At 39.8% G+C, this 60,948-nt stretch overlaps 7 protein-coding genes across 7 annotated transcripts in view; 2 read left to right on the forward strand and 5 right to left on the reverse strand.

Annotated features, from left to right (window-relative positions):
* The window catches only part of LOC116247849 (glycine-rich RNA-binding protein 3, mitochondrial-like), a 10,261-nt gene extending 6,647 nt beyond the window's left edge, over window positions 1-3,614 (reverse strand). The window contains exons 1-2 of the mRNA XM_031620214.2: window positions 3,025-3,614; window positions 2,787-2,827 (exon numbers count right to left, since the gene is read on the reverse strand). Coding sequence (XP_031476074.1) covers window positions 2,787-2,827; window positions 3,025-3,203 — 220 coding nt within the window. The 5' untranslated portion in view covers window positions 3,204-3,614. The remainder of the gene's footprint in view (window positions 1-2,786; window positions 2,828-3,024) is intronic.
* A 14,977-nt stretch (window positions 3,615-18,591) lies between these two features.
* Window positions 18,592-22,821, forward strand: LOC116247178 (probable protein phosphatase 2C 46). The gene is made up of 5 exons (XM_031619189.2): window positions 18,592-18,881; window positions 19,352-19,792; window positions 20,581-20,948; window positions 21,895-22,131; window positions 22,372-22,821. Exons 2-5 carry the CDS (start codon window positions 19,459-19,461, stop codon window positions 22,609-22,611), a joined length of 1,179 nt encoding a protein of 392 aa, XP_031475049.1. The 5' UTR covers window positions 18,592-18,881; window positions 19,352-19,458; the 3' UTR covers window positions 22,612-22,821.
* An 803-nt stretch (window positions 22,822-23,624) lies between these two features.
* On the forward strand, window positions 23,625-30,607 carry LOC116247179 (deaminated glutathione amidase, chloroplastic/cytosolic). The gene is made up of 9 exons (XM_031619190.2): window positions 23,625-23,984; window positions 25,054-25,190; window positions 25,968-26,096; window positions 26,295-26,353; window positions 27,434-27,546; window positions 27,688-27,780; window positions 29,237-29,339; window positions 29,847-29,929; window positions 30,272-30,607. Exons 1-9 carry the CDS (start codon window positions 23,790-23,792, stop codon window positions 30,311-30,313), a joined length of 954 nt encoding a protein of 317 aa, XP_031475050.1. The 5' UTR covers window positions 23,625-23,789; the 3' UTR covers window positions 30,314-30,607.
* Window positions 30,608-30,739: 132 nt separating this feature from the next.
* Window positions 30,740-33,638, reverse strand: LOC116247180 (uncharacterized). The gene is made up of 3 exons (XM_031619191.2): window positions 33,347-33,638; window positions 33,080-33,216; window positions 30,740-31,207 (listed from the first exon to the last, which is right to left on the reverse strand). The coding sequence occupies exons 1-3, from the start codon at window positions 33,515-33,517 to the stop codon at window positions 31,021-31,023; spliced, it is 495 nt and encodes a 164-aa protein (XP_031475051.1). The 5' UTR covers window positions 33,518-33,638; the 3' UTR covers window positions 30,740-31,020.
* A 3,986-nt stretch (window positions 33,639-37,624) lies between these two features.
* Window positions 37,625-40,211, reverse strand: LOC116248580 (WRKY transcription factor 44-like). The gene is made up of 3 exons (XM_031621455.2): window positions 39,603-40,211; window positions 39,304-39,444; window positions 37,625-38,347 (listed from the first exon to the last, which is right to left on the reverse strand). Exons 1-3 carry the CDS (start codon window positions 39,807-39,809, stop codon window positions 37,742-37,744), a joined length of 954 nt encoding a protein of 317 aa, XP_031477315.1. The 5' UTR covers window positions 39,810-40,211; the 3' UTR covers window positions 37,625-37,741.
* Window positions 40,212-44,019: 3,808 nt separating this feature from the next.
* On the reverse strand, window positions 44,020-49,541 carry LOC116248755 (CDP-diacylglycerol--glycerol-3-phosphate 3-phosphatidyltransferase 2-like). The gene is made up of 7 exons (XM_031621719.2): window positions 49,047-49,541; window positions 47,944-48,041; window positions 47,765-47,815; window positions 47,463-47,576; window positions 45,105-45,161; window positions 44,941-45,026; window positions 44,020-44,558 (listed from the first exon to the last, which is right to left on the reverse strand). The coding sequence occupies exons 1-7, from the start codon at window positions 49,471-49,473 to the stop codon at window positions 44,438-44,440; spliced, it is 954 nt and encodes a 317-aa protein (XP_031477579.1). The 5' UTR covers window positions 49,474-49,541; the 3' UTR covers window positions 44,020-44,437.
* Window positions 49,542-52,734: 3,193 nt separating this feature from the next.
* Window positions 52,735-56,478, reverse strand: LOC116249018 (leucine aminopeptidase). The gene is made up of 4 exons (XM_031622112.2): window positions 55,395-56,478; window positions 54,191-54,424; window positions 53,717-54,043; window positions 52,735-53,235 (listed from the first exon to the last, which is right to left on the reverse strand). The coding sequence occupies exons 1-4, from the start codon at window positions 56,367-56,369 to the stop codon at window positions 52,939-52,941; spliced, it is 1,833 nt and encodes a 610-aa protein (XP_031477972.1). The 5' UTR covers window positions 56,370-56,478; the 3' UTR covers window positions 52,735-52,938.
* Between the last annotated feature and the right edge of the window lie 4,470 nt (window positions 56,479-60,948).

Consider the following 60,948-nt stretch of genomic DNA (forward strand, 5'->3'; position numbering starts at 1 on the left):
TTGAAGGACAAGAGAAAGAGGTTACTTAGGGCCAAGGTATTTATGGCAGCGACTCCTAGTGTATAGAAGTTGGACAACAAAAAGGGGAATAACAAAATGAAAATAAAATAGGAGAGGGGACCATTAGCTCACATGAGAACGCTGCCTTTTCCGGTGAACCCTTCGCTTTTCCAGCTGAAAACCCATTCGACTTTGTCAATCCCCTTATCTCATTGTTTTCTTCCTTTGTTGGCTTTATGTTTCCTCTTTGGGGCTTCTAGACTATGTCACCGGGGGGTGGAGTGATGCTGGTGCAAGTGCAGGTGCAGCAATTTTCAAATAAAATTAGGTCCGCATGTGGGGGGTATATATATATATGTTACACTTCATTAATAGTTTAATAGCCTTATCTATATTTAGTCATTATAAATATTTGTACTACGACTAGTTTAGTAAGATGTGCATCTAAAATGCTCAGTTTGGCCTTCTTCAGATGAATGCAGCGGACATGTTGTGTTGAGGCCGCACCAGCACCAGCACCCGACTTGGGTCGACACAGGTCTGGCAGCTCTTTAGGAGAACCAATGTGGCATTGCTTCTAGAGATGGGTGTCTAAGATAGAAAGAGACGGGAAAGGGTGGAACCGAGAAGTACAAGGAAGAGGTGAGAGAGAGAGAGACAGAGATGTACGAACAGAGGACAATGAAAGAAGCAAGAAGATACATAGCAAAGACGAGAAACCTAATGGAGTTTTGCCGCAGCAAATTTTTCCCACATGGTTTTCTACCCCCCATCCCAAAATGTCTTTTGGGGGTGAAAAAAGGAGGGCCAGATTTTTCCAAAGTCGTTTCAATGTTGTTTTGCGTGAAACTGGGTTTCCCTGAAACCCAGTTCGCAATCATCCAAACACACCCAAAATGGATTTGGATGGAAAAACAAGGCTTTGCCTCTCCAAACCCGGTTTGAGGGTGGCATCCAAAGGTGGCAAATAACGTTACTAGTGCTATGCTTTTGGTGTTTTGGCACATTGGTTACTGGTAACAAGGATCCTAATTTCTAAGTCATTCAAAGTTGAAGCTTGCAACTTGAAACCTTCTACAACAAGCATTTCATAACAAAAAAATAAGATGAATTTTTATGTTAAAGATTCATGATTTTTACATGTGCAGGATGCAAATTTATGGTTAATAACACTTCAAACGAGTAGAATAAGATGAATTTCCGTCTTAAGATTCTACTTATTTACATGGACAACTATATAAAAAATTATGAGTAATATCTTGGAGTAAACCATCAGAACTGGTGCTATATAAAAGTCAATATTAGCTTTTTCACAGTAGAAATTTATTTCAAAATGAGCATAAAACAACAACCCATCACATAAATTTGAGTACAGCAAGTTATTTGTTTTTTATTTTTCTGAAAAATAGATATGAAAATGTCCTCAAGTTATCATGCTTCATGCATTGAACTAGATATCATGCTTCATGCATTGAACTAGATATCATGCTTCATGCATTGAACTGATACACACTTGAATACATGCCGCTGACCAAATTTAGATCCGGGGAGAAATCGCTGAGAGCATAATTATATTGTCATACAAAAGAGAAAAAATTATACTAGGAATGATAAGGCCTGTTTGGGTATTCCCAAACTGCAAGGTGCAGAGGTAGGACATGAAACAAAAATTTGGATGTATGTTTACTAGAAATATGATCAATCACAGCCATGACATCATTTGTTCAACTGATATGGAGACCTCGCTAGTCATGTACGGACGCCACCAAGATATCATATGGTCCACAAAGTCACAGCAGTTACAAAACACTCAAGTTCTATCCCCTTTGTAAAAATGGTAGATTACATGAATCCCCCCATTTACGTGAGGACCTCATAAAATATAAATGAACAAACAAAAAACTAGTAAATAGACATAATGCTGTTCATTTAAAAAAGTTTAATTTATTAGTTTATTTATATAGGCCAAAACAAAAAAAATATTAGGCATTTTCGTTCACAGGTGATTCATATGTGCATCCTGACCATAATTATCACATCACAGCCAAGTACAGCAAAATAGATACTGTTACTGCTAATTTTCTTACTTCCGAGATGGTGTGACGCCACTACACTACACACTGTGATCGCATTCAACCAGGAAACCATAACCAGGCACATGGACTATGAAAGAGAAGTACGAAAATGAAAACCAAATAGCCCGATAAAAAAACACTCAAATAAGTAAACACAGCATAACCACAAAAAGAAGATTCCACACGAAAAGGTATGTTCATGTCTTCATGATCAGAATCCAACATCAAGAGACACAGACAAACGCTATTCAAAAACCAGATTATGACTAAACTTCACGAACTCCATTTGTGAAGTCAGCCTCTTGAAGGCAAACCATGCGTAATTGATATTGCTGATTCTAAATGAAACCCAACAAAAGGTTGACATTAAAAAAGGACAGGAGTCCACTTGATAATTTTATTTTCTGTAATTTTCCTTCTCATGGACAACTAACCAACATACTGCACGTCATCTCTCTCCGACTTTAAGAAAATACTAACTGCTAACAAACTGATTACGATTAAGAAAAAAAACACAAACAACAATTCCAAAACAAGAAGAAAATGAAAAGTGAAATCAAGCAAAAAATATGATCCGAGGGACATGTACAAAATTCATCGCATAGCAAAGTTCCAGACGAAGGCAGAACACATTCAATTATGCCGACAGTTACACGCAGCAAGCACAATTCTTCGGAGGAATAAAAGAAAACATTAGGAATTCCCTCGTACCTTTAGTGGTCCTCCACGCAATGCCACCAACAAATAATTTCCTAACAAACAAACAACAACCAGATGCAAAATGAGCGCCCGGAAGATCCCGAGTATATTTTCAGCAATTTACACAATAAAAGGCCAACCCAGTTACACAGACAAAGACGCATGCCCCACCCAAAAACTACTCCTCCAGAAATCAACGTTCCACATCTACAGGCACAGATTCAAAGGGCAATAAGAAAAATGAACTAACCCCGAAGACGCTTCAGATGGAGATCCCATCCGCTTCTCCCCCGCACTGTCCATACCATCCACTCCTTCATCGCACCCGTCCCCCTCGTTCTCCACCTGGCGCTCCCCCTCGCCGTCCAAGGCAGGAACTCCCTCGTCCTCGACGCCGTCCCGCGGGTACTCCTCCACCGAGATGTCCATCGACGACGGCTCCACTCAGTGTCTTCCAAACCCTCAAACAAAGACCACTCGTTCGAATCCTTCTTCCCCTTCTTCTTCTCTCAGAACCCCAAGACTATAAAACCCATGAAGAATATGAAGCTCGCGGAGATCAGCGCCCTAAAGGAAATCAATCCCTCTGTAAAACCCCTAAACCCCGACTCTGAGGAACTTCTAGGGTTTCGGCGAGGCCGTAAGCGGAAACCCTAAACTCGAGGGTAGCTCCTTACTATTTTGCACGAAGCCGGAGGGATTTCCGAACTTGCGCGGGTCTTAGCTTCGCCCAAGTATAAAGCAGAGGGCGAGCCCAACCCGGGGAGGAGACCCACACGCCTACCTCTCTCTGGGCTCCTTCTCCTTCCGTGGAACCACCGGTCCTCTCCTCACGCTGCTGGGATTCAATTCATGCACCCGGAAAGCTCTATCTTTACAATCTTTAGTGGGACTTGGGATTCTTCGTTGCTGAAAAACTCAAAAAGGGTAATTGCCTGATGTGGTCGTTGAAGTGTTTTTGAAATGTGAAAGTATCAGATCCATTATAAATCGAGTCACAATTTTGTCATTTTGTATTTTGCTTTCATATATATATATATATATATATATATGAAACATTATATATATATTTGAAACATGTTGGTAGTTATCCAAGAGACATGTGGGTTGGTGTGAGCAATTTGTATAAGCTATTAATTTTACTTATTTACATATAATTTAAGGTATTAAGGGGTTTGATGATCATCAAAACCCATTTTTGGAAGTGAAAAATGATGTTACTTTCAAAAAGACATTTTAGGTACATTTGGATTATATCCCAAATGAGTTAAACACTCATGAGTCATTTCGGCAAAACTTGTTTTTTAAAAAGAAGTAAATAAAACATATAAATAATTTTTCTCAAAACTGAATAAAAAATTAATTTTTTACAAAACCAGCTTTCACAAAACCTTTTTTTTTTAATGTGTCCTCTAAACAAGATCTTTCTGTCTTTCATTTTCATAGAACGGACAGATGACCGATGGAAAATATAGAGAAGTGTAAAGGGTGAGCCTTCCTATGAGAAGGAAGAACTATAAGTCGTGAGATAAGATCTTTAAAAAAAATAATTACAAAGGTAACACCTCAAATCAACTTTTAAAAGTTAATAAATTGATGCTCAATTTTTAGATAAAGTTTCAAATAAAACTTTATTTTTTTAATATGAAATGATAAAAGCACCTCCCGTGAAGAATCCTTCATCCTTTGGCCCATAAAAAGATAATTTGACCTTAAAGAGGACTATCTTTATTGTTTTCTCATCAAAAATTAATGTTAGATCTTTTATAAATGGACAGTGATCTCCTCCTTTCGCAGAAGATACTGTGGTGTTTCCCGTGTTATGGGCATTACACAGAGATCAACCTCCCCATTTGCTGTGCCTACTTGTAAACTTTTAAAAAATTGAATGGCGATTTGTTATTTGTTAAACTTTAATCGTCTTTTTAAATTTTTAGTTTTCAAGAAAAAAAAAACATCATTAGTGGCTTCTCTGAACAAGATTGAGTTCATAAACCTGAGTTGTTTTCATTGACCTCTTGTTATTTTCCAACCCGAGCATGGAGCTCAAGACCTCAATCTTGAGAGCTTCCTCTTAATAAATGACCATCGGGTTGATCACCATGGCCATCAGCTCATGTGGCCTCTAATACAAATCTAGTGATGCAGCAGAAGGATGAATTTATCTAAAAATTAAGTGTTAAACTATTCATCGATCACCGATTGACAGGGATGAACTTATCAATCACCTACATGGAGCAAGCACGAATTCTGAAGAAAACCACATTTGTATAGGTTGGCAATCTAAGGAAGCCATTCATTTATGATAATAACTCTGTTATAAGACTCAAATTGAGTTAAAAAAAAAAAAAGATGATATTGATGATCTTAAGATTGAGAACGTAATTAGCTATTGGATTCTAGATTGTTGTCACACGATCTGTTAATTGGAGTTTCATCTGCTTTGTACAGCTGAATTTTAAAAAGAGACTCAAAACAATTACAGGATTTTATTCTCAGGACGTTTGATCCACAGCAACACAATTACTTCACATAAGATGACGAAACCTAATCCAGACTAATGGAAGATAACTCCTGCCATGCTAAACGAAGCTACAAATAACAAGCAAGCGAGACACTACTCAACATGACAAAGCAGCAAGCCAAACTCCAACAGATCGAACCCTATTGCCGACCAGGTTCTACAACGACCAACAGTGATCAACAATGAACAACAAAACTAATCGACAAGAAGAAGACTGTGCTACACCTGAGCTGAAGCGTGACAATGATCTGAAGAAACCACTTCTCCTGCAACCGGCCTTTTCTCCTTCCTGGTTCACGTATCTTTGTGTTCAGCTCCATAAGCAGATTCTTTGAGCTTTTAGAGTTGGGCAATGTGGGTCAAATTCTGCTGTATCATAAGAAGCAGAGCCGGTGGATGATGCTTTGCTCTTCTCAATCTGTTCTCTATCCTCACCACCTATGACAAGTGCACCTAGATGTGAAATATTGAACGGATACACTTCTTCTGCGAGCTTGGAGAAGAATGCCTTCCTCGCAAGATACTCGTATAGAGCCGATAAGTAATGCACCCCGTTGTAGAACATGTATGTGCTTCTATTCTCACATGGGAGGGTTTCTGATGTGCATTCAATTCCACGATAGTAAGCGGAGTCAGCACTTCGAATCCTGATAGAACACATGAATTATGCAGAATTAGACGGCTCCCCACTTGTATTTATGCTTTTCTTTAAAGCACTTTCAATGTCGTTTAGCTTTGCTTGTAAGTTTCTATGATCATTACAATCAATATGTTCAATGCTAGCTCTTGTACCGTTTGTTTCATGCAAAAGGAAAAAAGATGAAAGAAAGAAGAACAGAAGTCCAAGTGCTTTCCTAGAGTTTTTTTCTCTTACCCCACAATGAAGGATTCCAAAAGATGTCACTCGTAATGATATAGCTATTCACGCAGACAAAAATGGCGTCAGGCATTTCAAGCGTCAGCCCATCTATAGAAGATCTCAAGATATAGCTAAATTCTTCCGCTGCTTCGCTCATGGATTCTGCACGCGTTGTCATTGTCATGCATGTAGTGAAGTCGGCAATCGAGTAGTTGTGGCTCTGGATAACTAAAGTCCTCTCTCTCTCTCTCTCTCTCGTTCAAATTTTCTTTTTATGTTGAAATTGCAGTTGTTAGCTTGATAGCTGATCTTTCTAAGAGTTGTAAAGGTTGCTATAGGTTGGAGCCTAGGTCTGGTGCTCTGGGAAGACATATATGCTTAGAATAAGTTCTCGCTTTGTCAGGTGATCATTCCTTTAAAGATGTTCTAAATGAAAGATCCGGCATATATATGGACAACTTGTAGAACAATCTGGACAGTGAACTTTCAGTCGAAGTTCAACATGCATGCAACTACTTGATGAAGATCAACATGCCTGTGAACAAAAAATAGGCTATATGTTGTATAAAAGGATCACACTTGCTATATTGTTAATAAATACTGATGAGTGAAATGCTTCTAGTGGAACTCAACATGTGGGTTTCTTACACCTCAATGCAGATTTTTTAACTTTACATTATAACAGGTAAGCATCCAACGCAAAGCGAAGCACAACTGTGTACAACTGTTTGAAGGAGAAAGTCCAGGTAACGAGGCAATGATACCTTTGTAGTTACAAACTCATCTTTCTTAGATCTCGATTTCCATTTAGCAGCTGGAAGCTTGATACTAGGAAGAAAGTAGTGCAACTCAAAGATGGCAATTTCTCAAAATTAGGAATCTTCATTTACACTCATTTTCGCTTTTCAGAGTAGACGTGCTTGAGGGTTTGATATTTACGGAATTCAAGCTAGGTCTTGGATCATAGAAAAGAAGCTTATGTTTACATACGATTTCAGTAAGCCCCAAAACTGCGTCATACTGTGTACATGGAATTTTTTCTCAATTTCTTTTCTGATTTTGCTGGTTCTACATTTATTTATTTTTCTTAGTGCAGTGATTATAGTTGTTGAAAACTGAAGAACATAGCATGTGTGAGCAGTATTGTTTAGTGAGCATAAAAAGTATTTCATTATACCACTCAATGAGAGGTCTGCCACCCCTTTTCCAGGCCTGCTGTTGATGTATGACACTATCTTTTCTTTGACCAGTGTTTTCTTGCCTTGATAATAATTTTTCCATAGTGTCCTTCTTGTGTAGGTTTACGAATACATTTATTATATTCTACTTGCGGGTTGAACGATGTCATTGATTTTCTTTATGCATGGGGAGGCCAGCATACAGCTATCTACTTTAGAGCTGGGTGTTCTCTTAATGGCTATCCTTATGAATCAGTAAGTGACCGTATGTTTTATCGATTTATGATGCCCATGAGTCAGCGTTAATGTCTTGTTGGAGGAAGAATATTACTCTTATCAAATTTCATTGTTACTACAACATCAGTATGTTTGGCAAAAGGCCTTTCCGAGGCACATTACTTGCTAAATATGTTCACATCCTCAACTAGCAGATATCACCGAGAATAAGAAACCATTTGCAGCAATATCAAACGGACCTGGCAGCAGTGCAAGATCTCATAAGCCTCTAAAGGAAGATGCTGGTGATGTGGGATCAAAAAGAAGGAAAGAAATAACGATCAAAAGGAAACCACAAAGAATTAACAAGGCAAATGTTGACAAGGAATTGACATGATAAAGAAAAAAACGATCTCACACCAACGAGCAAGATTGCAAGAGTCAAAAAATTCACCAACAGTTTTCTAGGCATATCAACTTTATATCTTAATTAAATGTTAGAAGCTTGTGTAGCTTGTTGTGAATAGTATTACTTCTGTTTCTCACCCTCCCCGAATATATGCGTTTGTTCCTCCTATTCACAAGAAACAGAAGGCAGGGTTGAGAACGCTTTCAAGTCGTCGGATGTAGCTTAGGCTCTTCACTGAAGCGAACCATGTTGTTTCCCGTGTTCTTGCTATCCTGCTTTTAATTAGCTAGAACAGCCGTAACATAGCCCCAACAGTCAGATATTGTCTGTTATTTATAAAAACTTGACGAAAAGTTGTCGATGCACTGCCTAGATGGGTTTGCTCAAGAACTTTGAAAGTCCAACGTTCAAATTACCTCGAGCCATTCACTTGTTAGATAGTGCATAAAAAGAGTGACAAGAGGGTATCATATAGAGAAACAGTCATGGTTTGACATGACAAAAGTGCAGTTCATAGCCAGAAAGATGCCATGGTTGAAGAAACATTTTGGCTGGTAAAAGAAAAGAAGAAAAAAAGGCATGAAAAGTTTCATGCCAACAGCAGCAGTAAAGCTTCCCTTACATTAGAATAATCAAGAATGCCTGCACCCCCAACCGCATAGCCAACTCCAAACAAAATGACTTCCCCATTGGCCGTAGGGTCCATAAGAGCACCAGGTAAATAGGAAATAAGCGGTTGGCCGGCTAGGTTCACTGACTGGAGAACCTTTCAGCACACCGCCCACTGGAATTACCCTTAACGAAGAAGGCTGACACATTTCTGTGCTACCAGAACGATTTCCACACCTTCAAGTGCGTGAGAAGTGAACTTACAAAAAGCTACTACCTGATAGACCAGGGGCATAAAATTCATGTCACAAGTTTTTCAGACACACCTACCCCTTAATATGAACCGGTCCCTTGACCCTAGCATACAATGAGGCCTGAACTCATACTCATGAGGGCCACTTCCAGTAGTGTTAGCGCCATTTTGTGTCTAAGCTTCCTCGCTTTCCACAGAATCTGTCAAGTATCTCATTCAAATGCAAACTGGTACCCCTGGAGCACCTCTTGTCATAAGATCAAACCAGACTTTCCTAGCAGGTGAAGGGAGGGTAATCCAGAAGTTGTATGCCGAAGAACAACACCTGGATTGGTCCAACATGTCCGTATGCTTCCATGGTTTTCTTAGCTATTGAAAGAAATCCTCATCGGCCAAAAGTAATGATATGAAGGCAATATATAACTGCCTAACTTGTTTGATACTCATTGAGCTTGTTTCATTTCTCCGTTGCGCAAGACCTAGATGCCACAGTACAAATATAACCGTTCCCATTTACAACGAGTGGAAATATTTGAGTCAGCACCTTGGAATACTCCTGCAAAAAGCACCGCAACTCCGTGATTGATAAGTTGGAGAAAAGGCAGGCTGATAAGAAATTACTACGGGATAAATATCAGGAACCACAGTGGGCCGAAAGTATAATACAAATTAGTACTTTGCACTCTGGTCATGTTTGTAATTCCCCAGCTTGTGTTGTAGGTCATAGAATCGTCCAATGGACCAACTTTCACATATTTAGACGGTCTTACATTTTACAGTTGACTTCAGCTTAACACATGCAATTCTACTGTCAGTGCAGCTTGATTGTGAAAGAAACAGAGACGACTAAGTTCAAGGATGAAACAAGGCAAAGCAAAGCAAGCACCCCACTAGTGTCAGCGGTTGTGATTATCTTGCCAATCTCTGTTCTTCGACTGAGTTCAAGAATGAAACACAAGGCAAAGCAAAGCAAGCATCCCACTAGCGTCAATGGTTGTGATTATCTAGCCAACCTCTGTTCTAAATGTTCCCCGTCCATTCATCACTGTTGCTACAACCATCCAAATCACAAAAACTTTCCACGTCAAGCACTTGAAGATATTGTTGTAGCATGCAAGCACACATATATATCTGAAAGGAAACATTCCCCACGAATGGATGTGTATGGACAAATAAACAACCAATGCCCGTGCTCGTATATGCAGACCAAATTAGCAGGCTCATCCATAATTTGACAGAAACAGTTGCCCATCCCAGGGAAACACGCACAAGAGTAGTCTCAAGATGGGGGATTCAGAATGAAATAGAACAAGGGGCGAATCAGTTGACATCTGCATTTTCTAAGAGTGGTGTTTTTATTCAATTACGTTAAAGAGTTGGTCCCATCTAGAATTGAACCTATGAATTTCATCATAAGGAATGCATCTCATGTTGCTGCAACAAGGTAACGAATGTGCACGAACCTGCAGCAGTTGTAAGATCAAGCGGAGTCACAGAGCAAAATGATCTGGAGCCTTATGGCAGAAAATAAACATTCCATCCAACAACGTAAACAACAGAAAACTTCCTCTCAACTGCAATTGCAAATGATATAACACAGTTACCCAGAGAGAAAATGAAGAGCAATATCATAAGCTGAAGCAAGGGAATACTAGAGGGTAATATGAAAGAAAAAGTGAGAACGGCTTCTTAAGCAAAAAGAAGCACGTTTCAGTCATAAGAAACCAATAGCAAAGTGAACGTGAAGTTACAGAATCTCAACATGGAATTGCTCTTGCCACCGGCACCAACTGAGAACCAAGCGACATTAAATCAGCTAGAAGTCGATACTTCCTTCTAGTACAGTATAATATATAGCAAACTCACCAGAGTTAGGAGAAAAGGTTAGTCAACAAAACAACTATACAAGGCGTGAGAAATTCGATTAAGAACCAAGAAAGAATCGCCACAAAAGGGAGTTCCCTTTACCTAGAAACAAGATTATCGATGAGAAACGAATTTCCCCATGCTTCTTTGTCTTTGGGAGAAGCACGATCATCCCTTTCCAAAGAACTGATTTTCCCATTCAAGGATGGAAATTCTCGTAAATATGAACTGGACAACCAACCTATTGATCATACGTCTGTATCCTGGCATACAAAATGAACGTAAATCTTCGAATGTCGAACAACCAAAAAACAAAGGAAGCCCATCACCTGAGGTCCTGAAAATCAATTCCGAACCAAAAGAAATTGAACCATGGCGCTTTTCCGGACCCAGTCACGCACCCGATTGCGTTCAACAATCCAATGGGACAATCATCGAAAAAATAAACTATCGCACAACCGCATATAATCAAATATCACCCACGTTGTATTGTCTCGAAATTTTCCGTCGCAGTGTCACAGAAGAAAGAAAAGGGGAAACCGAGAACGATAATTGGAAAAGAGAAGAGCGAAATGGGAAGAATTCATGTTAAGAACATAATGACTAATAAAAAGTAGAAACGAAATACAGATGAAGATCTACATGGATTCCTTATTTTACCAAATCAGCAGAGAGAAAAAGAGGGAAGGAACAGAGAGTCGGGAAGAGAACCCGTCCAGGACCAAATATCAACAATCATCGCCACCCAAGTGGCGAATCTCACACCGTGGTAACCCCGAAAATCACCAGCGAAATGAGCTCACGGATGCTGCAGTCGGTTGAGATTGCGCAGCTGGTCGGTGACCTGAACGACCTCCTCCCGCATGCTGCGGATGATATCGAGCGGGAGGGATCCGATCTTCTCGAGGAGGGAGGCCATGCGGCACTGGAGGCGGGCGAGCTCCTGCAGGAGGGCGCCGAGCTCGCCGTGGATCTGCATCCGCTGGTCGAGGTCGTCCTCCTCGACCCCATCTTGCTCCTCGCCGGCTTCCTCCGGCCGCTGGAACGCCAAGAAGAGACCCTGCTCCAGCAGCCTCTGCCGCTCCCTTGCTGCCCCCTCTCTTCCGCCGACCGCCATCTCGACGAAACCCAACACAAGGTAAAAAGGAAAAAAAAAAAAAAAAAGGTAGAGAGGAGGCGATGGGGTTAGAACTCAGCAACCTCTTCTTCTGGTTTCGATCAGAACAACCAAGGGGGGGCTTGATTGTTCCTTCTTCCTCGTCGTCTTCGTTTCTTCCCTTTGGGGTTAGGGTTCACGGGAAGGGAAGGGGCCGTCGGCTTTCCTCCTCCAAGACCCGGATCCCGCTGCCCTCTCTTTTATAATATGTGCCAAATGGTGTGTAGGGTAGAGCGTGCGGCTCGTGAGCAACGCATCTCAGGTTCGATTTCCATGAGCGTTGCCTTCGACGGCGTTTGAGGTTAATGCTGAAGGGTTGCTTTAGGTGGCCGGAATTGTGGCTGCTTATGTATTCATATATTGTTTTAATGTGTAATCCAGACACACAATAATGGCTTCAAAAACTAGATAAACCTTGATTTTCATATATTAAACATTTTTTAAGAGTGCCATCCAAACACAACCACCCACCAATCCATGTTATAAAGTATTAAAATATAATTTTCGTGAAAATCTGTTTTTTTAATAAGTTTTTGAAATATGTTTTGTATGTTGAAGTGATAGGACCAAAATGATGTTTTTTGTATGAAAATCTTTCAATAGCTTTTAGAAAATGTTTTGTCAAAGCTCGGTTCTTCGCAGGTCCCACTTCGACAGGGACGTGGGCACTAAGCTGCTTATGTTTGACGGCATCACCAAATACGCGTTGTTTTGGTTTCCAGTTTTCAAGAAAATAATACCTGCCAAAAAAAAAAATATCATGAAAGTTACTTCTAGAAAAACATACAAAAATAACTGAAGAATGTTTATAATATCTCCAAAAGTAATTACAAATTAAGAGAGACATAAGAATCAAATCAGTTTAGTTGCCATCGATTTCATTCAAATCGCCAAATTATGATACCACTTACTCAAAATATCTAGTTTCAGGATTTATTCAAATATAGCGGCACAGAACGTGATTACTGCTCATGGTTTAGGCCAAGAATCGGACCCAGTACTCGGACCAAGTCTTGTTGGCTGGTCCTCTCGGAAGAATAGGTCCATGTGGGGGCGGCCTTCCTTCTGTGGGCCGGCAGCCACCGTCGATTAGTGGTGTAGTAATCACTTAACAGGCAGCGGCCGGTCAAGATTCCGATGGGCTGAGCTGAAGAAAAATTTAATTAATACTAAGTTCCCTAGTTGTGGTCTTATGTCAACTGACATGCATTCATGCGATTCGAACCGCTAAGATATTATTTTTTTTTTTAAAAATATTCATTAATCAGTTTAAATTAAAAAAATAAGGAAAAAAATTTACCTCAAAATTGAAGCACACATGTAGTCTTTACAATGAGTTGTTTCCTTTTTCTAACTTTCAACGTGGAAAAACTTCAGGTCCTTATCATGTCTTCAACCATCGTGGAAGAACAATGCACTTCATTTTGATGGAACATTCTTGCTAATCGAAAGCCCCTACAAGAACTCCTTTGTCGAAGAGCAGGCGGATCCGTCTATAGATCTGCCAAATACCTCTGATCGGTGCCAAAAAAGAATGAGAAGAAGCCGGAAAAAGAGCAAAAATGAACATAGCCTCCAATAAGACGAACATAATAGAACCATATCTATGTCCTAAGGAGCTGGAGTAGAATGGCTGGCATGAATTGCTTTCCTTAATCCTTTTCTGGTCCTAAGAAAGAAAAAGTGAGGGGTACAGATGGCAGTATGAATAGATCCGAGCATCAATGCCCTTCAAATAATTGCTGTGATTTTATTAGGGAGCAGAGGAAGTTGCATTCGGGCTGAGAGACTTGGTCGCTAACTAGAAGGCTAGTATCTTTGCACAAGCAAAACATGTATGCATATTTGTCTTGCTGATTTCATAGACAGAAGGAACGAGTCTACATATCATACAGATCAATGTGATCGATGCAGATTACAGTAATGGAATCAGAGAGACTTCTGTTCTGAGTTCTTCGTGCATTTACCCCAAGATTGCTGCACAACCAATTGGAGAAGATCGAAGCTTTGCTCGTTGTATTGGCCCTGACCTTGCACAATTCGGTTTCAATATGAAACCTACATTCAGGGGAAGAATTTACTTTTTCATTAAGTTTGCAAGGTGTCAACTGGTTGGACACCTGGAATGGCACTGTTACATGCATTTGTAGATTGTTTGCAGCTCAGAAAATTGTGCAGTCTTCATACCGTTTACTCTAACATGGTGTACATTTCCCAAGAGGTAGTTGTTAGTTTTGTTAATACTCATACGATGGCTGCTGATTCTGCTAGAGAGATGATTTCTTTCTTCTTTAGCTTTATCTTTTACTTCCTTTGCCTCATGCTGACTATGAACGATCAACTTATTCATAAAATCGACAAGATGGGCAGTGCCTTTATTCTGTTCGGTGCCATCATGATGAAGGATTTCCATATTCTTGCAATTTTTTGTTGGGGTCGACTATGCCATTTGATGGAGTTGGATCAACAGAAGATAGCTGTCAAATACCAATGAATGGCATGAATAATTCGAAGATATTGCGCATAAAGATATGACATTTATCACCAAATTAATGCAAAAGTCTACCAAGCGAACCAGTTAACCCATGATTCAACCATTCATGAGCTAAAACAGATGAATCAAAGTACCCCAGACCTGTTTCTATGTGCAAAGAGAGCTTTCCTTTTTCTTGTCAAAGTCTACTCATGCATGTATTCTACTGCATCAACTGTATATTTTAGCGATACCAATGTGAACTGCTGCAGCAGAATGGCTGAAACGAAAGCATGCTTTTATCCCGCGCGTATCCAACTGAACTGTTGCAGAAAAGCCTCGAGGCAAATTCAGATCAAATGACATGACAAAACACGAACATCTCCTGTTGAGATCGACATCATCCATGCTGCCATCTGTTGTCCGGCCGTTTTTGGCGCGTGGCCGGCGACGACTTCCTGGCGAATCGATCGGTGAGGTCAGGTCACTGTAATTAGTCGGCATCATGTCTCACCATTGAGACCCACCTCTGTTAGGGCGCAGGCATGGCCCATGAAAGGGACACAGTTTGAAAGATGCCGAGACATGTTCAACTGATGATGTCGCAGAACTCCAACACCTTTCCACGAATGGTAAGGCTCAAATGCCACGTGGTTGTGATAAACTCCACAAGAGATGAGAATGATGAATTGACAATGTTGTCAACTAGAGTTGTCTGATTAACTCAATTAATATAATCTTATAGCTCATACGCGGTTTTGTATTAGTTTTAACATTTACTCAATTCACATATTTCATGAATATATATACATGTATAGCTATTGCTACGTTAATCATGATTTAGTTGCTTTTACTCATCAAATTCATGAATTCAATATAAACTACCAGCCACCGAACAAAAGTAACATATTATTCGAAGATAAGATGGTACTTGGTATTAGTTTATGCTACTGATGAGATAAATTAATGAATAAGCACCAAGATGCCTTGTTTGGTTTGTTGGTAGCCCTAGTATTCTGCAGGCTCTCCATGTCTGCTCCATCTCCCAACCAATCTCATATTTGGGTCCTCAACATGTAGAACTTTTCTGAAGCCCAAGCAGAATATTGATCTTTGATGATTCCATTGAATGGCATCCGCTCAAGTTTGACAATAGAAATCAAATAGAAAACACAAACTTCTCACTGGAGATGGACTCATTGTCGGCCAATAATGCAGATTAGGTCATAAAATTCATGGTTGAAATTAAAACTCCCATGCTCAGACTGAAAATCTGACAGTACCCATCTCTTTCACAGATCTCCTCCTGCTAGAGAGTTGAATCGGAAGGTGCAAGAGAACCAAGCTCAAGGACGTTTGCTTTGTTGGTATCTCGCCCAGTCGCTGTTACTCCACCGGGACAAAGAGCCCGTGCCCTTGTCATGCCCAGGACACAACACAGGCCCCAGCATCTGGGACATCGATTTTACATGTATGAATCCTAAGTAGCATCCTGGTCCCGAGTCCCTGTGCACCCGTCCCACCAACACTTGGTTGGAAAATATTTTCCTCTGCATGACACAGGCATCCGAAAGTCTCGGGAAAGGAATTCCATGTCGCGTTACATTTCTCTATAATTTCTCAAGGATTTGCTGTAAGGGGGTATAGTATAACTGGTCGAATCGGTTAGCATACCTACATATACTTTAAAAAAAACAACATATCATAACAAACCATGAACAAAAAGTTTATTCTTCTTCTTTAGTCATTTAATAATGAGAACAACATCACCCACTTCATATATATATATGTATATATATATATTGATTACTGAAGAAAAGTTAAATAACTAAAATAATTCTAGTTGTCATGGTTGTGGCTCGGATATGTAGTTTTAGAACACGGTTTTTGGTTAGGAAAGGTCGGACTGTTCCTCCTCCAACTGGCACAAGAGCAGACAGCAGCATTATTCTCTTCTGATTCCAGCTTCTAAGAAATGGTGAGAGGGAGAAAGGGCGGGAGGGCCAGTTGGTGTATGTCTTCACAGACGAAGAAAAGAGGGAGCATGTTTGGTTCTGTGATCAATGTTTGTCCCCAGAATCAGCTCTTTGGATCCGGCAACCACCTCATGTGGCTCACAGGTTTTGCCTCTTCTTCCTCCAGCAGACCTTTTAATTAACACCCCCTCCCTTGTATGACCACAAATATTTTTTTTATCACACTCCAATTATATATATATATATATTACTGATCCAGCGTGATGAAAATTAAGAAAAAAACAAGGGAGAAAAAAGTGATAAACTTTTTCATCATATAGTTTATATTTTTTTCCTTGTTTTTCTCTATACCATTTATCTGCTTCAGATGAACGACCATAGTTAGATGGTTGGGTGACTCTGGATAACCAAAGTCCTACTCGTTCACTCACTCTATATATAAAACCTAGTGAAATAGGTTCATCTTTTTATCTATAGGTAGTCTTATTGATATCAGTGTGTATCAATCTGTCATCCTTTATAATAAGGATGTCAATAAATTTGATTTGGATATAATATTTTACCGAATAGTTTAAAAACATTGGATACATAAAAACTTTATATTTGATTGAAAAACCAAATTAGATTCGGATTTAAGAAATGGCACTCGATTGGGTTCAAATTGAATTTGGATTTAAGCAAATATCTGACTGGATTCAGATTCAAATTGGATTTAGTTTTAATTATATATCCTATATCTGATGTCCATACATTTCGAAAGTTGATTCTTAACACATTGCAATACAGTTAGGATCCAATTTAAAAGTCAGGATTTGGACGTAATTTAAAAATTAGATTCTGATTGTGAATTCAGGATCAGATTTAAATATGGTAAAGACTTTTCATCATTCATATTCGAATCTAAATTCAATTTCAAATACTTTAACATCTAAACAAGCAGAAATGCTTGTACATTCGATCTGAACCTGATCTATATATTGACATTTCTAGTTTATATATATCATGAACTACCCATCAAATCAGACTTCCCATCAAGTTGAAGGAATTGGATTCAAATAAGCCTGCAATTTTTAAAAGCATTGTTTGGAGTTGGATGACTTCTCTTTTAATTACATGTTTCCAAATTGCATGAATTGCATGCGTTCAGATGAGTGCTTTGCAAGGCTACCAACACAGCATGTGACACCTGTCTTATTTCCCACTCAAAGTAGTTCCGACTCTCCGGCTCGGCGACATGTGTCCCTTGCACATTAGTCCACTCATAAATGACAGTTTACTTGATTCATTAACTAATTTGGGCAACGAAGCTTTGTGGCTGTGGACTATGGAAGCCATGGCTAAATTCAACCTGGTTCGGTTCAATCTCCACAGAAAGTCCTCACATTTGCCCCGTGATTCTATTTGTCGTGTGGAATTTAGGAAGCGAAGAAAACTTAACATGGTCTACCATGGATGCATCTTCCCCATAAAATATTTTGTTCTCTTATTTTTAATTATATTCATTGGGCATATTCTCATCACTAAAGTATGTTTAAAATTATATGCACTTGTCTTTTCTCTCAGAATGCTGCTTTTCAAGGAGTAAATAAGTATAACTGAAAAGAACCTGCCCCGAACAAACCTACACTCACCTAAATGCAAAATTTCATTTGCTTTTCATACTTCAATTCAAGTCCACAAAGCTCTGCGGACTCAGCGGACGTCAACAAAACCATGTGAACTCAATGGATGATAAAACGGCTCTTGGGTATCCCTCAATTCCTTTACACACAGTGAATTCATTGCGGTACAGACTAACTCTTTGCTTTTCTTTTTCTGTTTGTATCAAAGAACTGTTTAAGGGCTGTCTGGTATTAGGAACAATCTATAAATGTTCTAAGAATCTGCTCCAAAGTAAGAGGAGATATCATGAAACAATTGAATATGTATTGCATGAATCTATCATAATTTTGAAGTAGATTTATAGAACACTCTTATGTTGTTCTTAATACTAAACAATCTCTTATGTGTTCTTCCAGTGTAAACGCAGACCCTGCCATCTTTAATCAAGGGGGTAAATGGAATACTCGTGATAAATATGAACATGGTGGAAAGAAATGAAATGCAGATGGCCCATTGAAGGGGGACCCATTAAAGCAACAATGCCAGGACGGGCAGTTGGTCAGAAGGTGACAAAAGGGCCCAAAAGGTTCAAGAGTGGTAGGGAAGGGGTCGTTGCCGCGTCGTCCTGACCAGTCCGCGTCGTTCTGACCCCTCCCCAAACTGAGCCTGCTATTTAAATGGCAGATCGGCTCCTCCAAAGGAGAGAATCTTCCAAGAAAGGGTTGGGAGGCAGAGAACAAACCCCCATTTAAGGTACGCTAAAAAAGTGGGCTTCTCTTCTTGTTCATCAACCCCCAACTCTCCGCCACAAAACAAGGGAACCCAACACCTCCCCACAATCAATCGTCAAGCCCTCCTGCCTTCTTCCTCATAGATCTTTCTGACAGGAACCTGCAGATTTTGCCACCGCCAAGATCCAGTTTTTGATGTTCATCAGAGGCACATAAAGTGGAGTTGTATATCATTGAATCACATGGGTTGTCAAGGTATGTGATGAATTTGGCTGGAAAGTTTTTCATAATTTTTTCTTTTTTGTTTTATTGTCAAGGGGGACTTCTGCCATTTTGGCCCATACGCATTTGCTCTAGCTTTGGGATTTCGCCAGGATGGGTTTGAGATTCACCGTGTTGCTGCGCCTGTTATAAGGCTTTCTGTAACTCGGATTGTGGTTGGGTTTCAATTAGATGCAATTCCCGATTCTTCTATCGAATGGCCATTTTTTTCTCCGAGGTTCTGGATCAAATTTGTGGGTGTTGTTCACCTTGTTCTTGTATAACACTTTCCAGAAATTGAATTCTATTGACCACATGCTGGTTGCTATCTCTGAGATTTTCTGGATCATAAGGATTCCTCTGAGTTGGGTCCTTTTTTTAATTTCACTTTGTTCAAAGTTCTGCGTGCCAAGTACCCATTTTTTTTTCTAGTTGCTGATATTTGTTGGGGTTGAGCTTTGCAGATTTGTGATCTCCTGCGCTTCTCGCCGATTGAGTTGTTCTTTGGTTTGAAACCAGATTGATGGTGGTACTGTTTGCCGTTTCCTTTCGTGGTTGAGGCATAAGTAGGATGGTAACTGCAGTAATGAAGATCGTAACACCATGTTGGCGGCCTTGCCCTGCCGAGCGAGAAGCACTTAGAAATGGAAATTCAGCAAGCGCAAACAGCGGCAAGGTTGATGGTCTTCTGTGGTACAAGGACTTTGCACAGCATATAAATGGTGATTGCTCAATGGCAGTTGTTCAAGCTAATAACTTGTTGGAGGATCAAAGCCAAATCGAGTCAGGTCCTCTGAGTTCGGTCGAATCCGGTCCCCACGGGACATTTGTTGGAGTATATGATGGGCATGGAGGTCCTGAAACGTCTCGCTTCGTAAAGAATAATCTCTTTCACAATTTAAAGAGTATGCTTCATCTTAAACTCGTTTTTTTATTGTCTTGCTCTGGTATCGGCATGTTTTGTATAACCTGTGAACATGATCGGAATATAATGGGTTCTCGGTATGCTCTTATTGATCCATAAAATTGCTTTTCAATTGCAATGGACCCTCCTGATATAGGTCTGTTTCTTTTGTGTATTTCAGCCTTGCTTTCTGCAAGACTTCATATAGCAAACGTATGCAGTCTGGCTGTTTTGATGAATGTTTTCGATTAGCAAATCCTTTTCCTGTAGGTTCAAGTGAAATATTGTACTTGTGGTGATTATTAAGTATCAGAAGGATAGGGTAGGCTTCAACTATTGTGAAGTCTCAATGATCCATATGCTAGATCTGCAGCTTTACATTGATATAGAGAATTGAATTACCTGTGAGCAGTAATTTAACTTGTGTTGGCAGCTTGATCTTTATGAAAGCCAGGGACCGATTGCTTTTTTCTGTGGAAAGTATGTTTCACTCTACGGCCTATAGAGCTGCTGCTTAGGTTTGCAAACAATGAGAATGTTAGTCTTATGGTTCACTGTTAGAGTTGGTATCTGATTGGCTTATTTTGTGCTTTAATTAATTGACCTCTAGTGGGTAACTTTATCATGGAGCACTTTCTCAGCTGAAAATTCAGCATCTTGACTGTTAGTCTGAGTGCGAATATTTGAATAACAATTCTGAATCAAGAAACCCTTTGACAGACCATGATTTAAGCTTTAGAGCATCATGTCTCTTGCAGTATGTATGTTTTAACAAGCTCGCTTGTGCAGGGTTTGCAGCTGAGCAGCAAACAATGTCAGCAGAAGTTATACGCAAAGCATTTGCAGCGACTGAAGAGGGATTCACATCTGTTGTGGCAAAAAATTGGGATTCTAAACCCCAGATAGCTGCAGTTGGTTCCTGCTGTTTGGTTGGGGTCATTTGCGATGGCATGCTGTATGTGGCTAATGCTGGAGATTCTCGAGTTGTCCTAGCAAAATCAGTTAAAGCTACAAAGGAGGTTGCTGCAGTCCAGTTATCCGAAGAGCATAATGCCTGCATTGAGTCTGTGAGACAGGAATTGCGTTTATTGCATCCTGAAGACTCACAGATTGTAGTACTAAAACATAATGTTTGGAGAGTTAAGGGAATCATACAGGTGACTATCTTTTCCTTATTTTGCTACTATTACTATGACAATGTTTGCTTAAAAATAAACTTGTTGGAGAAAAAAGGGAAACCTCATGCTTCTTGTTGCCCTCTTCAGTTTTTTGCTGATGTTTGGTTTGGGATCCTTAATCTGAAATTCGATAATATCCATGGTTTGCACTTTGCACCTTCCCTTTTGACATCAGTATTTCATTCTTCCATAGTGGTATTACTCGCACAGGTTCAATTAATTATACAAGACTCTGTTCCTGTGAGTATTATTTGTCCTTAGGAGGGGAACTGCTTTATTGGTCAAGATTTACTGAAGTACTTCATTAACTCCTCAGCTTGATATTTTTTGTTAGAGGGCTACTAAAATTGTAATTGAAGGAATTCCTATAACTGCTTATATATCCATCCACATTCAACTGTATTTTACAGTCGTACAACTTCTATGAAATTTGGTAGCTCATCAGAAAACTCACTGAAATGTGCTTCATGAAAATCTTATTTGGTGCTATTGAGGCATTGAGCGTTAATGGTGCTTGACAGAGAGCTCTTTTATTGTCTATCACCATCTCTTGAGGCCAACTCTTGAAGGTGAATAAGAGTGAAACCAAAAGAACTGAAACTTTATTTTTTCTAATGACCTCTGCTCACTTTCCAATTTTAGCATGCTATTGGTGCTCCTCTGCTTGAAAATGAAAGGGTCGAAAGAAATTCTCCAGAGATGGGCCGGTATTTAACACTGTTGCTTGTATTCACAATTTATATTCTCAACATGATCTTCCTCATTCAGCTTTGTGTTATATTTTTAAGGCAATCTAGGATGAAAATAATAAATCCATAATTACTTGTGTGTGCATGTCTATAGTACCTGGATATGTTTATTGCTTGCTAAACAGTTAAATGTTATTTTTGGTCCAATTTGTATGTTAATTATTTCTATTTTCCAGGTTTCAAGGTCCATTGGGGATGTGTACTTGAAGAAGGCAGAATTCAACCGCGAGCCATTGCATCCAAGGTTCAGGCTGTCAAAGCCCTTTAAACAGCCAATTCTTAGTGCTGACCCATCAATACTAGTTCATAAGCTAGAACCAAGTGACAAGTTTCTTATATTTGCTTCTGATGGTCTCTGGGAGCACCTTAGCAATCAGGAGGCAGTTGATATTGTTCAAAATTATCCACGTAATGTAAGAACTCTTCTTTTGGCTTGACCATTTTGACTTAATCTGTAAGATGTTGCTTTCATCCTGATATGGTCACCATGAAGTGTGAATGGATTTATGTCGTTGTATAGGTTATCTACTCAGGTAGAAGTCTTTTGCATAAAACTTTATACAGCTACTACTGCCGTAACCAGTGTTGATTCTTTCTCCTCTCGGTGCCAGCTTTCAAACCTAAAACTTTCTGTATGATCTTATATTTTGCAGGGAATTGCACGGAGACTTGTTAAAGCTGCAATGCAAGAAGCAGCAAAAAAAAGAGAAATGAGGTACTCAGATCTCAAGAAGATTGATCGTGGCGTAAGGAGACATTTCCACGATGATATCACAGTGGTGGTCGTGTTCCTCGATCACCAGTTGATCAAGAGCTCGAATCGTGGACCTGCAATCTCCATTAAAGGAGGTGCGGTCCCTGTACATGCCAATTCCTTGGCCGAGGATTTCTAAGGCGATCGGTTTTTGTCTTTCTAAAGAAAGTATATTCCATTGTGTAACCGATAATTCTTTTGATGTACACTAACCCAGTTTTTAGGTGGCGGTCTCTCACGGGAATAGTGAATGGAGTATGTCTGGTGTTAGCTTTTGGAGAAAAAATGTTCTCTGTAAATTGTCTTAAAATGGAAATGAGTGGATTCACTAGTATGAGTTGCTTTGTTAGTCTGCTTGCTTCTGTTCGATTCCAGACGCTATGCTGTTCCAAGTTTTGGGCATTTGTAACTGTTATGCTTTGACAGCCCTTGAATGCTTCTTTTTTTTTTTTTTTTGCTTTCACCCAACCCACCCATTTCCAGAGAAGATTTAGATCTAAACCTTCTTCTAACAGTACTAAGACCTACTGCAAATTACCTGTCTAATCCTAAAATGGGTTCTGTTATGCTTGGCTTGCACAAGAAATGGTACCTATGCAAGTTGATTCCGGAAAATATGAATCGGCAGATTAGAAGCTGAAGGTGCCCATAAGTATGATCAGTTGGTGAGAAATATAATGGAAGGACATGCTTATAATGGAGAAGAGCATGTACAACTTTATAATGTAATTTTTATGCCTTATAACCAATGAAATAATTAAACCAAAAGAAGAGAATGCTCAACCTTTGGCAGCATAACATGAATCTGTTTTAGTTTGAATTTCTTTCGCTTAACTGCCTTAAATTGCCTACAAAATAAGCAGTTAAATATCAAGCCATTTGGACTGGGGCCATTGTTCTAGTAAATGATGACATTGGTTTCCTAGTCCCATTCAGTTATACTGTTATTCGCATAAATGATTGAGAGGGAAAAAAAAATTATGAACTAATCTCAATAATGAAAATGCACGCTACTTTTTTCTTCTTCTTTTTTCCTTTGTATATATATATATATATATATATATATAAACGATACAATTGTCATTCGTGATTTGTTTCCCGTCATCGGCTTAAATGGAGTAACTGGATGTTACTGCTTATCAACTCCGATGAATCGAGGAAAGAACGGGAAAGATAAAAGGAGGAGAAATGAGAGGGATAAAAAGGGAAATGAAAGAGGATACGATAGACTGTGAAAGAGAATTGAGAGAGAAACAGGTATTTCCCCATCCTCCAGCAATGGCGGCTGGCTATCCCCCGTCCGTTATCTAGGGGTTTATGGCTCTCTGTTTGCCTCAGCGGGTGCTGCCATCTCGCGTTCTCCGTCCAATCGCTTGCCGTTTCGTCTCCGGTGCGGCACCCCCGGCTCCAACCCCCGTCATCATGGCTGCTCCTCTCAAGGTCGCCGCGGTCCAGATGACGTCTGTGAACGACCTCTCTGCCAACTTCTCTATCTGCAGTCAGCTTGTAAAGGTACCGCTCTCTTCCTCCCCTGTCTTTTAGTTCCTCGGAGGCCATTTTCCTGATAAACGAGTTCTTCAGCAACCAAGAGGCCTACTGAACTATTGAAAATGTGGTTTGTCTTCAATCTCCTTCTATTTGGACGAATGGTCTTTGATCGAAGCTGCAAAGGAACTTGAAGCTGAGATTTTGCAAGCGGAGGGACCCGTTGTTTTCTTCGTTTGATGAAGAACTCCTTCTGCCGTTTTGAGTCTAATTCTTCCCATTGTAATTATGGGGATTTGGTGAAATGTCGCGAACGGATTTGCAGGTTTATTTTAATTTTTTCCACATCATCCTAGTTGCTTTCTCACTTGATCCGCTTGAGGCGTGCGAACTTGATATTGGTTCGTGGCCGGTGGCGGAGCCACAAAATTTGTGTAGAGGAGAACAAGCTTCTAATAAAACTGGAATAATAATGGATAAAGTTAACATTTTTGGACATCTATTGTAACATAGAAAAGTATTGCAAATATTATTCTTTTATAAAGTCTAACATAGTTTGAAAACTTATTATTATTTATGTTTCGTAGCTTTAATATGGGGTTATGTTTTCTGCATTTTTATATTGAAATTTCATGGATTTATTCATGTAAACATTTTTATCACAAAACTTTTTTTAAAACTTTTTAATTTTTTTAACCTGAAATCAATAACCTTGTAATGTTAATAACAGTAAAATGAAAAATGCTGTTTTTCTCTATCTTTTTTTCTTTTTTTTTTTGGTTTCTTGCTATTATATCTTATTACTTGTGTTTTAATTTTCTATGTTTAGAGTTTCAGAGACACTCTTAGTGTCCCGGTATCAATTCCTACCGCTTTGAGTATTCCTAGATTTCAGACTACATGTGTATGGTGCTTAAGTTGGAGAATGGTGTTTGTGGTTGTCCTCTTGGCATTTTTTAGCGAGAGAAGCAGCTTGAGATTGAGCTGTTGAAGTTTGTTCTGTAATGTGACTTCCCTGTTTTTGGCCTTTTTTGAAAGGCTTTCGGGTTTTATCTTTCTTTGGCAGTGCTTGGAGACTAAATTACTGATTGTGCAGGAGGCGGCCACTGCTGGAGTGAAGATGCTGTGTTTCCCCGAAAACTTCTCCTTTGTAGGTGCAAGAGATGGAGAGAGCCTGGAGGTAGCTCAGTCTCTTGACGGGCCCGTCATGCAAGGTTACCAGTCACTTGCTCGGTAATGTGGACGCATCTTTACTTAATCTAACTTCTTGTCATTATGAGTCTCAAAACTAACTTTATCCCAACATGTGATTGCTTTTTGAATTCTAATTTGTAGTAAAAAAATGGATGTCCTCGTTTCCTTTTTTTCTTTAATAAATGGAGAAGATTGAGCCAAAATCACATTAAATAATTATATTTTTTGAATAAACCCTTTAGGTTCCTGTATCCCCTATAAGGCTATAAATCTTTCGCCTTGGTTGTTTTCCCATTCTCGCTGTGCTTATCTGAGTGCAATAATGCTGATTTCTTTATATGCTTTTAAACGGTTCTTCCAACCCACAAACTGTTTCCTGTTCTACTTTTACTTCCTAGGGGAAATATTTTCCGGCTTTGAATACTTATAAGTTATATGTTGCCCCTCCTTTTTCCCGATTTGGTCTTTCAGTCCTTCTGCCTGCTTTTTCATCCTAGTTTATTGTCTGTACTCTGTTCGTTGTTGGAATAGTTATGCACATTAGTTTTTTCCTACAGACATGCACATGCACCCAAATGCAGTTGCAATGTTCACATGCATACGTTTAAAACATTGCATGAATTTGTCCAGTGCGATGTATGTTGCTTTGGGTACATCATACTCATTTCATTTATTTTCTGATTTTTTGTCCCCTTGAACTGCACTTTCTATGATGATCTTTCACATTAATATAGTTTTTCTGATGTCGTGGCCTTCAGAATTGTTTTAGTTCATCTCTTCTAAACCCTCACTGATCTAACAGTTGTCGATGATCAGGGAGTTCAATATTTGGTTATCTCTCGGAGGCTTTCAGGAGAAAGGAGCAGATGATAAACATTTGTATAACACACATGTGTTGATTGATGAATCTGGACACATCAGAAATACTTACAGGAAGATACATTTGTAAGGAAAATTTGGATGTCCTTTTGAGTTCTCTTATTCACATTTGAAAGTGTTGCTTTTCTTAGCATTTCATTGGCATCTAAACCTGTGATTAGCCGCCCATACATGGGCTTAGTCTTGTAGCACCGCCCTTTCATAGACATCTCATGCACAATTTCTGCAAAACGGTAACAATTTGCTAATGTTAATCATTTGAAGGTTTGATGTTGATGTTCCTGGTGGCATGGTATACAAAGAGAGCAATTTCACAGTTGCAGGTACTTAATTATTTTGTAAACAGTTCATCGGGAACTAACTTTAGATTATAACTGACAACGTCTAAGATGCACTCATGAAAGTTTCTTTTATTGTGTGTGCTTAGGGCTTTGATTTTTGGATCTGGTGCATGCAGCATCACAAAGTAACTTTAGTCTAATTGATAGAACTTTTTGAAATGTATTCGTGGAAGTTCTTTTAGGTTGTGCGGTTATAAACTTATACCTTGGTAGATGCTATGTACATTATGTAGGAAACAATGCTGAAAATATAGGTGTTGGGTGCAACATTGGTTTACTCACCGACAGACAACATGGGATCATACACATCATTACAGATCAGCCCGTCTCCCTCATTTCTGAATTGATTAGAAATATGAATAAAAAATAAGAAACTGGCGCTGTATCTCTGAAATGCTTGGATAAGATTAGGTGCGATATTGGCAAAATTGGTCAAAAACATTTTACATACTTTCGTATTAAAACATTAATAAAGTTTAAAATAGTTATTAAATTGCACAAAGAAACAAAAAAACTGGATTAAAATTTATTCTTAAAATTGACTTTTTAAGTCTCTTCCTGTGGAAAATGTAATGGAAGTATCAAAAATATTTGCGTGATATTTTCATGACATTGAAATTGGCAATATTCACAAAAAATATTGCAAGAAATTCCTGTTTTTCATTTTTGCCTTTATTGGAGGATATTATCGTGATATTTCAAAAATATTGCTGATATTTGTGATTATGCATGAAACTTCCTTTTATCTCTAACAGACATTGCTTTTTGTATATCTAATTGATTTTGCCAAAAAATGTCTTTTGTCTATGCATTCCTGTCCTTGCCTTTCGTTTTTAGGTTCTTTGTACCTTGCATATCCACCTTTAACTGTTAGGACCCTTCAAATCATCAACCACAGTTTGGACCTGGAAATCGTGTTGAGGTTCCATATTTGAGTTAGTTGTTGTGACTTTTGAAAATTAGCATGTTGGAAATTTGACTAATTTATGTCTAATACTGAGTGGCTTTATGCATCCAGTTCTTGTTTCTGGTTGCATTGAGTATGTTCTCCATCACTTTCAGGGAATGATCTTGTTGTAGCTGACAGTCCTGTTGGGCGCTTGGGTCTAACTGTATGCTATGATTTAAGGTTTCCTGATCTTTACCAGCAACTGCGGTTTCAACATAATGCACAAGTATATTGGCTTTAAGTTTCTGTTTCTATTTTATTTTTTATTCCTTGTATATTTCTAGCTGGTCCTTCACACTTGTGTTGTTCATTCTTCATTTGCGTACTCAGAATTAGCTTTGCTTGCTACTAAGTTGTTTTGATGCAGGTGTTATTGGTGCCTTCAGCCTTTACAAAGGTAACTGGAGAAGCACATTGGGAGATTCTTCTTCGTGCTCGTGCAATTGAGACTCAGTGTTATGTAAGTTTATGTCAAGCCAAAGATATCTATTGAAGCATCTTTGCACAAAGAGGACCATTTCAATGCACGACTAAATGCTACAAATTTATCATACTCAGGTCCTATATGATTAGGTGCCTTCTTAGGAAGAATGCATAGGATTCAGTTTACTTTGATAAACTTCGGGTATGAATATTGAACTAGCATTTTGCTACAACCGTGAAATCAAAACAGAGGTTGAATGAGTAGGCCCTAGGCAGACTATATCCCCATCAGTCCATTCAACGCTTTGAGTGCTTTCAGTATCTTCTACCTCAGTTCGTAGGATTACAAATGTCCTCTAATTGCTATAAAAAAGTCTTTAAGTTAATTAGATCTTAAAATGTTTTGTTTGTCAAATTCATTTACATGCTCTTAAATTAATGATTAGCTACCAATTAAACATTCAACTCTTGTAAATTGTTGCTTTATTCATATGGTTGATGCAAGTGATATAAACTATAAAGTTGCTGTATATTGGTACAAGATTCTTTGTCATTCTTTTATTTTTGGAATTTACACTATACAATTTTTCCAGAAATTCTCTCAAAAGTTGGCACAGCTAGTTTTACTGGAATATTAATAGAGACTTGACAAAATGTTCACCAGATAAATGAACCCTTGCTCATCAAACATCTGTTGGATTTTTTTTATCATAGTCATAATTGTTTTTTGTCTAACGTGCAAAGAGGTAGATCTACTTCCTTTATTGGATGGTAGACTAGGAGTCTTTATTGGATGGTGGACTAGGAGTCTAGGAACTGGTATCTGCTTATGGCAGAAGAGCGTAGTATGTCACGTATGATACGTGGGGTGATGGCTTTTGAAGTCGAAATCACCCGCAATGGTTCCACCCAGTGAGATGCACCACTCATCTGAATAGGTCTCGGTCTGGCTAGTTCCTGCCTTTGTTCTAAGTTAGTAGTATCACATATTTTGACTTGAATGCAAAAGATGAATTGCTTGTGTGAAAAGCTGAAACAGTAATTTGCATGTGTTGTAGATTTCTACTGTATGAAAGCCGACTGAAACCATACATTCCATATATTCCAATTGGTGGATTTTATCTAGTTACATCTGTTGAAACTGAACACCGCATTTTAGGAACACAAGGGAAACAGCTGTAGTTGCTTCATCCTTCATATAATTTATTTGTGGCCTGTAAGTTTGAAGTTTCTTTATAATGTTTCTGGTCGAGGAAGCCGTGACCATCTTGCAAAAGCCTTCTTTATTATGCATTAGAGAATCATAAATCTTTTCCCACATTCCAATCTTGATGCCTAAAATGTGCTTTTCTTAACCTTATTCCCTTACTGTGGTATTTGATGGTCTCCTGTGAAGATATGAAGAATCCATGAAGGAATTAGTTTGCAATATACACATTCTAGAATCCTGTGCAGATATTATGAAGGTTACTGTTCACTTCTTTGCTTATTAGGTAATTGCTCCCACGCAAACTGGAAAACACACTGAAAAAAGGGAAAGCTATGGTGATGCCTTAATTATTGACCCATGGGGTACCATTGTTGGTCGCCTGCCAGGTAAAAATTTTCTTGGGTCTCTCACGCATAAAATCATTATTAGAGGTGTTAAATTGTTTTCTCACTGTGTCATATACCTGGAATTGGATTACCTGTCCATGTCAAGCATCCTTAGTGTTCAATGTGTATTGATAATCTCTGTGAGTTTGCTATACATTGGGAGGTCGAAAGTAAAGTTCCTATCTTGAAGAATGAACTAAACATGACTATAAAATATGGACCGACACCAAATTCAAGTCTATGGCTATGAAGGACAATGGATGCAGCAAAAACTGTGCCCAAAGCCAGATACATGGATCTAATGATACCATCTTGTGAGACTGAAACCTTGCAAATGTAATCTAGGATTCCCATGTCTGCGATGTCAGCAGTTTGCATCTTCTCTTCTGGTGTATGATTAGTTGAGATGAGAGTATGTGTTACCGAACATAATGTGGTTATTGATTGCTAAGTTGATCAACTAGATAGAAGTTATAACTTGTGATGTTTTTTTTTGTGATGTTGTAGACCGATTAATGACTGGGTTGGCTATAGCGGAGATTGATTTGTCACTTGTGGATTCAGTGCGAATGAGAATGCCACTGTCTGAGGTAAATCCTTGCAAAAGAACAAGATCATTCCTTCCTTTGTTGGGAAAGCATACAATGAATTGGCCCAATAACATCATGGACAATTTACTCAGCCTCTGGAAGGCATACTGTTACTGCTTTTTGCCAATTTGCGTCCATTCATCTTGAGTTCCTTACTTCCCTGCTGAGGGATTTCAAACCCTGATGCTGATAAGAGATGTGGTTATCTTAAAACAATTAAGCACTGTCAAGGATAACTTTGTATGGTTTATCCTCAAACTTTGCAGGGTGCCTTTAAGGCGGAAGACACTCTGAATAGAGCGTTCATATACTAACAATGTTTTGCTATTTTCCCTTTTTCAGCATCGCAGACCACAAATCTACCGGAACGCATCCTGCATATGAAGGGCTTGAACAGTTATTAGTTGGATACCAATGCTGTGGCTGCGGCACTAGTGGTTCCCATTCCTGTAAATCAATCTGCTTGTAAGTTGTAACACCCAACATGTAGGATGAACACGAAAGGGTGGAAATTTCTGTGATGGGAATCAGCTGCTGAAGCAATATCTGGAGGAAGCAACGGCAATTTAATTTACATTTATAATAAACATGAAGATTGTAAGACTACCGGTTCATCTTTTCTGAGTGACGGAATTGAAAATAAATTAAAAAAATTAATAATTGAAGATTTCCTTTTCATATTCTCTCCCTCTCGTCTCTTTCTTCAAAAGGAAAACAAGATACTGGAAATTAACGTCTTTTTTCCCAGTAAAAGATCAATATCCTGCCTTGTTTAACAAGTCAACAGCCATCTATTCACGTTTGGCCAAATTAAGTGTCCTTCACTAAGAGGAAGCATCCATTCTGCTAATTTAGTTGAGTGCAGGAGCTACTTACATTATAAATCGAACAAACAGTTCAAGTTTCAAAAGAGAATTCTCCTGGACGATATTTTAAAACCGACTGGCAGTTATCTATCATCATTCGGAAACATCATAAATAATGAAAAAAGCATTACCATAGAGAAAATGGGAGGTTTTAGCATACAAGCCAAACCACTACAGAGAAGTGAAGATTGCTTTTGTTTTGGTTGCTTCCCAACAAGATATTTTTCAAGTGACGCAAATATCATGGCTTTTAGCATAACCAGACAATTCACCCGTCCTTGATGTAAAGCACGTCTTCTGTGTCTGCTCCTGATCTTTACTCTCTGCTCCAGGCTCAGGTTGTTCCCTGCCCTTTCGCCCCCCAGTTTGTCCATTCTGCTGCATTTCATGGGTGCTCTTGCTCCACGAGCGCCTATTTATGCAAGAACCGTCATATACACATACACAAAAGATTTGTATATATGTGTGTGTGTGTGTACGGGTGAGGGATAGAGAAAGGCCTACACTCCCTCTGTGATCCCGAAACCGGCAATTTTTTTCTTTTTAAAAGTTAAAACATTTTGCTGCTGCATCAGCTGGCGAACTAGCCAAGGAGAATTCATGGCCGTCGCGGTTTTCAAAATTTGAACCATGAAATGATACAATGGTGTGCAGCCTTGCAGTGGATGAGATCTAACTGAGCAGGAGTCTTTAGAGTTTAGAATGATCTGTGTACCATGTAATTGCACTTAATTATGCTTAATATACTATAAAGCTGAAATGTTGAGATTTGGGAACTTCAGAGTCTCACGTCTCATTAGTTTAAAAGGTTGTCAGTATTGCACCTCGTGAAAATAGCAAACAATTTTTAGAGAAATTATAAGAAAACATACTTAATGGTTTGACAATAAAAACATCTGCAATTTCACTACTGCAAAAAGAACACCACTAAAAATAAGCATCTAAAAATTCATCAACCCAAAAAATTATTCCCTCCATAATTGATGGCCTACCAGTGTGCGTCCAACATTCTAAATATGCTGGACACGTATAGTACATTATACACACAAACTGAGAAACTAGCATACTTAAGTAGTCTCATACTATTCATCTTTTAAATATTTTTAAAATTTTTATTACTTCTAATAAATTTCTATGTATTTTTTAACTTTGAGAAAATACAGTGACATTTTTTACGAATCCATTGACTCATAGCACTAAATAAACCCTTCACTTCAAATTTCAGTTTAATTTACAACACTCACAATTATAATAGTCTGATTAGGCGCCTTGCTTTTGAGCAAAAGAGCATATTTCTTTTTTGAAAAAGAAAAAACGGCAAACATTATTAAGAACATGGCATTAAAGAAAAAGAAAAAAGAAAAAAAGAAAAGAAAAGTCACCAACATTTTTTTGGTTACTTTAATCAATTAAATGCTAGAGTCTGATCGGAGAAGCCGACCCTTTTTCTCAGCCGGCCGATCCACATTGATGTGACCTTGCCTCTGCATATTAGGTCAGACTCAGCTCAATATTGCCGGCGATTTAGAATAAAATCGAATCTAGTACACAAAAAAACATTAGCTAAATTTACCTCTAACTATTTAAGAGATTAGCACAAGAATGAAAACAAGACGAGCCATCTATGTGACTCCTACTCCGACCAGCCACTTTGTTTATGTTCAAAAGAAACGAATTTTCAAAAAGAAAATCATGGTGCTCAGTTAGCTTCAAAGGTTATCAACTTAAATTACAACATTGAAGATCCTTACCCACCTTTCAGAATTCGATTATCTCCGGCGTTAGACTTGTCAGAACGCTGCGTTTAATTATTTTGGGCAGTTCGAATGCCATAGCCCCCCTGGGTTGGCATTCATGATGAAGTGGATGCCGCCATTTAAGTTGGAGCAGCAGGGACTGTCTCTGACTCTCTGCTCAAGGCTTTGAAATACGAGAGAACAGCAAATACTACTTTTCCTTTTTTTATTAAAGACAACGCTCGTTTTCGTCGGTTCCTTTTCAGACTTTTCCCCTTTCTTTCACTTGGAATTTCTCGAATTGGGAGATTGACACACCCAACGCTATGATCTTGGAGAAACAATCATGCGCAGATGAAGATGTAGCGGAATGGGCAGAGCCTAGACCTGGGCTCGGTCCGGAGTGAAGCCCTTCGAACCAGAGACGAGCCATTTTGGCCATGGGGCGCAGATGCGCGTCCCCCTGAACCAAGGCAGCAGCATGCTCAGGATGCGTGAAGCATGAGCTTGTGAGAGCTAAATACAGGGAAGCATGAATGCATTGTTACCTGGTGGTGTTGGTGAGACCGAACTCGAAGGAGAGGAGATCGAGGGACTCGAGCTTCTTGATGGCGCTTCTGAACGCCCTCTCCGCCTTCCTCACCAGCTCCACCTCTTCCTCCAACCGCCTCTCCAACTGCATCACCTGAAAGACCAGGAAACGGGGCAAACCCACCACCATTAGTTAGATTTGAGCAGCATCGATGAATAAAGCGAAGGTGGCAGTGGATGAGAAAAAGGAAAAAGAGGAAGGGGAATGGAAAAGTAGCAGATACCCTTTTCTGCAATCTGTCGACCTCAGCCAAGGCTGCTCTCGACTCCATTCTTTCTGCTAGCAACCTTCTCTGCAAGCAGTCGATGGTGAAAGAAGCTCTGTGCTCCTTCATTCGGAGCTCCTCTGCTTCTTCCACGCTCTTTGACAGCGGTATGTACGTGCATCTAGACATTGCTTATAGGAAAGCCCGCCTCTCTCTCTCGCTTTCTCTCCTAGATCTTATGTGAGAGCCAGGCCTTTATCCAAGACGAGAGACAGAGAGAGAGAAAGGCGCCAAAGGCAGACCGTGAAACCTGCCCCGTTGCCTCTCGTGATGGTGCTCCTGTCCCGCTTTTACCGTTTTTTTCTTAAATTTCCCTGGAGATCCATTTTTTTCTTTAAAAATATTAAACCTAAGTCTCACATTCTTGCTGTGGAATGGTAACTTTTAAATTAAAGGAAAAGTTGAAATGAGAAAATAACAAGTTTGCATAAGGAATTTCCAAAATTTACACATTTCCCCTAACTTAATACATCTTGGTTTCATTGGGGGGTCTTCTTTTGGGGGCGGACAAAGTGAATAAATAAGCAAATTATATAAGTGTCTCCGTGTTTTCAATTATAAACGAAAAGGTAAGCCTTGAAATGGAATTTTTCGGTCCTTTATGAGAGAGAATCTTTCTACTTCTTCGGCTCTCATTTCATTTGCCCGGAGCAGATTTCAATGACTAATATTTAGCCAAGTACTTCATCTTCAATTACCAATTGCCACCTCCCTCTTACGCGCCCTCCCTGCCGCACACTCGGCTTGAGGAATGAGCACAGTGTCCTTCCCTAAACCCAAGTTCTATTCCCATTTTCTACTTCAATAAACAAATAATAAGTTTTTTTGATCTCATGCTATCGAAACCCCTTCTTCTAGTTCGTTCGTGCTTAGTTCCCTTTTTAAAACTTTACTTTTAAAAAGTTAAGGAAGCTGTTGGGGGTAGAGTTAGATTTTTTTTTTTATAAATTATTAAATATATAATTTAACAAATTTTCAGTTGAACTTGGACCAAGAACTCCAACCCTATAAAGCTAGCTACTTCATATAACTAAACTTTTTTTGGTTCATAGTAAACGGAAACACCACCTCTTCCGCCCCTTTGGAGGATTAGCCGAGTGAGTTCGAGTCATGGTTGACAGTGGCGAGGACGTAAATTTTTCCGGAAAGTTGGAAGGTTGTCAGTGGAAGCTCAAAAAAATTGCATGCGGTGTCGCGTGACTAATATCATTCTCTGTCGAAACGTTTCCCGTCACTGTTGGTCTCCAGACAGAGAATGTCCGTTGGTGGATTTCCCCATTCTGGACCCTCGTTCGATCCAGATTGGAGTCCCAGAATTGGTTCCGAACGTGAGTGGTCTGGATTCAGATATGTAATGTATATTGCTTCGGATATGGATAATTCGAATATTTTGGAACTTGAAACTTTGCTCAATGGGATCATCCAAAACCCGAGAACCATGTCTTAAAGGACGATCATCCCTAAATTAGACTTCAATCCTTCTCCTTTTTTATATCTACTTAAGCCAAATTTTTCTTGGAAGCAGTTGCTCGGCCACAGGTTCAAGTTGTAAATGGATTGGAAATATCTGATTATGGATCCAATATTGAATCCACTTAATTAATGTGTCTACTGCTTAGATTTGGGTTGGATGTGCAGTTTTAGAGCTGAGCCCAAATTCGAACACAATATTCATATGAGACTTGATAAAGGTCTGACTTGATTGCATACTAATATTAGATCTAATGCTAGCCCAAATCCAAATTCAGTTGCATAGAAACAGATTAAGTCAAATTCAATAAAATCTGGACCCAAACTATTTACAAACCCTACCCAGGTTGTAGACTCAGTTCATTATTTACCTTGTGGAATGATGCAGTGTGCCGTAGCTTGATTGTTAAGGGAACAACCGAGTTTGGACAACACCATGAGATTCATTCCGTGGGTTGCTCATCATAAAAAGGTACAAAAAGATGTAATCATGGGTCAATCCAGCTTAATGTTTCATGAGAACATTTCTTAACCTAATTTTGTTCAATGTCCATCGACATGGCCAAGTGGCTGGGATCCGCCTCAAAGGGGAATTCGGCACTGAGAGGCAAGATGGTCCACTAACAAGGAGTTTAGGTTACAATATTCATAGTCGTTGTCAAGTTCTCACTGCACTCCTTTCCTGAACCATAAAGATCCCGAAACATGCTTTGTGAACCCCAGGAAAGAGAGGCAAGAGCAGCACAATGGAAACAATAATAACCATGTCTTTCTAAAAGGTTAGTCAAGCAGGGGAAATTATATGTCATGAGTAAGCGATTCCTTGAGCCAACGTACCTTGCACTCAAAGAGAGTTGTACTCTTGGAAACTTCAAAAGGTTTCATCTATGTATGGATCCAACTGGTCCACCTGAAAGAGTCTTGGCCTTGGCACCTGTTAGGTGATCATGTCCGGATTGCACCTAGTAAGATTAAGTTTAACCATTGTCATTGTTCCTCAGTGTTTGAGAGTATGTACAACTAAGTCACCAGACTCTTCTATTTTACCGCCACACCCGAGTCACATTGAGTCGGGTGCGCACCGGATATGGGTGTGGCTCTGACTCACACCGAATCCAATTGGAATATCATATTACTAAATTACTTATGTAATATATGTTGTTTGATATTTTTCTATACAATATAATTATTCAAGTATGTTATATGTATTAATAATTAAATTGTAATAATAATATATACATGTTTATCCTGTTATATATATATAATAAATTAAAAATAATAATAGTAATAAAATACCTCAACGCACTCGCACCCTGCACTCTGGTGACATAGCTGTATAGTCCTTTGCTTTGTTTTGTAATGTATATTTCATTTGCTTATGTTAAGTCCTTGTTTGCACTTGTTTACTTGTAAGGGGGTACTTCATGTATTGGGATTCTTTGTTTTGGGTGATCGACATGAGAATCTTGTAAGCGGCTTCGGCCATCCTGTAAGTAAAGTTGAGATATCATTATTTTCTTACCTCTCTTGTGATGACATTGCGAGCTTTCTTTATTCACAATCTCTTTTCTTTATGACAAACAAAAACACTCTTTGTGCCCCTTTCGGTAGTTTGAAGCCACACGAACCGAAGAAGTCAGCCCGTGACAGTCACAATGTTTTGTTTTATTTGAAAAAAACGCGAAAAAAAATGTAACAATGAATTACATTGACAATATGGCGATCTGAGTACGGGTACAACTGGTCATCTTTGGGCAATTGGAGTTGGCTGTCAATTTGAATGTAAAACTCAACTGGAATCTTGGAAGAAAAGTATGGAAACAATGCTCGGCGTTATTAAATAAAAAAAAAAAAAAACCCAGTTAGTAGCAGAGCTACTGCTCTACAGGGCATCAAGCTCGAGCTTGCTCTGATTTTCTTTCTACATGTACTCTCTCTGGAGAGTGAACTACATGGTCTCACATTTTTGGTGACTATTTTCTGAATGATCACGGGATTGCCTGACCTCTTCTCAATGCTTGACTTCACCGTGGAGTCAAAGCGTGAAGCACTGCAAGGAAGTCTTTAATGCCTGGAGTTTCAGGGTTGTGCTTCCCCTCATAGGTTGTGATTAATGCATCATCAGACTGGGTCGGCGACCACCTGATATTTTCGGGCATTGCATCTCGAACATTAATAGCTTCTGCAGGCACCCGACCGGACTATGTGAACATGACAAATGAAGTTTAAAACCAGCCTAGGTGTTAAATGATTTCTCAACAATGGAGCAACAAGTGAACTGTGTCCTTTGATCCAGATATCTCTCTCTCCCTCTCATCTCTCTTCACCCCAGGCAACTAGAGATGCTTAATTGCAACCAGTTCCTCTTAGTTCTGATCTCTCAAAAGAAAAATGAAAAAAAATGGATATCCTTGATGCCAAACGATCCCTATGAAAAGTTTATTTCATACTGGGGATCGACCATTCATTCATAATGACAGTGGCAGTTGGATGGACAACAGGTTTTTATCTTTACGGCAACTGAAAGTTGTAGATATATAGAACGAAGAAGAAGTTTCATCTAAGACGTTCTGCTCATTTTGTGAAAGGCCTTCTGTAACCTTCTCAAACTGCATATTTATTTTGCAGAACTCTAACGTTTGAAAAGTTGAATTAAAAAGCGATTGGTTGTAAAAAAGGCAGTTTAATTTTTACCATCAAATCCATCAAGTAAAGTAAAACACGTTGGCTCTTTAAGATTACTAAAAAGCAGCAGCAAAGAAAATATGAAGAATATAAGGTCACAAGTTTAATCAAGCCAATAAAACATCAAGTCACATACTATGTTGGCAGCCGTATGATTCATGTTTGCTACCATCCCAAGTTCGCACACGCTCAAGCAAATTACCTTCGCTTGCCGAGAGGTTCCTTGCATTCATCACCGAGCCCACACGAGTTCTCATGGCTTGCAGTGTCAACTCTATTGCCATTATCGTGAGCTAAAACCACTTTTCCTCGACTACGACGAAGATTTACCAGTGAAAATTCTTCATCATGTGCATCTACTTTGCCATTATTTCTCTGGCCGTGAGGATATCCACGACCCTGGCCACTGTCTCGCTCAGATTCGCGAATTTGTCCTTGACCCTGCATTGAAACCTGCTTGGGTTTCGGATGATTGTGTTCGCCACTGTAGACAATTTCTGCTACCTGCCCACCAAGAGATCTCTCCACCTTCTTCTTGACTGGGCAAGCTAGAGACGTGCATTTATAGTAGTTCCGTGAATACTCACTTCCTTTCACTTGTTTCTTTCCATACTTTCGCCAAGTGTAACCATCAAATGAAGGTCGATGAACGTCAGATGCAGAGTGCAAGCCCGTGCTCGTCAAGTTAGTGTTCTGTGTCGCGGCGTTTGGAGATGCAGTCGGTAGTCCTTTTCCCAACTTCGTCTGAGTTACTTTAGGAGCAGCACAGTAAGCTGGTGGTCGATACTTCCGGTCCAAGCTCCCCTGTTGGAAAAAAGAGCAAGCTATCTTCATCCATCCAACCATAAATCGTAAACTCTGGAAGAAACTACTGTTATTTTTAAAATGGCATGAGTATTTCATGTAGATACCGTGTAGCCGCGTTCAGGGAACAAACTCAAACAGTAGCAAACAAGCGAGCTACCTAACGCCAAAGGAAAGAACAAGAAGCATGTTTCCTTGACTACTCCATAATCAGCCGGATGAGTAGTTGTTTCAAGCTAAAACACAGTAATGATTCACATTAAACAGAACAATGGAGGAAGGGAACTGTATATTGATCAAGTGAGACATGCATTTACAGGTCCCATAATTTGGGCAGTCTTTCATCCAGATTTACTCAAGGAGCTTCCGAACATTCTCCTATTATTTAGGAAATTGAGAAAACCAGGAAAGTTTATGCGGACAGTTCAGTTTGAGTTGATGATTTTAGTAAATCCACATCTTTTTAGTTGCAGTTCTGCAGTAGCCAGTTGCGGCAGCTGCTATAACTAAAAAGTAACTAAAATACTGACTGCAATATCATTCTTTGTTTTACTTTTGCTTTTACTATCATGGTAAGAGCAGCAGGTATTTGCAAGTTAGATTTCAGAAGAGTCACCATCACTTTAGTTGGTAACTGAGAGGCTTGAATCCACGAGTTCATAGATAAAGGCAATAGAACCATCTAACTGGCTCACCCATTTGCCCACAAATCCTTTAGATATGCTTCTTTTTTCTTTTCTTTTTTTTGGTTTCTTTATCATTTCAATCACCAGAAAGCCCATATTGAGCCGCCTGTGAAGTTCTTTACAAAGGAATAGTCCAGTTGCCTGCAGGCAGACACGCATGATTGAACCGGTAGGTTCAAAGCGACACTCGGACAAAGGACAATAACCAAACAAAAAGGGTGTAAAGAAAGAAAATTATAGGAAAGCAAAGATGCATTAAGAAAATCTCACCAGTTCAGCTTGACGAGAAGCAGAGGTTTCGGAAACGAGTTTTGCCAATGATCTGTAAACAACACTATGCCTCTTCTCACTCCTCAAAACCTTGGCATCAGAGGAACAGGGGCCCCGGGCTGCTGCTGCACTTTCTGCCACCTAGAAGAGATTAGAGGAAAGATGGGACTCAGAAGTTAGTGGCAAGAAGACTTTGTGACTTCCCCATCAGTGAGCAGAGTAACAATCAGAAGGCCAATAGCAGAAGCTACACAGCTATTACGAACAACAAAACCCGCCAGGAATTCCAAGGATTTTACCGGTGATTTCTGAACGTCAGCAAGCAGGAAGGTTGTGGAGGGCTTCAACCTCACCGTCTTCGGCCTAATGGCGACGGTGGTCGCCACCTCCGACGACAGCCTCGAAGGAGGAGAGAAGGAGCGAAACCGGAAGCCGGATGGCCTGGTAGCTACGGGCTTGGCCACCACCAACCTCTGCGGCTCCTTTCCTTCCATTACGCGAACCATCAAATCTCGCAGACGACGGAATTACTCCAGAGTTAGATTCAGACCATACAAGCCTGTCTAAACTGTGCCATACACGGAGAGAGACAGAGAGGAGGGAGAGAGCCTCAACTTTGGCGTGCGATCCAGGACATTTTCAAGCGTCACCTGGCAAATTTCAGACGGACATGGCCCACTCCATCTCCCCACAGTGAACAGTCTCTTCGAATTCTAAGATCATGGGCAGATTTAAATGTGGCGATTTTCATTTTCTCATGTTTACTGTTTCAGAGTCTGAAGGCAAGTTTGTCAATTCACATGCTCCCCTCAACTGGAACACGTTCTTGATCACGAGTTACACCACTTGATTATGTAGAGGGGGGAATTCAAGAGTCGATGCTTTTGTTTCCATATGGACTGTAAACTTAATTACATTCAAATCTAAGAGCCAAATACGTCTTCATTTCTTCTCTTCGCAAAAACCTTTTGAAGATCAATGCATCAGATTCACGATACTTTTAAAACATCACGAAAATCAAATGACTGTTGTCTCGTCGTTCTATCTTTCTTGTGGTTTAGCACAGAGTTCCTTTTCGCCCACTCCTGTTCTCTGCTGTGGGAGCTTTAGATGCAAGAGCGGTTGACAGAGAGAAGGGAGGATTGCCCGGGTTCTGTCGCCCGTGAGGGAACCTTGTATTCCTGAATCACAAACGCGTGAATAGTTGATTCTAGATTTTTGATGTTTGTGTCTTAAATACTAATGAATTTGAAAGCCTATGATATCATGATTAGTAGAAGTCCTCTTTATTAAGAGATTATGAAAAGGTTGAACTTCGTAACTACCAAGTAAATAAAATTAAGCTACAATTTGTTATCAATATAACTACAAAATAATTCAACTAATAATCAACATGGACCAAGTAACTTGAATTTTGACATAGTATAAATAGCTTGTCTTAAGGAGGTCTCGATGCCTTTAAGATTCCTTCAAGTGGCCTTCACAATTTTTGGTTTTGAATTTCAATTAGGCTCTAACAGGCGTGTGTGATAAGATCCAAAAGAGTCGTACCAATTAAATTTTGACTCAAAGACGCGTAGCAGGCTGTCCTTGTAGCAGCCCTAGAATCTCTACGAGTTGATCATTGATTTGGAAACTTTATGGCGTTTTTTTGTTTCACAGGTGCGATAAACAACAAAAGTAACAGGACGAGTGTTGCCTAACTTGAATAAATGATTCTACATCTCAATGATTCTGTATTCGATTCAACTGCTCCAAATATTTAGGATATGAATTTATAAGATTGAATTTAGTTTTTAAGAAATTATATCCGATCACATTCACTTTTTGGTTTTAAATAAATACTCGCTTCAATAATGAATATCAATATCGCCAATTAAATTTTCTTATATTTGATATTCATATGTTCTGAAAGTCGAGCTTTAATGTGTCATAATACGAATATGGTTCTGAATTTAAAAGTGGAATTTAGATCTCATTCAACTGTATAATTTAAAAGCCCAATTCAGATATCGTCATGATCTTTACTCGCACACATTCAAATTCAAAAATGCCGACATGGATAAATCAGATATCGTGAAAAGAGAACCCGTTTTTTTTACCTAACATGATTAGCCTTAAAATAAGACTTTGAGTGAGCAGAGGTTAATAATTAAACAAATAAGGCTCGAAAGCCGAGAACCTAGCCGAGGTCCTAGGTTGTCTTTGGACTAATAGGTGGAGATATGATATGTCTTTCAATTTGAATGTCACGATTTTATTTTTTTATATAGTCTAGAAAATTAAGACTTATGAAAATCAAACTGATGACATGCTTATAAAACCAATTATATTAACAAAATAGACTTATGTCCTATGTTCTTCTATGAAATTGACTTTTCACATTAAAAATCACTTCGGCCACTTCCTTTTCTTTTCCTGAATGGAGACAAACGAGGCCTCAATAACTGCAGAAGGAGACAAAACGATGCAGGACCAGGGAGGGCACGTGCACACCACCCCCACCCACCCACCCCCTTAAAAGGACATTGCATTAATATTGAATGTCTGTGTTTACGTGAACAAAAAATTTTGTTCCCACTGTGTTTCTCTTCGATGTTCTCTTCCTGCTTCAAAAAGATTAGAAAAAAAAAATGTTGGGGGATTGGCTCGTCTGCTGGCTAATGCAAATGGCTGCTCGTGGTATGAATCCCGGCTTCCATAAGCATACTGCATCGTAACATAATTCATCAAGAAGACCAGATGATAAGTCATTTTCTTGGGCTTTATGGAAGCACCAACCAGTTTTATGTAATACCAAGGAAGCTATGATCATTAAATTTCTTCTTGTTGTCTTTAGGTTTATCCAATTCGAACATGGCAGCAAGATTCTTCGAAGGAAAACGTTCTGCAAGCGTCAAGATGCCTTCTTGAATCCTTGAATGAGCAGAGACCCGCTTCGGCTCACTCCCTTCCCCCTGTACCTCCGCAGCATTAACATTACATCAACCGCAACTTTCTCAAAAGCGGAGGAGAGATTGTTGTGACAATTAATTGCTTCACATGTGCCGACCGATCGATAGAGTGACACCGAATGCACGTGACGTGAGCAACCAAACCACAAGAAAACAGAGGCGAACACCAAATCATCTGTGCATTGCACATGCCCCCATGATCGCCGGTGACTGATGTAATCCGCTTTCTGCAAGAGAGAATAAAGAGGCCAGATTACTAACATGACTTGCAGAAAAGAAGAAAAAGTGGGTTATCACTTGAGTATCAAGATAAAGAGGACACAGGAGATCTATTTTATTTAAATGGTTAAAGATCTGGTTCGTGAGCGCGGTGACTCTTTCGAGACATGAAGCACCATCATGCAACAGCAAAAGGTTGGTGGAACAGTGAACTGAACATTTATTTAGTTTGTGATTCACAACAGGTTGGGATGTGCCCACTGTATAATGTTTCTGTTCTCTGGGATGGTTTTCATGGTGCTGTGTATCTAACAGTACATAGTACATGACACATAAAAAATTAAGAGGCCGAAGGGAGTGAAAGGATTGTAGGAAGACGCCATATGCAACCCCGACAGAAAAAATTGTAGTTTGCAGACAATGGAAGTAGGAAAAATCACTCATTTTGAATGGTCATTCATAATAATTATAGAACTCAAAAGATGGTCTCCAAGGAAGAAATTGAAATCTGCCGGCTGTAGTATGCAGACCGATGAATTTTTAAACAAAAAAAAAAAAATGCTAAAAATCGTCGTAATAGTTGCACTAGCGAACGTCATTGTTTGGCCGCTGTTTTTAAAGGCTCAGTGTACCTATTGCCATATTTCAATTTCTCGTCTTCAAGGTCCCCGACAAAAACACATTTACAAGATATTCCACAATGCTTTTGGTTAATACTTGATGCCCTGAGGTAAGAAAGAGAAGGCAAGATCTGGTAGAGTCAGTTTAGCCAGTGCAGAGCCAAATATGCCTATACCAGTCCTTCAATATTTCTTTATTATTCATATTAATATCTTTAAATATGGGATCCATCCCCGAGCAGGAGGTTGTAGACAAACGAATGGGAAGAGGCTTAGATCGAGTGGAATGCTGACCATGTCTCAACATTCAAAGTGAAATTGAAAATTACAATTTGACGATTGCAATTATTGAAATTGACATCCAAAATAATAGTTTAAAGATGGTTCGTGACTGCACGCACGCACACACACACACATATGCACGCGCATGCACACGAGCACGTGCTTCCCAGACAGTTTAATGTAAACTTGTTAATATGGTCTTTTGATTGATCGTACTTAAATATGTTTTGTATAAACTTGTATAAGTATCTTTCCACGGGGATAGAATCCTTGCTGTTGGGCCGCCATTATTTTGGTAACATTGCAGACAAGTGAAATTGGAAAGCTGTAAGGGCTGGAGTTCACGTCTCAACATGCCTCGTATTCGTAAATTAGTGTGGAAATTGATTGGAAGAGAAACAAAGCATTGGTTTCTTCGAAAATTTATTGCAGCGGATGGGACAAAATATTATTTTTCAGTGTAACAGTGTGGAATGCATCAACTTCTTACTCTGAGGTTGCCAAGGGATGAAGCCATTGCACAAAAAATATTGAGGGTAACCATATTGTTGCACGATTTATTACAATAGAACAAGCAAACACTTGGATGAAATGAAGGGCAAACAGCACGTGTGGAACGCACAAAAAAAGAGCAAATAGCATTTACAAATGCCAAATGGGACAACCCAATTGGGCATAATTCCTATAAATCTTAAAAATTGTGCATAATACATATATTATTCTCCACGTTTTGATTCCCTATAGAACTACGCAAAAGAATTGCTCGTTACCATGTATCAAGTTCGCCCCCAGGACGGACTACAAGGAATTACACGAAAACTTATCAGCAATTTGCTGGTGTTGTGAAAGCCCATCAGGTCGGCAGTCCTGCCAGAGATCAAACCAACCAACCAAGGACGGACTAAAAAGAGATCTCAAAAAAACATAATCGCAGCACATCTTGATTCATCCAATCATGTGGCGCATTCAAGATAACCAATGTAACTCAATCTTCAGTTGTCAGAGCATGTGGCGAGATCAAAACAATCGGTTTCCATGGCTGGCTTTGAATAAATGCAACTACTTCAGAAGTATCGACCAGATACCCTTCATGTACATGACCAAGGACAAGAGGGCAAGCCCAGCCGACAGATACAACAGAGCAATTCCAGAGGCAGCTATAAGGCTTGAACCAGCATGACTGCATACCAAAACACAGGATAATTTAAATAATCAAAAGTTATATTACGAGCAGACGATGATAATATTGGGCTAGAATCACATAAAGAGACTCAACATCAGGTTTCACATATCTACTTCAAGTTCAAACCAACTTGGATGATTTTAAAAAGACAAAATGAAAACAAGAACCAGGCTTGCAACTGTTCTTGGTCAGAAACGTGTTCCATCGGTGATTTGGACAAAATTTTCCAGCCATATGACTTGAGGGATGGCAAAACATCTGGGACATACATGTCTAAGCATTCACAGAAACTTGACTCGGGATGTCAACTAAAAGGAGTCTGAACATAATTAGATGAGGTGGAAAAGAAGTTTCAGAAGATATTGTCACAATGTACAACCTGCTATCTCTGCCAGCCAGTAGGATCGTCAAGGCAATCATCTGAGTTGCAGTCTTCCATTTCCCCAAATTGCTCACAGCAACAGCCTGTCATTAGGTATTTCATTAAGAACAAATAAGAGGAAGTTGTCAGAACAGATTATGGAGCATGCTACAAAGCAGAACCTCAAGAACACCAGTATCCTGGGAAGCAGCCCATTCTCTCACTGCTGACATGGTTATCTGCACAATTCAAGACAGAGTTAAGCTCACATATAGAAGGCTGCAAACAGTCAAGAGACAGCAAGTGGTAACAGAAAAGAAAATTAACAGTTGAACAGTATTTACAAACTAATAAAGCAAAGGGTCTTCCACTAATGATGCTATCCATATAGGATAGAAAATGCAACTACAGAAAAAAGAACAGTGGTGAAGTACCCAACTATTCAATGGTATAATAGTTCATTAGTCATTAGCATGTCCAGCCATTGAAAGAGGCAGAAAAAAACTAAAGAGAAACTTTAGCTTACTATGAATGCCTTTATTCAAAGTGAATTTCCTGGGCTCAGCCCTGCAGGTTGTGTATGTTCCCATTACTAGCTTATATTCAACCTCTACCAACTCTCTCATATTTGTCATGTGCTACTACTCCCCCATTATCCCAATTTTCCTTTTTAAGCTATGATACACGGGTACGCATATGAGGGTGAAGTACCCGTCCAGTACCGGTATGGGTACGGGTATGGGTACGGGCTTGGGTACGCCTATGGTGCGGCGTTGACCATACCGGGTACGGTCAACGCACCGGAGGCCGTATCCATTCTTTGTTGGACACGGTTAAATTTGACCGAGTTCAAAAATGTCTGTTTTTAATTTTAACGAAACCATTTTAACGTTTAAAAAAAAAAAGAAAGTTCGAAACCCTTAAAACTTAAAACGAAAGTTAAGGGTTTCGGTTTCTCTCTTACCTCTCACCGACCGACGTCCAGCGACGAAGGCAGCGGCAGTGAAAGCGGGGGCGGCGAACGCAGGGGCAGAACGGCGACGGCAGACGGTAGGAGGCGACGGCAGGAGCGACTGTCACGGTATTTTTTTCGCTTTTATCATTTTTCTTTTCATTTTCATCAGCTCCACCACTGCCTTCGCCGCCGGCGACAACTGACGACGACGGCCACCCCTGTTCTATTTGCTAGTGTTGTCGACCGATGGTTCTCTCTGTCCCATTTCTTCTTTTTCCTTTTCTTTGTATTCGTAAAATTGTTGCTTGCTGTACTGATGGTTCTCTCTGCTTTTTTCCATGCCCGAGTAGATGCAGACTGTCTAAGGCAGCCTAAATTTCTTTTAATCACGTTATATTTCAATACTATATGAGAGAATCTGAATATTTAGATTTGACCTCATTTTCTGTCCTATAATCCTATTGCTTTCCATGTTATAGCTGATAAGCTCTAATCTGCAGTAGAAGAATGAGATTGTGCTTCAGCTGCTCCGCTCGGTAATACAATAGTCAAATTGATTATAGTGTCTATACCAGGGGCCGTTTTGTCTTCCAACCTCCAAGACATCTTGCAAGCTAAACATATAGCTTGATAAATGTGTTCGGCAATGAGACATGTTTGAGTCTCCTATTGCAGATTTTTCAAATCTGCGTCTTCCCTAATTATTGTTGTGATATATCATTTCATGAGAGGATTCGTCTATTTGGAATGATCCCTGTTTCTATTGGTTTATGATTTATGAATATGATAATATGTTATTCTGTTTGTAATTTTTGATATATATATGTGCGAATATGTTATTATGTTTGAAATTTTTTGACATATATGTGTGTACGACCGTAACCCCGTACCCAAGTTTTTTAAAAATGATTTGTACCCGTACCCATACCGGCACCCGTACCCGTACCTGTACCCATGTGACATAGTTTTTAAGGTGTGGCACCATGTTACCGAGTGTCTCACTTGTTCCAAAGGTCATAATATACTTAGTAGATAGTCCTATGCACATCATCCAATCTTATCGCTTTGCACAATATCTTTGCACTACTACAATATAATTTCTACAGCAGACCAAGTGAGTATTTTTTATGAAATAACAAATGTAAAGATTATCCAAAGGGAGAGCACAAAAGGAAAATGAAGGATCATGGTGCTAGACAACTCCAAGAACATTTCTCCAACTACATTGCATTTTGTAACATCAATTCCCAATGCAACTGTTTGAAATATTCAATTCTTCATGTGCAGTATATAAAATTATAAATAGGAATCACCTCTCTACGAATGATAATAAAAGGCACTGTGAGAAGCCAATATCTCTGCTCTACTACAATATAATTTCAACAGCAAACCAAGTGAATCTTTTTTATGAAATAAATAACAAAACGTATATCCAAAGGGAGAGCACAAAAGGAAAATGTAGGATCATGGTGCCAGACAACTCCAAGAACATTTCACCAACTATATTGCATTTTGTAAAGTTAATTGAGAATGAAATTGCTTGAAATATTCAATTCTTCATGTGCAGCATACAAGTAAGAATCACCTCTCTACCAATGATAATAATTGAAGGCACTGTCAGAAGCCATGGCACATATCCAAGCACAGAAACTTCTAGACGTTTGGTGCACAATAATATCAATGTTGCAGCAACCATAAGCTGCAAACAGTTGATATATTTTACATCAGTTAAGAACAAAATCAGCTTTGCAAATTATATACAGGAGGGGACAAGTTAAGGATTTATATTTGAAGCAACCTTTTCTCCATTAGGCAACCAGCCACATGGTGCCCAATGTAAAAGAAATTAAATAAGTAAACAAAGATGGCACTGGTTAGGGAACAGACCTTATCAGCAACAGGATCCAAAAATGCACCAAAAGCAGTGCCAAGTTTCATCTGATATATATAAGAAATGAAGTTTAAACATTCATCCCTTATAATAAACAAAAGGTATCCGTACATAATTTGTCAAATACACCTGCAAAATGGATGGCCAATGAAAAATAGCTGAACAAAGATCATACTTTTCTGGCAAGATAACCATCAAGCCAGTCTGTGGCTGCTGCAGCAAGGAAAATGCCTGTGGTTGCTGTGCTCGCCCACCAACCGTCGAGATAAAATGCTACAGAGTAAAACTAACATGTCAGCAACGAATGGCATTGCAACACAGTCCTAGACTGTCTTTACATGTTAAAGAGAATATGCTATCTCCCAGCTACTCAGCCATGAATTTGCGGAGAGATAAATCAGGTTCCACTTATTGCCGCAAAAGTTCACAATTTATGTTTACAAACTTGAACTTTGACGACTAAACTGCAGGCGTACATGTAAGCTAATAAGAATTGTCAAATGTTATCGGTTCATGAAGGACAGAATTATTTAGATAGATGCATAGATTAAGATGAAGACTTATATTTAGATGATGACTTTTCGAGGAGATAAATCAGAGTTCACTTCAGTTACAAATATTCATATTCGGCGTTTTCTCCTTCCAACATGAACCCTAATGGCTACATTGCACACGTCTGCCCCAATCAGAGTGTAACAAGGTTTTGGAACGACACGAGGTCTTGATAGGCACAAGTGGATACACAGATATATAGATCAATCGAGAGAAAGGATTATATTATTGTGCTGTCTTCTGACCAGAATTTCTCATCAGAAACTAAAAGTAAGCTCAAAGTTAGTACATTCATAATTTCATCAGGATTGCAATCTAAACAAGATAGATGCCATACGATGGCAACAGTTACTCACTTACCCCCATCATGCTTCTTCCCGGATGATGAACTTCAATCCCAGAATACGAAGAGGTAGGCATACAATTCATTATTCATAATAGAATCCAGAAATCCCAGCAAAACCAAACAAACCAAAACAATTTTAAGAAGACCCCACAAGATCGTGACCAACACAGCAAGCAGACGAACAAAGAAAATAGAACGGTATAGCCGATTCAGAAATACCCAACTCCAGCAAAACCCCCTCCTAATCGAACAAGGCCTAAAAAAACGTCAAGATCTAGAATCCGCGGTTCATAAACCATTCAAATCCTCTTTGAAAAAAAAAAAAAAGAAGAAGAGAGAAGGGGGAGGGAGGGAGGAGAGAGAGAGAGAGAGACTCTGACCGGCGACGAGGAGGGGAACTGCGGCGACTCGGCCTAGGGTCAGGAGGGTGGGGAGTGTAAGCAGCGTAGGCCTGGTCTCGTCCTTGTCCTTCGTCTTGTCTCCGGCGACCATGGCGGAAGGGAGGCCGGGGTTCGACGAGAAGTGTGGCCGTGCAGGGGTGCAATTTGAACGATGGGCAGCGAAGGACGTGGCAGGTGGCAGTGGGGCAGCGTCGATCGTGACAGAAGGGATGTGGGAGGCGGATCGACGACGGCCGCCGCTCATTCTGGTGGTGGAAGACGCCACGGCCAGGAGGAAACGGGCTGAACAGCTATTTAAAGGGGAGTTAGGCGGAGCAGGAGCAGGAGCAGCAGATGACAAGCGGAGGCTTCCGCTTCCCCCATTAGTTACTAGTGAGAGCGAGCTCGCGATGCCCTCCATCGTCATTCCTCTCTCTCTCTCTCCGCCGACTTTCTTTTTCGTCTACCCTTTTTTTGTCCAACGCTGGAGAACGGCCATGTAGCAGAGATTTTTTGTAAAAAATCTTAACAAGAACGCCCAACCTTTGAGTCAATAGCAAATAAGCGAACACCTTTTACAATATAATAAAGAAGCCCTCATTTTTTCAACAAATTCACAAACAATTCTTTCCAATACAAAAAATAAAATATAAATATAAGTGACTGTATTATATCTTAGATAATTAAATTCAGGGATAGAGTTCAACATTCTTTTATTAACACAGGAGTGGGTTGTGAATTGTTGAAAGAAATGAGGGCCTCTTTGTTATATCGACAAAGGTCAGGGCTAGAACTATTTGTTATTGGCCCGGCGTCCCTTTGTAATTTTCCATATTTATTCAATTATTTAACTGCTTTTTGTTTTTTGGTCCCAAACTGCGGCACGGCCTATTATACAGGAAAAATCCTACCATTTTTTTCATTTTTTAATGCTGTTAAACCCATTTGGAATTTTTTTTTTTACTAAAACAAATGTGGCAAAATTTTTTATGGATAACTTGTAGTCAAATTTTCTTGGAGATTTGATCCATTGCCTAACTCTCATATTGGTACCTAAGCTTTATCTGATAAAAGGGTCCCAGGATGAATTTAAAATCCATATATTAAGGGTATGATTCAACTCAAACATGAGAGTTACAAATCTGTTATCAAAATGTTTTTTCATGCCATTTTAGGTTGCATCATATTTATGCTGTTAAACCCATTTGGAATTCGAGCTCTTGCTTTCTTTGGGCTCCTTGGAATGTATGTGAAAACGAAGAAACCGTCCACTTTACTTGATCATTCTACTAAAAGCAGACATGAGATAACAAATCACTTGTTTTGCTTAGATTTCCAATAACTGTCTCAAATTCAAATTTGATTATGTTTCCAAGTGGTTGAGTTTCAACCCTTGGCTGAGCCAAGGTTTTTTTTTTTTTTCCTTTTTGGGAGGATAAGAAAATTTTCCACAAGCCTCTATTTATATTTTCAAAGATCCTAACAAAGACTGCATTTTGAGACCCTCCATCTCATAAGGAGAGTTCTAAGCAAACATAAGACTCACAAGTGACATAAAAGATGGTGTGGAGGGTGAGCTTAACACCCACATCTTCATGGCTTTTCTGTACTTGGAATGCTTCCTTTTCATTTTTCTGTTCTTTCCTTCCTTCTTAATTAACCAACCAAATACAGGATTGACAATCTTTTCCCTTCTTTTCCTTTTCTTTCCTTCTAAACAGGTCATTAGTGTGGGTGTTATGTATTTCATGCTAAGCAACTAATAAAGTTGTGTTTGACTACCGGGGACCTAAGGTCTGTGGTGATCTCAAATCACCATGAATCTCATGTCCATGGTTTTGAGGTCTGCGCCCCTCCCTCTTCCCCTGATCGACCTGCAATATACGTTTTTTTACAATGTAGTGTTGATTTGAGATGTATGTTGGAGGTTTCAGATTCCTGAAATCCGATAAAACATAACTTAAAGGTACCCTATCGACAACGTGTCTCACCATTCAAACACGCTCCCGAAGGCATGTTGGATAGACGCAAATAAAGGCTCAGGTGATCCGACTGCAATAGTCCTGTCAACGTGTCTCAGTTTTTCTGTCACATCACTGTAGGCCGTACGGGGGCGAAAGAGATTTTGGGGGAAGCATCTTAATGCATGACAAAGTGTCACTCTCGGTCATCTGCTTGTTTGTTTTTACTCCAAGTACTTTTGAGATGGAGTGTCCCGATCATACACGGTGAGAGAAAAACTTTCTTCAGAACTAAATTATCTAAGCCACAGCGGGGCGAGGGCGAAGAGAAACCGTTGCCTGCATAATAATAGCTGCATGCAGAGGAAAGAATTTCTCCATCGTACAATTTTGGTAGGAGGGTTGCCATTTTACCACCAAACAGAAGAAGATTGAAGAGAGTTCATCGCCCAAGACATGCATGATGCATTGTTCGTTACAAGTCCAAGCAATTAGGAAGATATAACTGGTGAAAAAGGAGCATGGGGAACATGTATTTTGTGGTTCTACAAGTTCGAACTGTTTGGCATGTTAACAGAAGAATTTCCATGGATTTTCTCATCAAAGGAGTGTTTGAATGGCAGGAGGGGAGAGGTTCTCTACGCCACACAAAACCAAGAACAAGCACAATTCTTTTTATCCAAGAGTTTTTTTCACCAGTCGTACAACATTTTATGCCTAAAGCTGAAGGAAAAAAGTCGGAGGGAAGGCCCGACCTTCTTTCAGGTTTTGGGGTGTGAGAACAGGTCTGGTGAGAGTAGATATTAGCTCATCCTCGTAATAAGGTTGATGGGTCTTGCAAACACGCCCTAAAGGAAGGAAGAATAAAAAGGACGGTAAGCTTATCGACAACAGTATCTATGCACTGCTGCAACTTATAGGGTGATCAAACAATAGCATCAAGGGTTTATCAAGTATGGGAAGACACATGGTAACCTGTCCCTCCATACTATACAGGTTCCTTTTGTATCATAAAGATGGATGATTGTGCCTTTCCCATTCACATTTTGAAGATATCCAGAATTTGGTTTTCTATCTGAAAGATTCTCGAGTTTGAGACAGAGGAGGAAGGAAAAGTTACCTGTTTTCTTGAATGCCACAGGTGAAAGATGCTTCCACATTGTTGACGCTGTCAAAGTTGAAGATCGACGAGAGGAGCCTTCGGGCTATTTTTGTTTTTGTAGGCAGTGGATTGTTAACATCTCATGTGCTTATACATATGTATGAAACATTTCTGAAGTGAGTTAACTTGTCTTAGAGGCCAAATATATTAACTTCAATCAAATGGAGACACAGATCCTTTCTTTCTTTCTTTTTTCTGACAGTTCATTAACAAAACGAAGTCGATTCTCCACTACGAGTGTAGCACGCAAGATTGACAAACCGGAGCAAGTCCTTACTGAACCGGATCCAGTCAACGAAGTCCGTAACCAAGTCAAAATTCAGGGAGCCATTAAAAGCTCAGCGCGGCAAAAGTACCATCTGTCTTATGTAACAAAAGGACTGCGCCTGTCAGCAGCGCTGCAGCTCCCTGTCTCCCCCGTCTGCGTCTGCTTCTGCTTCTGAGGCCCATCCAGATGAAAAGAAAATCACAGCCATTCTTCGAAAGATCATTATTCAATTCATTTTGACCAACGAGGGTCTCTAGAAGTTTCATTCAAAATGTAACGGAAAATGCGAACGGAAAATGCAAAAAAAAATGACATCTCTACACTTTCTGTTTCTAGAGTATAATAACACATGCTTCATTCGTTCCAATATACATACCTCAAGCAATGAAAGAGTTGTGCACCACACAGAAAGCAAGATCTTAGGATGAGAGCAAGAAGAAGGCCCTCCAGAAAAAAGAAAAAGCAAACACAAAATGCGCGATGAGAGATTATGCCTTCTGCTCATGAGTTCTTGCAGAGGATGGACTCCACAACTCCCTGGGCAATCGGGTGATAAGAATCTCGGGCTTCCGAGAACACCCTCTTGGCCAGCATCTGCCCTTCATCCTTCGACTTGCCGGTGACCAGAGCAGTGTAAAGAGGGCGCAGATATTTCATCCTCCCCACCGAATTCAGCGTCTTCTCGACGGCGGCATGGTAGTCCCTCAGGCCGACAGACGCCGCCAGCGTCAGAAACGCCACCTTCACTTCCCAGTTCATGTGTTCCGCTAGCACGTAGCGAGCATCCAGTGCTTGGACCTGTACACATTTATGCAGCAGGGGTCAAACCACTTGATTCTCGTATCAAACCGGCAATGCCGTGAGAAGGGTAAGGAATTATCTATCCCCTCATTGCCCTGGCAGCCATGGCCGAAGCTTCTGTCTTACTTAGAGCAGCCCCCATCTGGACACCCTTTATAGCCTGGGGCAAGGATATCCCCATGCACGCAGATGGGATTGCTCTTTTGCCTAAAGACAAGTTGGCTATAACGCACAAGTGGTACTTGCTGATTCATTTAACACGAACAGCACCAACATTAACAGATGAGTCAATGAAGATCACGAATCTCTACTCCATTAATGCGCGCCTATCACCTTTACTGCTACTGACCCGACAAAAAAAAAAATCATGAAAGAAACGCGCATAATGCGATCGACAGCCACCAGAAACAAAAGACGAAGATACGGAAAGAGAGAACAACAGCGCAGGAACAGGAAAAAAACAAAAGTCTATGAAAACCTGAGATGGATCAGAATTCTTGGGCAGGTTCTCCAAATAGAGTTCCCACTCTTGGCCTCCCCAATCCGCAGTCTCTTCCTCCGTTGGCATCCTTCCGAGCTTAAATTCCTTGGCGAGCGACACGATCTTGGCGTAGAGAGCTGAAACTGGTTCCATGGCGTCGGCCGGAATTCCGGTGCCATCTACCCAGGCACCGAGGTCGATGTCCTTCTCAATGCCCGGAACACTCTCCTTCAAGAAATCTAAAAATGTCTGCGTATTGATCGACTGGAATTTGAATTTGGCAATGTACTTCTTGAGGAATTCGTCGAAATCAGGTCGACCAATCTGTTGATTCCAAACAAAAAGCCACCGCCATGCATCAGTCCCGAAGATTTGAGACTCAGAAAAATCAAGACACAGCTAACTGCATCGGACTAGAAATCGAAAAGATATCTGTGGGCAAGAGAAACTGGGGTGAGTGAAACCATTAACCTGGCGCTCGATCCGCCACAGAAACTGGAATCCTTTCTCGTATGGCACACGGGAGTAGATTTCGTCGGGGTCGATTCCTTCCTGGTTGGTCCTCAGCTTGGTGAACTCCATATTGTCCTTGAACCTCTCCATTTCTTCTTTCAGGCCGCTCCATCCGATACCAATGTTCAGAGCGGCGCGCTCCTCGCCCTGGACGACCTCCACAATCCTTCTCTCGGCGTAGGTCGTGAAGCCCTGCAACGGAGAACGGAGAATGAGAACAGGGGAAGAAGCTAGAAATGCGTGACCAAGGACAGCCTACCAGCGCAGGACGGAGTGTAGGCAGAGACCAGAGAATTCAAGTAGCTAATAAGAGGGCAAAAGCGACAATGTCTCTCGATCAAAAGGATGCGAAGAAAAAAGGGGCTGAACTCAAAGTGCGAAAACCTGAAAGAAATTATCCAGGCTCTAGAAAGAGAAAAAGAAGAAAATTCCAAAGCCAAGAGCTAAAAAGGGAGACGAGAAGGAACCACCGTAACCTAGAAAGGACCACTAAAAAGACACCTGAAACCATCCAATCGAACTCCAAAGAGAAAAGAACCAAGGGGTCTTTGGCCTTTTTTCTCCAATGTTAAGAGCCAAGGAACATCCGTTCTAGAACCACCACCAGCTGAACCATCCAACCGAGATCAAAACGGAAAATAATTACAACTAAAAGCAGAGTAAGGGCAAAAATAACACAAAGAAATACGATTTCATCAGAGAAGAGAAAATACACAGATTGGAGGAAACAGAAAGCAGAGAAACTTGGCCAATTAAGGAGTTCAGTAAGTACAGGAACTGAAGAATCCCTGCGAAACTAAATACAAGAGAACAGATGGGGGAGAATTAGCAACAGGGAGAACAGCAGAAATGAAAAAGCACCAAAAATTGGTGATCATCACAGGGAGAGAGAGAGAGATGATTGCGAGGCAGAGAACAGCAGAAATGAAAACAAACCAAAAAGATGGGAAAAAAAAAGGAAGCCTCACAATAAATTCAACTTTCCTAACCATACAAAAAGAGAAAAAGGAACGGTCTGCAAATCTTCCACTATCTAAAACACAATATTGAGAGAAATCTCTTGGAAGAGAAGAGGCGCGACGAACCTGAGATTGGACAACGACTCCACATGCCGTCAGATCCTAAAACCCCCAAAGCCCTCCAGCCAAGAAGCAAAAATTACCTCATTAAGCCAGAAATCGTTGTTGCTGGCATTGGTGATTAAATTCCCAGTCCAGCTATGAGCCAGCTCATGTGCTACCACCTGCGCGCCGCTCCCATCTCCGGCGATCACCGTCGGCGTCAAGAACACCATTCTCGGGTTCTCCATTCCCCCGTAAGGGAAGCTCGGGGGGAGCACTAACAGATCGAACCTCTCCCACTCATACTCCCCAAACAGCTTCTCCCCTTGCCTGATCATCGCCTCCGTTTCCGCGAACTCCGCAGCCGCCGCCTCGAGCACCGGCGACTCCTTCTCTGCGTAGACCCTCGTCCGCGGACCGACCTCCCTGGACACGATTTCCCCTGCGGCGAATGCGAACAGGTAGGGCGGGATGGGCTGGTCCATCCGAAACTCTTCAACGACGCGGCCATCCGCACACCACCGCTCGTCGTCGGGACCCTCTCCCGCTGCTGGAGGACGGCGGCGGACGTGTGCGGCGGACATGACGGCGGACATGTGGCCGGGAAGGTTAAGGAGGGCGGAGAAGCGGATGCGGGCAGTGGGGGTATCGTTGCAGGGGAAGATGGAGCGGGCGTGGATGGGCTGGCATTGGGTGTAGACGTAGGGGAGGCGCTTGCCGGAGGTTTGGGGAGGGGAAAGCCACTGGAGGGCGGAGGAAGAAGGATGGGTAGAGAAGCGGACGAGGAGGGAATGGTGGTGGTCGGAGAGGGTGACGGAAAGGAGCTGGCCCTTGATGGGGTCGGGATTGGAGTCAAGAGAGAAGGGGAGCGGATCGAGCGTGGCCGGGTCGGCGACGGAGTGAATGGCGAGGGAACGAGTGTCGAGGGAGAGGGAGCCCGTGTGGGGGCGGGAGAGGGAGAGGAGGGCGGTGCCGTCGATGGTGGTGGTTGCGAAATCGAAGTAGAGCGCGAGGGAGACGTGGGAGACGAAGGCGTGGGCGGCGTCGGAGAAGGAGTGAGGGTCGATGGGGGCCATTTTTCCGGCGGGAGAACCGGAAGTTGAAGAGGGGACGAGTAACGAGGTGTGGGGAAAAGGAAATCGACGACGGAGAGGAGAGGGAGAGAAGTGAAACGCCGCCCTTCCTTCACGTATGCGACTTTTGGCATGGACGTATAGGGGCTTGGCTTTTCTACTTTTCTCTTTTAATTTTCATACGCACCTATAAATTTAACCGATTTTTCAGAAAACGGCCGTAGCCTTATGGCATGAACTACAAATTGCCACTTATGTTGAATTTTACGATTTAATTATTACCCGTTATATTGGTCCCCCCCCCCCTTTTTTCCTTATTTAAAAAGATTTAAAAAAAGATATTTTTTATTTTATAGATTTACTAGGAGCAGCACCCATAAAAATCAATAATAAAACACTAAAAATATAACCTATACCATGCCCCTCAAGTAGAATTACCAAATCAACAATAAAACACTAAAAATCAGTTCATCGTAAGTGCCGATATCTCAAGAATCCTCTATGTTTGAATTGTATCGATTTTAAATCCTTGAATTTGAGATTTTGATGCCAAGATCTCAAACCACTTTGGATATAATATCAAAGGTGCATGAAAAAGTTTTATTCCTGCTCAAAATGGAGGATCGAATTACCTGGATCCAAGATCCACGGGTCAGATCTTATGGGAGAGCCATGAATTTGAAGAATGTCAAGTGAAGGGTTTGACACAAGATTCGAGAAATAAACATGCATGGATTCCTACATCATATCTTGTTGTCACTTGGCATCGTTCGACGGACAAAGGATCAAACATCCCTCTCGATATCTATGCAGGCATGCAAACACGGACAAGGTCTAAAAGTCTGCGTTTTCCTCCATATCATACCAAAGCTCCTCCTTCTCGAGATATATTAGTTAATTACACTATACTTCTTGCTCAAATCCAGATAAAAAGAATCCAATTCTTATCGTCTTTTTTGTATTGGTGATGTTTCTCAAGATGATTTAGAGAATCGTAATCAATCCTCTTTTCATTTGGTGCCCAGATCTTCTAGCAGTTTTCCCTTGCCGTTTCTGTGGCTAAACTTATGAAAATCCTTTATAGATGAAGAAAGATTAACAATAACGGGATACCAGGACTAAAAGTATCAAACTCTCTCTGATAAAAAAATTGATCAGTAAATCTTGTACAATTGAGAGCTACTATTTTTTTTCCCTTGTAATTGAATGTGAGATTCTAGTGGTCAGTGGCAGACACACTTATATTTTTCATAAAATTTTATAATAACATTAATCATAATGTATACATTTTTTAAGGAGTATTCGGATATTTTTTTCAAAAAAAAAAATAATGGGTTTTCAAGTTTTGGTCATGGTTAAAAATATATGACATGTCCAATAAAACGTTGTTTTTTCTCCTCCCATATGCATGCACGAAATGAAGAGTTGATTAAAAAATGGCAGAGAAAGTAGCAACTTTTGAATGCAATGGATGCCAATTAACAAGCAAGTTGGCAGGATGGCATTTAGTTCTTTTGTATTCTCTTTCAAGAAAATGCAATCTTTTTATCTTATGATCATACAAATGGCAAATTTTTATCATTAATGAGAAAAAAAAGCAACTTGGTAAATGCGTTTGTTATTATTTAATGTAGGTGTCCTTTGCTCATTAACAATAAATATGAAGTTATGAACTTTAAAGAATGGCCTGTTTTGCTTAATAAATAGGGTGAAGCTTTTAATATTGTTGCGGCCATGCCTAACCTTTTCACGATCAATTAAAACGGTTCAGGGTCTTCTTCCAATCTTATTTATTTCATCAATTGAAACTAAAGAACCTCCCATCCATATTATATAACTCTAAAAGGGGACCTGATTTTAGTGAACGAAACCAGCATTCTTGAAGGGACACTCGTTAAACAAGACTGCAATTTTTCCCTGAAGCATTTTTTCTAGGGCTTTATGTCAAAACTTTTCTAAATTCCATTGAGATTTGCATGAAAGTACTATATCTTCCATTTTCTTCCGCTGTTATTTCTTGATGAATTCTCTGTGTGTTGTAAAAATGAGGATAGAGCTAGGAATTTTCCGTCGAGGAGCCAAATTATATTTTCAAAATTTGGACAAAAGCCAAACTATATATTTTCCAAAAACTTTATATAGGTTAAACTAAAACTTTTAAAAATTACGAGCAGTAACTTTCTTACCCTAAAAAAACTGAGTCGGAGCCATGGCTCCTGACGGCTCCCTGGCTCCACCAATGGTTAAAATCACCTTCAAAACCTAATTGCATTCTTTCTCAAAATCAGAATTTGCCAAGGTTCAATCAATTCAAGAACAATCATCAAGAACAAAAAGTTTGAAATACTTTTGAAAAAACAGAATGGCTACCTACTATCTTAGTTCATAATACATGATTTCAAGGGCTGGATTAAGCTGGACCTATGTTCAGATAGAACCAGCCACATATGGTGCCCACACCAGACCTAAGTCACTGCCCCGCAAGCACTCGTCTTCTTAAACAAAAGATCGGTTAGTGCTACTCAACCAAAATTTTCTGGCTCTGCCGCTGACTACCGTGCTGATTGAAGCCAATTTTAACAACACTTAAAGAAGTGATTTGCGGAGAACGGTATTTTTATTAGCAAAATGAATGCAACTTATGTGCCTTAAACACTTTTGCAAAAGAAGTGTGATCCTGGTTGCTTTTGGGTGGCATCATGTACAAAAAGTGAAAAGAAAGAAGGTAAGCATCTCAAGCCACTCACATGGCCGCTATGACCTAATTAACAATTCTCTGTTTATCTTTGCAATAATATTATTGTACATAACATATTCTGCTTTCTTAGCGTTGATCAATCTTGTTATTGGCTGCCCGGAAAAGGGGAAAAGGACGCCAATTAGGGAAGTGATATTTATGAGTGTTCACCTTTTTACAAAGTTATTGCTCATCACATGTTTGTTATAAAAATTTACCCATGTGTCTTTAATTCCTTCTTTAAAATACTACAAAGTTCCTTTCCCTTTTCTTATTCTGAATTCTCATTGATCCAGCATTTGATGCATGAGTTAGGCCTAAAATAATTTAGATGAAGACTCCAAACTAAAGAGATTAGAGATTATAGGGATGTTAATGGGTCATATTCAAATTTGATATACTTTTAACTACATCCACTTTTTCGAATACTCATATAATCGTATTTGAATACGAATGAAGGAAAGTCATATCCAAATCCGAAATCTGATTTTACAATCTGAATTTCATTTTTTACGTTCATATCCGAATCCGAATTTTTAGTTGAATCCAGCTCATTTTTAAAATGTAAGAGCATTGTATGTCAGATATTTAGTTGAAACTCAATCTGATCCGAATCCAATTTGATACATATGTATACCAAACCCGAATCTGATCGGATGTCATCTCGTAGATTAGAATTTGATTCAATTTCTTAATTGGTAAATCAAATAGAAATGGATTTAATTGAGATCCATGTTAAATTGAGATCAAGCTCTACACTCCAACGACTAGGTAAATCAAATAGAAAGTTATTTAATTTCAGTACAATTAAGAGCACCAGCCATTTCATGTGCAAGGATGATGAAGATGAAACTGAAATTGGTAGTTTCATTTCAGATCATCTCTTTAAAACAGATGCCAACTCGAGCTTATCAAGTCTACTTGATCAAGCATTTCCACTTAAAACATTCAAAAGAAGAAAGGCGGCGCAAAGTGCAAGAGACAGTGTATCAAGCATTGACAGTGGCGGAGCCACAGTGAAATAAATAACCATGGTAACTTTTTTTCATGGGATAACTGACTAAAATATACGTCTCTCTATTATGGAAGGTTGATGTGAGCAGAGCACATAGTTTTGTCCATAACTATGGGTGCAAAAGTAATAAATACTTAGAATACCAACAAGAGAATAGTTTGATGAATATACATGTATTACTGCTATCTATGTGCGCGTGCGCTCAGTTTCTAGTTTCTACTAACTTTATAAGAAAAAAGTAAATACAAAGTGTTTGTATTGGCTCAGTTCGTCGGAGTGGGAAAAAGAGAAGTAAAGAAACTCATCTACTGTCACACACACAATCTGCTGTTCAAACAAAGTACAGTCAAGTTTGATAGGAGTCAGTATGCAAGTTTCCAATTGTGCAATCTCAGAAAGGAGCCTTACTCACTGGTCCTGTTCTTAAGTCTAGAACACAGAAATAATGGTTCTTTTGATTGTTCGATCTGCTGTTTCTATAGCCGATTGTTTCTTCAAGTGCTCCTCCTGTACTTAGTCCGATGGCTCCATTTTGGTGTTGTTCATACAAGAATTTGTGATAATGAACTTTATAAGATCAAAACGGGTTTCTGAATCAATAGAACACTTCTTATTGAGGTTAAATTTAGGAATAGTTTGGCAATGATAACGTATTCTTATTGTCTTCCAAAAAAAAGGGGGCAGATTCATATGACAGTGTAATGAATATGTATTTCGGTTTCATTATTCTGCTACTCATAAAACATTGTAACACAATGTTTCATAAATCTGTCTCAATCTTTGGGTTATATTCATAAAATTATTATAAACAAACACCAGATTTTACTACT

The sequence above is a fragment of the Nymphaea colorata genome, chromosome 2, assembly GCF_008831285.2.
Source record: "Nymphaea colorata isolate Beijing-Zhang1983 chromosome 2, ASM883128v2, whole genome shotgun sequence".
Lineage (NCBI taxonomy): Eukaryota > Viridiplantae > Streptophyta > Magnoliopsida > Nymphaeales > Nymphaeaceae > Nymphaea > Nymphaea colorata.

Bases quoted from the DNA above. Each gene is read 5' to 3' on its own strand.
- LOC116247178 (XM_031619189.2), top strand. From the start codon at position 19,459: ATGGTAACTGCAGTAATGAAGATCGTAACACCATGTTGGCGGCCTTGC. The intron at 20,949-21,894 runs GTGACTATCTTT...TCTATTTTCCAG, and splicing joins GAGTTAAGGGAATCATACAG to GTTTCAAGGTCCATTGGGGA. The intron at 22,132-22,371 runs GTAAGAACTCTT...TATATTTTGCAG, and splicing joins TTCAAAATTATCCACGTAAT to GGAATTGCACGGAGACTTGT.
- LOC116247179 (XM_031619190.2), top strand. From the start codon at position 23,790: ATGGCTCTCTGTTTGCCTCAGCGGGTGCTGCCATCTCGCGTTCTCCGT. The intron at 25,191-25,967 runs GTAATGTGGACG...GTCGATGATCAG, and splicing joins GGTTACCAGTCACTTGCTCG to GGAGTTCAATATTTGGTTAT. The intron at 26,354-27,433 runs GTACTTAATTAT...CATCACTTTCAG, and splicing joins GAGCAATTTCACAGTTGCAG to GGAATGATCTTGTTGTAGCT.
- LOC116247180 (XM_031619191.2), bottom strand. From the start codon at position 33,517: ATGTCTAGATGCACGTACATACCGCTGTCAAAGAGCGTGGAAGAAGCA. The intron at 33,217-33,346 runs GTATCTGCTACT...CTGGTCTTTCAG, and splicing joins TCGACAGATTGCAGAAAAGG to GTGATGCAGTTGGAGAGGCG. The intron at 31,208-33,079 runs GTAACAATGCAT...TTGCATAAATAG, and splicing joins GGTCTCACCAACACCACCAG to GCGCTCGTGGAGCAAGAGCA.
- LOC116248580 (XM_031621455.2), bottom strand. From the start codon at position 39,809: ATGGTTCGCGTAATGGAAGGAAAGGAGCCGCAGAGGTTGGTGGTGGCC. The intron at 39,445-39,602 runs GTAAAATCCTTG...AATCTCTTCTAG, and splicing joins CTGACGTTCAGAAATCACCG to GTGGCAGAAAGTGCAGCAGC. The intron at 38,348-39,303 runs GTGAGATTTTCT...TTTTTCCAACAG, and splicing joins CTTCTCGTCAAGCTGAACTG to GGGAGCTTGGACCGGAAGTA.
- LOC116248755 (XM_031621719.2), bottom strand. From the start codon at position 49,473: ATGACGATGGAGGGCATCGCGAGCTCGCTCTCACTAGTAACTAATGGG. The intron at 47,577-47,764 runs GTCTGTTCCCTA...AACTGTTTGCAG, and splicing joins TGGATCCTGTTGCTGATAAG to CTTATGGTTGCTGCAACATT. The intron at 45,162-47,462 runs GTGATTCTTACT...TGAATTGTGCAG, and splicing joins TTATTATCATTGGTAGAGAG to ATAACCATGTCAGCAGTGAG.
- LOC116249018 (XM_031622112.2), bottom strand. From the start codon at position 56,369: ATGGCCCCCATCGACCCTCACTCCTTCTCCGACGCCGCCCACGCCTTC. The intron at 54,425-55,394 runs GTAATTTTTGCT...TCTCCGTTGCAG, and splicing joins ACGATTTCTGGCTTAATGAG to GGCTTCACGACCTACGCCGA. The intron at 54,044-54,190 runs GTTAATGGTTTC...TGGAATCAACAG, and splicing joins TGTGGCGGATCGAGCGCCAG to ATTGGTCGACCTGATTTCGA.